This window comes from Melanotaenia boesemani, chromosome 4, assembly GCF_017639745.1.
Source record: "Melanotaenia boesemani isolate fMelBoe1 chromosome 4, fMelBoe1.pri, whole genome shotgun sequence".
NCBI lineage: Eukaryota > Metazoa > Chordata > Actinopteri > Atheriniformes > Melanotaeniidae > Melanotaenia > Melanotaenia boesemani.
The window spans coordinates 9426379-9496813 of NC_055685.1; the positions used below are offsets into that span (position 1 = coordinate 9426379).

Sequence of the window (70435 nt, forward strand, 5' to 3'; positions counted from 1 at the left end):
CAAAACACTTTACACCACATGTCACATTCACCCATTCACGCACACACTGTTACATACTAAGAGCTTTGCTCTATCACACACATTTATACATCCCAATAGACACATTGGGAGGCAATGTGGGGTTCAGTGTCTTTCCCAAAGAGTCAGGGGAAGCCTGGAATCAATCCACCAACTTTCAGGTTGGCAGATGACTGCTCTTCCTCCTAAACTACAGTCACTTTTTAATATAAGCATTTTGTGTTGCACTTCTTTGTATGAAAAATGCTCTATAAATAAAAACTGATTGATTGATTGATTGATTGACTGATATAAATCAAAATGTAAAATGGCAATAGTTTTTTTCAGTTCTATGTATAAAATAAGCTATTAAAACAGAAAGGAATCTAATTTTTATGACATTTATTCTGATAAGAGTTTCATAGAAATACAGATAGCAACAATGACAAGTGTGTAATCTTTTGAAAATGTGCAAGTTAATTCAGACCCAACATACAAAAGGTCTACACAAAAATAACCATTTTCTGCAAAGTTTAAAGACAACATATTAATAAATACAATATTTGATTCCAGTAACTAAACTGCAAAAGAATGCTTTTAAGTGTTTTCCTGGTGGCTCTGATATACTGTAAATAATATGATTTCATGGTATACTGCTTCTGACAAGCAAGAGTCTTACAAAGAGGGAGAATCTCAGCTGTGATTTCTACAGACATCATTTCCCTCGTCTCAAAGTGGCTTCATCTGTATAAAAGAAACAAAGAGTTAGAAATGAGTGTTCGAATAAAAACTTAGTCTTAGGAAGATGATAATTACAATGTGCCACGCATAACATAATATCATACTAGCATAGTCCTCTGGAGTCATGGGTTGAGAGATGAGCGTTCTGAAGGCCTTTATCCACTCCCTCTGCTCCTCCTGCTGTTCGCACATAAACACAAACTGCCTCCCTGGAGTCTCCAGAGTGATGCCACAGTGCCACCGGCCTCCTCTTGTGCTGCGACCGCTGCTCTCTGACACGGAGTAGCCATGGTTCTCTGTGCCGAGAAAGACAGCACCCAGCTCTGTGGCATCCTAACAGGCAAAATAAAGAAGAAAACTGTGGATGTTTGTTGCTCAGCCGACAGCAGTGTGGCACAGGCTGCATGTTTATTTGAATACAGAGCAAGTACCTGAGAAATAAATGGTCACTCAGTATTTACACAAGGGCACATTTACTACCAGATGTCAACACAAGTGCTTATAACTGTCCAATTGAGACTGGCTTGCACCAGTTGACTTGGCAATAATTGGGTTAAACAGCTTTTTTTTTTTTCTTCTTATTTTCTTCTTTTTTGTTTTTTGCATTTTTTGAATTACACTCAAAATAGAAGATCTGAGATCATATATATGTATCAACCCAGTATTGAAACATCATTTGTTTGCTATCACAATTATCAATAACAGTATATCCCAATACCTGTAATTTGAATTACTGATTGTATAAATTTACATGTATTTAATTCAAGTGTATTCAACATATGGCCCGAGGGCAAAAACCGGCCCGGCAGACTGTCCAATCTGGCCCACAGGGTGAATTTGGTAAATGTGAAAATCACATGCGTAAAAGACATTACCTGCAATTCCTATTTTGTCCACATGAGGTTACATTTAACATTTAAAACAACTTCTAGCTCTTCTAGTTACTCTAAACATGATGTGAAATACTGCCGTTTTCATTTCCAGATACACATAACTAAATGTTTTGTGTTTTGTAGATCCATTTTGATTTTTAAGTTGCCATGCAAATGATAAGCTGAGGCAAAATATAATTGAAACTGCACTTATTTTACTTAAGAAATTTCAGTTTGTTCAAAACATGTTTTCTAGGATATTTCATTAAGTTTAAACATCTTGTTGTAATCATACACATTTGCGCTTAAACAAAGGCGGAAATAAAGTTTTCATTATGCTGAAATCTTACTGGTCTGGCCAACTCAAACTGAGCTCTATGTGGTTCCTGAACTAAAATTAGTTTGACACCCATGATTTTCTTTTTATTACCAGAGGAGATTTAAAATACAGAAGCTTCCTGTTCATTGAGCTCAGTGTGAACCACCTCTTCTTGAACGGCTCTCGTTGCTGAAAACACAAACACGTCAATCCCTCCAGTTAGTTTAGCAGATAAACAAAATTTAAACATCTATATAAAAAAAGAACATGATAATTAGTCAGCTGCACAGACCGTTGGGCCAGTTTTCTCCATGTACCCTTCCATCAGGCAATGTGGGGTAATCTGGGGTATTAACTGTGCAAAGAAACAAGAATATTGCTGTTAAATGAACAGTAATGGCACTTTATACTCTAAGTATCTATAGCTGCAATCAAACTGATGAGTTTGTGTTTACACATGATCAGTTATATTTTTAAGATACAAAAATGTGTTAAGGGCAGCTGTGGCTCTTTCTGTATGCAAATACCAGGCCCTGATGTCTGTTTGGAGTGGCTGGATCAGACACACCCCGGTCTCTTCCTCGCTGATTGGCTCAACGCCTAGCCAATCATGTTGCAGCTTGCCGGAATCCCGGAAATAAAAGACTGCTGCTGAGATCATTGGAACTGCTGCACTTTTGGTATTTCGTTAAGTTTGCCGGTTTAAGTGCACCTTTTTGTTTATCTTAGTTTGGTTTACCTGGCGGATTTTGTGTATAGGTTTAATAATAACATTTTGACTTTTCTTTCAGCAGTTCCACTAACCCCAACACTGGATTATGTTTGAAACCTGCTTTTAATCTTTATTTACGCTCACCACAATAAAATCTGCTTGGTTTCACTTTTACACCTGTCCATAGCGTTCCTTTTGTCACTCCCTCCCACAACCCTAGAGTGGGACGTAACAAATGTAACAACTATTCACCCAATTTCTTACATTGCTGGATTTAATAATTTACTTCCAAGTGTATGACTAGAAGTGTAGTTAGTGCAGTGTGTGTGTGTGTGTGAATACAGATTTAAATCCTGCCTGTATGTGGGTGTTCAAACAAAGATGACAGATGAAAGAGTTGTCAAATCTGAGTCAAAATGGTTTAAAAATAAATCAGGCTCATGGAAAACCTGCAATAAAGAGTTTATTCAAAGTGAAAATGACTAAGAAGAGTGACAAATGACCTGCAGGAACTTTTTAGTCGACATGTGGGTAGGTCTGTGGAGCTGATGGTGCTAAACTAGGGCTGTTTTTTTATTTTTTCATATTGATCATCATATTTCATATTGATCAGTGGTTTGTCCAAAAAGAGAAAGACCTCTACACCAAGAGTAACATCCTCCCATATGGATGTGATTCTGTCTGTTTTGCTGTGGGAAATGTGAGATTCTTTGAAATGACAGTCCATTTAGAAGAAGACTTCCCTGCCATCAGTGAACAGCATTGGCCGGTACAGCAAGGCAATGTTGCACACAGTCCCTTCTAAACCTTTATCTACTAGGACATAAAGACCGGACTGTAAAAACTGATGAATGTGTTAATGTGTTTTCATTTGATTTTAATCACACCACTAGAAAACCTATGTTGAATGGTGAATATAACTATGTGTCATGTACGTTTTAAGGAAAACCTGTCTCACATCGTTGTTTCGAAGAGTTGGGTGTTTCTTCAGGAGGTAAGCCAAGCGTGTAGCCCGAATAGCATTGAAAAAGGATACGATCACCTAGAAAAGGTCAGATGTAAAACAATTTATTATGAAAAATACTACACAAGCTGCCTGAGTGCTTTACTAAAACTGTGCAGGAATATGCAGAGTAAATCTGGATGGGTGAGACTGTCGCTTATCTTAGATACAAGATCAAGTGTAAGATTTAAAGCCAAGGCTTACACATGCATGGATTCTGAATGAGAACCAGCACTATAGCATTTTGGTCTCACCTGCCCATTCTCGTGGTAAACAAACAGGTTCCTTGTACGTTCATCTTCTAGATAGGAAATCTGCAGACCATGAGCATGACCAATCTTCTCTGGCTGAAATTCTGCATTCAGGTCCTTCATGCTAATGACAGCTTTTGGAACCTTGGACTTGATATCAATGAAAAGATGGAAGAAAAAATGGTTGAAAACAAAGTATCAGATTGGATTAGCCTGAATCATGTTCACAAAACATGAATTAAAAGAACAACTCACATCCTCGTTAATGAAGTATCTGAGGGTGAAATCTTTCTGTGACAGAAGAAAGATCCTTTTAAGAAAGTGCTTGTTGTCTTTGCCTTTTTTCCAGAGCGTTGACTCAAAAACATCTGGGGTAGAAAGGAATTAACATCCTCTTTCAGTTCTATGGTGTTATATATCAGGTTACATACATTATTAATCTAGTCAGTTAGGGAAATATAACCTAAGTTGAGCCACAATAAATGATGTATTACACTGTTATTAAGTATTTAACATAATCTAAGCCAAAACGCAGCAGTGGTTTGTGAGAAACTAAGCACACCCCATGATTCAAAAGCATGTGGAACCAAATTTAGAAGCAACAACTTGGAGTAATTGTTTCTGTGATGTTATCGGTCTCTTAAATCATTGCACAGGAATTTTGGCCCATTTTTCTTTACATCAGTACGTTGAGGTTATTAAGGTCTGCAGGCATTTGTGTATGAACAACTCTCTGGAGGTCCCACCAGAGCCTTTCGAGTTGGCAGTGGCTCAAGTGCAAGAGCAGATCGTCCAGTAACTGGAAGGTTGGCAGTTTGATTCCCGCTCCCCTAGTCATCTGTCGTTGTGTCATTGGGCAAGACACTTCACCCTCCTTGCCTCCAGTGTTGGCGTTGCTGGTGTAAGAATATGGATATGAATGTTTCCGTCAGTCTGCCCCAGAGCAGCTGTGGCTACACATGTAGCTTACCATCACCTGGTATGAATGAGGAGTGAATGAATAATGGATACAATGTCAAGTGCTTTGGGTGCCTTGAAAAGTGCTGTATAAATCTAATCCACTATTATTAATATTTCAGGCAGACTAAGGTTTCAACTGGACATTGATTATTTTTAAGTCATTCTGTTGTAGGTTTTTGGGATCATTGTCCTGTTGCACAAATCAAATTCTGCCATGTTTTAGCTGTCAGACAGATGGCCTCATAATTTAACTTGGAATACTTTAGTAAGACCCTGTGGTGGACTGTATACCCAATCCAGGGTCTACAGCAACCAACAACCAAGAAAAAAGAAGTCCAGTTGCCTTTATTGGAGCGCTCAGGATGGGCAGCAACAACCACTTCTCTAAGGTCAAAGCTGCATTCTAAGAAAACAGTCTGTAAAGAAACTGAATGTCCAGGAAGAAAAATAAAACAGGACATTTAATATTTAACCATATGGACATCTCTGTTTTTTTTTATTTCCACAGCATATCCCCACATTGTCTAAATGTAAACATAACACTGTCGGTAAAGCACGTAACTCAAATTTAAAGGGATAACAATCACAAAAGGTCCAATTCCTGCTGAATATGGATTTCCCATGAGCATTTGTGTTCTTTGCACACTTGCTACTGTGGTTCTGTGAATCTGGAGAAAAGTGTATGTGAGAGTAGAAAACTAATCTCAGATGACTCCAGAACACAGGACTCCACATATGTTTAGTTTGAGAAAAGTTCTTTTTCCCAAAATGAAATGTGCAGAAGAAAAAAAAAAAAAAAAAAAAAGGTAAAACTACTGAGAAAAGTTGAAATGTGAATTCCCTCAGTTTTTATGGTACATTTGGACCTATTTTTATGGATTTTCCTGTGACATTGTGTGACATTTTTTTCTCCTTGACATTGTGTAAAGATACACCTGAATGCTCCAGATCAGCAAACCTGCAAAAACGTCCTGCTTTTATAGAGATCCTCATGCGCGCTGATGAGCAGTTAATCAAGTGCCTTTCACTGACCGCCTTTGGAAGCAGTATGGGTGTAATTAGTTTTCACTGCTTCTACATTGTTGGCTTTGTTTCTGTTAAATAAATAATGGCAGTGTAATTTCTCATGTGATTTTCTGTTTATCTAAAGTTGTATTTTATCTAATTTCAAGACCTAGTAAGAACCAAATCTTTATTATTTCCTGATTAACGAAATCAGAAACTGACAGAGGACCTATACTTTCTTTTTCACATGAATGTAAGTTATGTGTAAGAAATGAAGAGAAATTATGAGCTGTATTAACAAGATCAAAATTCTTGATATTGCCTTCTTATAATAGGATAGTTACCTGAGGTATAAGCTTCAAGACAGCTCTTGTTTTCTCCTGTAAATTCCCTTCTTTCATACTTTGCGCGGATCCATTGATCCTTAAGAACACTAGGGGAAAAGAAATATTTTAATTTGCATATACTTATAGAAGTAAAGGTGGTTCATGTTGTGTGTTTGCTTTCCTGGTAATGACTACATTCCTGTATTCAGCCATCACACTTCAGAATCGTTTCTCTTTCTATATGTGCACCATGATCTCTCCTCTCCCATTCACTAAAAAAAGACTTTGTTGACTCTTCACTTTCCACTTCTATTCAGTTACTAAGGTGAATGAGTGGCAAAAGTGGTATCGGTCACTCACAGACAATCTTTTTGTTGTGGTCTGTAGAAAAAGGCTGGGACACACTTCTCAAAAATGGCTTTGACTGCAGAATTTCCCCTCTCCTTCATGAACTGAAACCACATGACACGGGTTTAAAAATGTTAGACTATGGTGATATTTTCATTTATTTTCCTTCATATTTACAAATCCACATAATATAAGCTTGTATAGATGTCATGATAAGACACATTCTACCCAAACCTAAGCATCTAGGATGTTAAAGACAGATTGGTTTTTAAAGTAGGAAGAGATACTTTCAAAGAATTGCTGAAAAGAGAGTGACAAGAGGACTAAGACAGAAATTAAAACAAGAATGAAAAACTCAACAACATTCCACATAAATAAGCTACAAATCAGTACCTCTACAAGTGAATCTTCCCAGTAATCCAGCCGAATAGATTTCACTTTACTGACACCGGGCAAATTACGATGCATCCCTGAACAGTTCAGGCACACAAACGCACCAAGAGTGTAAGAGGCCCAGTCAGGCTCTGTGAGCAACAATGATCACAATGGTTATTTTGTAAAAAGGAACTAAACACAATGGAACAAAGTCCATTTCTTGTCTTTAAATCACCATTTTTCTGGCTCTTCCTTTTATAGTGGCAAACACTGTATAAAATGTCCTTATAGTGATAAAATGCTGGGTGTAATAAGAGGAACAATGAGGTCATACGACAGATATACGGCAGCTATCTGCTTCCTCTTATACAAGTTAATCATAAAACGTGACTTGATTATAAAATGTCAATTTCTGATCACAATAATATCATGTGGCTTTAAGCTACTGTTTATTACTTTTACAGTTTAGCAAAAACACCTATTTAATTTACAACAACAATAAAGTTTAGAAAAAAAATCAAACATTCCTAATCTGTTGATCAAAATGTACAATTTTTTGTCATAAATCTGGTTGACCGTACTCACCAGGAGCTCCACAGTCTGCGCACAAGTTGTTTCCTGGCTGTCGCACCAATTCCAGCAAGATTTTATTATTTCTTCCCAGAGTGGCCATAGATGAAGACAGTTAATTAACTTCCCAGACTGATAGTCAAATCTAGCTGAAACAGCTACAAGTGTTTAACTCCATACTGACTCCACACATTGGTACAGAGCTATTCTGCTCTGTAGCAGGTAAAAACAATATTCCTTCTCACTGGTTCAGTATTTCCTCTTACCAGGGCGCATCATGAAGTTAATTGTTCTGCACACAAATGCAGAGGTCCAGAAATAACAGAGAAAGGAAGTGAAACAGACGTCACTCTGCAACAGTGTGATTGAGTTACTGCATTTGCTGATGGACTCGTAGTTCATAGAAACCTAAGTTTGGCTCAGTGGTTCCCAATCTGGGGAGGCTGGGCCGCCTAGGGGGAGGGCCTAGAGTCATGACAGGAGGGCACATCAAGGTTGTTGATGAAAAGGGGGAACTGCAGAAAAAGTTTGGGAACCACTGGGTTACGTACACTGAATATAGTGATTATAACATTTTGCAAGCATTTAAAACAAAAGGCTAAAAAAAAAATTAAGAAAAAAAAATAAAGAAATCTCTCTCTCTATATGTGTATATATAGTGTATTGATTACTGATGTGTTAAGCCATTTTTTTGCAACCTGTGATAATAATATTTCAGTGAGTAATAACTAGTTCTCTGTAAGTACTCTGGCTTCCTCTTACAGTCCAAAGACATACATATTATGCTGACTGATAAAGTGTGAGCATGAGTGGTTGGTCGGCTGTCTACGTTGGCCCTGCAGTAGACTGGCAACCTGTTCTCTCGCCTGCTAAGCTAATTGCTAGAATAGTCTGGAGAGAGTTTAAAACTATTGTTTTCAATTGAGTTTAATGACTACTAAGTTGATAGATACACATAAAGATTCTAGTTTGCCTGAACACCCATGTGCCTGTGCAAATTAAAAGAAAAACAAGGTGGAAATACGGTTATGTAACACAAAAACCACAGTGGTCTAATTTTTTGTACTTTTCACATTTGTGGGGGTTCATCAACTTTGATCAACTTTATAGTAATTGACGCCATGCACCTATAACTTTGTTTCACCATTATCAAATAGACGAGGATAAAGTACTGCGGAACCACTTGTGACGTTACTCGTGGTGTTACATCGGTCCGGTAAAATCGACGGACATCAAACAGCGTAAGGGTAAAGTGGTTGAACTTACACGTAGTTAACGATTAAATTATTTTTTTAAGTGACGATGATGTGGGTCGTCAGGCAATTTCTGTCGTCGGTGGTCCAGAGAGGTAAGTATTTGTAGAGAAACTGCTTCTCTTAGTACTTGTTTTTCTATAGATCTAATTCAGCTGACTAGCAATTTAGCTAGTTGCAGATGTGTTACTGTAACTAACTTGAGCAGTTTTGTTAATATTTCTGCAAAAGTTTCCTTGTTAAACATCTTTTTGTAAATAAATAAATAAAACCCTACAGATTTTAGTCTGACACATTTTAGGTAAGGTAAAAGAAACCAACTTAAATAATTAATTCGTTGAGCAGCACACCTTTATATTTTGAACATATCCATCATTCCTCTACAGGTCAGTGTGCGGGACAGCCGGGGTTACTTCGCCGCCCTCGGTATGGCTCTCTCCCTGACCTGGAGCTACGGTACCTGCAGTGCACTTGCTGCTGGAGGAGCCGGATTCCTGTGGCGGGTTTCGAGACCATGAATGCCGCTCTCTCCACCTCTGAGCCCTGCAAAGATGACAGCAGCAAACCCCTGGACGCCTGCTACACCTCCGAACAACGACACGCCATCCTTCAGCTCCTCAACAACGGCAGCCCTTCTGAGCTTGCCAGCGTAAAACTGCTGAGAGGTCGCAAGTCCCTCAACATTGTAGAGTACAGGACTAAAAACGGACCCTTTAAAACACTGGAAAGTGTGGTGAACGTGCCGCTGCTAAAGCACAAAAGTGCTGTCATAGTCTTCAACTCAATTGTCAACCCGGTTAAAAAGGAGAGGAAAGTGAGGATACAGCTGGCTAAGTTTATCAGGCCAGAAGTGGACAGGTCCTGGTTGGAGGTGAGTTTCTGGTCCTGTGACGTTGTTTATTGTGTTAATGTGAGGAAAAAAATAAATTTGTAAACATGAACCTTTATGGCTAAGCTCTCATCGCCTTTGATTCAAGTTCATGGTTGGATGCGAGGAAAACCCTCACCCCTGCAATGAACATAAACACCTTATGACTTAAGTTTGTTTTGCAGAACCTGCTCCATTTTTGATGTCCTCAAACCAAAATTACTTGTGCCATAAAGTTAGATTTCTGAATTTAAACACACAGTAGGTTCAGAGTTCACTTTATTGCTTTCCAACTAAATAGTGAAAAGTATAAAGTTGGTTGAGAATGCTGTGCCATCATCTAATCTCATGATTCTGTATTTTATTTGTTCAGGATGCTAATTCAATAGTATCTATAGTATGTGGGACTAATAAAATCGCCTGGGCTCACGTGGACCGTGGGATGAGCGTATTGGACTGGCACCAGCTGGATTGCCCTAATTTCTTTAAAGGAACGTACATGGCATCTGCTTATTTAAATGATGTGAGTAGAATGTTTTTGTTTTCCAGTGTTTCCATTTTACTCAAAATTCACATGCAGCTCAACTTGTAATGTCTCTCTCCTTCCATCAGGTTTCTTCAGTTGTGTCCCTCCTCCCGACAGGAGACTTCTATATAATAGAAAAAACCTCCATCTCAGTTCAGAATACGAGCCTGTTCCCCGTTATGGCCCATATGAGGACTGTGGAGGCCATGCTGTTTGCTCTACTGGAGCCCAGAATCCCCTCACCAGAGCCCAATATTCCTCCCAGGTGGGAAAAATACTTAATTTAAATTAAAAATGTTAACCAGGCCTGTTTACCCCAACAAAATCAGAATTGCTTTGGTTGTGACCTGTCTGCATTCACCTGTAGAACAGCTGTTACAATGCATTAAAAAAAGCTTCATGTAATCCCATTTCTTTCCAAGAATGCAGCTTCTATCTTCGTCTTTGTCCTGAGCACTAAGTAAATGCACATAATCCCTTATCCTTCTCTTTTCAGGGTACTTAACATGATGAGGACTGCTGTGGGGCGCCACTTTGGACTGATGGTGGGCGAATCTCGGACCAGCGGGGCGCAGATGGTGCGACAGCTGATGACGGAATCTGTGACACAAAAACTTCCCAGAATAAACTTTCCCCAAGAGCTGCTGGTCAAATACAGGCATTACTTTCAAATGGGCAGCAGAAGAAGAGGAGAGGCGCTGTGCGACGCCTTGCTTCAGGCCGTGGCTTTTTATGAGCTTCTCAGCGAGTCTTCCTGTTGATTCCTCCTGGGATAATGACTGCAATGACTGCACTACATCCTGCAGCCTTCTGAGCTGCATCGTCGGCCCTCTGGAACTGTCATGATCAGATCTGATGAGATTAATACGTTTAAAAAGGCTAAATATTCTGTTACCTTGAACCTCACACTCCCATGTTTTTGGGATACTCAATCTTCCTGGTGCTGGTGTGTATGTGTTAAAAATGTTTGTGGATAACCTTCCAAGCACTATATGGATGTCACCATGGACTCTCACCATGACCTGAACAATTACAGTATTTGAACAACAGTTACAAGGAGTAGGTCTTAAGAAATGCTATAAAAATAGATTTTATTTACAGTTTATAATTGCACTTACTTGGAAATAAAACATGATATTTCATCTCAACTGCACTGAATTAATAATTAAGTAATTCCGTTTTTCAGGTTAAAAAAAATAAGAGTGGAACTGGACGATGTGAGATTCAAGAGTCTTTCCAAACTTTTCTCTGAGTAAAATCTTCTGTCAGAAGTTTCATGGCTGAGTTTGAGAGGCCCAGGCTGCTCAGGAAGTTCACACACCTTCTGAGGGAGAATAATCATTAGTATGTTACTATGAATGATCATTTAATTTAGGCAGATACATGGAATAAATGATTTATTCATAATTAAAAAGATGTAAATAACTCTACTGGAACCGATCACATCCCTTTTACTTCCACACAAACTTGTCAAGATGTCAAAACTGGATTTCCTTAAATTGTAAAATGACAATTCAGACAGATTCACAGATGAAGTGAACATGAAATCAGACCCACCTCACAAGCTCTCCTTTTTGTTGCTGTGCACGGAGAGTGCAGCAGATGAAGCGAAGCACCGGCATGAAGTCGACGCAGACAGCCTGTCTGTTCCCCAGCAGGCTGAAGTATTTACTGCTGAGAACCGTCCTGCTCAGTTTGGACGGCCTGGAGGGACATGTAACACGGTGAAAATCTTTTTTTCTGCTCTACACGGTGGGTCACTGGCATTCTTTATTTCCAGACTCTTGGAAAGTTATTGTGATTTAACATATTGGTGTAAAGATAAAATGTTTGTAGTTTATTGAAATATGCTAAAGTTTTGGAATCATCATAATTAAAAGGATGCTCAACTTTTTCTCTCTTTAAATAATTTGTTTTTTCTGGATTTTCAGTGTAAAATATGGATTTGATACAAAATTGGGTTTGTAAAACAGGCCTCTAAAATTTAACTTAATTGTTGGAATTATTTACTTTTTAAAGCAATTTTTTAAATAAGATTATTTTTAGATCAGGTAGAGAACAATGAAATAACGAATTACTGAATTTTTTTTTATTTTTTTATTGCAGATCGTCTGGTTTTTATGACAGCTTTAATATTTGAACGGATGAATGAATTAATTAATTAATTAATGATGAAAGTTCTTCACCAGTCCTGTTTTAACTTTCTTGTATTTCTGGATGGAGCTTTGTTACGGACTTCTTTTTTCTCCCACTATAAACTTTCAATCGAACTGAAATCTGCACTGTTTGAGTTGATATGCTGCTTCTAAAAGAAAAGTTTGATGCTCTTTGTTCTGTGCCAAGATGCATCATCTGGAAAAATGACGAACGAATCTGCTATGTGTTGATGAAATGAGAAGAGCAACAAAATTTAAATGTACACTCGTGCATTTACTGCAGAGGTAATGACGGCCATCTCTCCTGGTCCATCAACCACACATCAGTGATGGAAGAAATCTGCCTGCATTCTTCTTTTCCCAAGCAGTCATTTTTTTATAAAATTATCTGACCGGCACCAGACACAATTTGCAGCATCATCTCCTTCCCCAATGCAGATTCATGGCTGATCATCACTTCATGCAACCATGCACAGTCCATGACTGCTTCCCTATACTTGTGTCTTCTGCATGTAAATCCCGTTATTTCCTAGTTTCTTACAATTTGGCCTCAAACACTCTCTTCACTTGTTGTGAAACTTCTATTTTCAGAGCGTGTAGCTTCTGTCGTAACACTGAGAAAACTTTCTTGGTTGACCTGTACGTTTCCTTTTTACAACCTTCCCAGTTTGTTTGTACTTTTTACTAATCTTGGTCATGTGGGAACAACCAGCATCTTTTGCCACACTCCAAGTTGAACTGATTTCACAACATTTTCTATTATTTTTAAGCTTAACCTATTTTTAAGCTGCCCATTATTTTTAACTTTAAATGGGCAGAGTAGTTCCCCTGTGGTTTGACTACATTTGTTCAGGCCTTTGAACAATCTTTTAGCAGGTTTTCAAGCTTAGGGAGTCTTGGTCTGTCTGCTTGTCTTGCTTACAATATGATTATAAAGTTTCACCTTTAAACTGTCAGCCTTAATGATCTGAATCAGCAACCAGAAGTTTGGATGGAGAGCAGACTCACCTTGATGCACACAGAGGTGGAGAAGTAAAGCTGAGTCTCTGTCTTTTAGGAGAAACTTTCATCATCGTTCTATCCATCAGTCCCTGTCGTCGTTTATCCTCCAGTTCTTTAGTGTATGGTTGGGTAAGGGTCCATGCCTCAGACACTCTCTGAAAACAAATGTGACACCCCAAACCTTCAACAGCAGCCTTGATATCCATAAGCTCCTCCTGACTATTGCTGCTGTTGCTGCCATCATCCTCACTCATCTCATCCAACAAACCATCCTTTAAAGCTGCTCCTGTCCAGACAAATGAATCAGGCGTGCATGAACCCGAAACAGGCGGCTCTGTGCCAGGCAGCGTGGCATCAAGATACGACATGAGGTCAAAGAGGTCTGTCAGGGCATCTATACAGTCTTTTCCCACTCTGGCTGCCTTTTGTTTAGTTGTGTCACTTGAACTCTGAGCTCTCAGTGGAGTCCAGTTTAATGATAATAGTGTGCTTTGAATTTTATTGCTTAAACTGGAAGCTGACTGGGCATCGTGCACCATGGCTTTAAATTTCTTTCGGCTAAGCCGAGAGCGACTCCTGGCAGATTTGCTGCAGGCAGCAGAAACCTTTGGACTGATAGTTTGGTTCTTCGGCTGGATGTGAAGTTCACTGTTGGGGCGTCGAGGCTCACAATGCAGCTCAGGATCAGCTTTTTTGTCCAGGTAACGTGCTGAACTTCCCTCGGCTCTGAGGGAAAGGAGAAGCTCCAGGTTGGAATAGAGAAGGGACACGCCTCTTCTCCAGCTCTCAGACAGGATATTCAGGAGCTTGTCCATGTCTATTTTAGACCAGGACTCACACTGAAAGAGTCAAAAACAAACAACTGGGTGGTTAAAAATAATTTTCTGAGAAAATAATATGAAGATTAAAAATATATATACTTGCTTTTAAAATCTTCATAAGATGATTTGGGGTTACAGAGTGGAGGCCCAACATGTCAGCAGAGCAGCACGTTTGGCCTTCAGGAAGCTGTGAGTCTAAACCGTTTCCTTCAGGGGCTTCTGAGTCTGGAGGTGAAAAAAAATGATGCCCGAATATTACAACGTCTATGGTAATAAGAGTCTTAAAACAGTCCTCATCTCCTTATGCATCACATAGTAATTAAAAGTTTTTAGGAAAACCTACACTGTGGACACACAGTTTCTTTGGGTAATGCTTCACCACTGAGGACCCAGAGCTGCAGCTGCAGCAGGCATCGTCTGATATCACCACACGTGAGAGTAAAGAGGCTGCGTACATCATCAGAATCCAACCAAGCTTTCTCAGCCAGACACACCAGCTGCAGGTAGCTGCATACGTTCACCTTTGAACAGAAGGTATAAGCTGATGAAGCTTAACGGGGGTTCATGGAAGCTCCAGAAAGATGAGGTAACTTACTGCTGATGGGGTTTTGAAAATGATTTCCTCCAAGCTGCAGCCAAATCTTTCTTTGAAAGAAGGATCTAAAAGAAAAGAGATTTGTTTTGAATCACAGCTTGCCTTCAAAACTTCAGGTGTATTCAGTGCTGTATTTACCGCTGGTGGTCAGAATGACCGGCCTTCTCGTGGTTGTCATGAAAGTCTTGATAGCTGCAAGGAAACCAACATCCTCCTCAAATATGATATCGACCTGTGGAAGAAAACCGATGTAAAAAGGATCATCTGAGACCAGATGTGGTTGATGTAAACGATGGTGATGGTTTACTTCTTCAAACAGAATGAGCGAGGTGGCCGTCCTTTTGCTCTGTTGTACTGTTTGATCACCGTCCAGTGACGGGCTGCTCAGCTCCTTGCCGTCTGGTTTTACAGCTGGTGACATGCCACCAAAGTGGAACTGATCTGCCTTGTCCTTCATCTTGAAGTAGTGCGCCAAAGTTAGCATGTCTGGTTTTGCTTTACCTTTACAACTCAAGCTGCGTTTTGGCCTCTTTTTTAAGGTAGAGGTGACATTTTTAGGACGCACCACTTTTCCTGTTAAAAAAATTAACAAAAATATGTGAGTTATAAACCTGACAACATAAAGGTTTTTGACTTCTGAACAAACCAAGTCAGAGATCACATATGTGTAATGGAGACTGAGTTATCTTCATCTGCTGTGTCTCACCAGGCAAAGCCTCAGATTTTGGAGTGCAGCTGTAGTTGCTGAAGTATGCAGGTTTCAGTGGGTCTTTCCCAGAAATCTCCACCAGGTGAGACTGGGTAGCCTCCTTCAGCTGGGACAGAACATGGCGGCCGCTGCGCTGTGAGGAGCTGTTCACCTCAAACACCTTCCATTGAAAAGGAACAGAAAGATTCAACTAGGAGGTAAACTTTCTAGATTTATCAGATCCACAGACACATCAACATTATGTGACTTCAGTTGCAATAAAATACACTAATACACATAATGTTTTATATCAATTAGCCACAAAGCCGAATAAAGGCAAAACATACACCACACAATGCATTACTTGACTATTAACACAGGTCTGACAGCTTGTTGAAAGGGGGAAGAAGTTTGTTTAAGGGGCAAAACCGATGACAAGAGGCCAACACCCGACAATTAGTGGGAAGTAACTGACAGCAGGACTTCACCAAAAACAGCAACAGAGAAAGCTGGACCCATATAAACTATTAAAAAAGCAAACTAAAATCAGTGATTAAAAAAAGAGCCATTAGTTTCTGTCGTTATGAGGAATTAGTTTTTTTAAACCAATGATTGTGAGCATTATTTTTTAGTTAGAAGCTCTAATGACGAATCCTTTTAAAAAAAATCCCTGGATCCAGGCGGTGATTTGGATTATCCTCAAAATCGATTCACTTGTTCCTTATTCCATTTCTGGGATTTTCTGAAATTTCAATTAAAATCCATCTATAACTTTTTGAGTTATGTTAACAGACAAATACACGACCTCCACTTTGGCAGAGGCAATGAAGCCTCCATTCTTCACAGAGGAAGAATAGAAAAGGTCCATGTAGAGCAGGGGTGTCAAACTCCGGTCCTCAAGGGCCAATATCCTGCAGGTTTTAGTTGTTTCCTTGCGCCAACACATCTGAATAAAATCAAATGGATCCAAATGGATCTTGTCCATATCTTCACAATAACCCATTAATTTCAGTCCGGTGTGTTAGATCAGGGAAACAATGAAAACCTGCAGGATACCGGCCCTCGAGGATTCAGAAAACATCCGTGTGTCCGACTTCAATTCAACAATATCATTTGAAGTCTTTCATAGAAAATTATTTTTTTAAGCTGCTTTAGCTAAAATATTCCCAGGATAAAATATTCTTTTTTTTTTTGCAAAGTTATGCAAAGATTTTTATTTTTTAGTGGATTCATTTGTTTTCTATTTGTTTTATGAGAACAGACATATTTCCATGTTTGTGCTCATAAAAGAAAAAGAGTAATACTGTAACCAGATATAGCTGATGTTTTAATATTTACATGTTTCTTCAGTAAAAAGATTTAAAAACCAAATAGCAGGTGCTGTAGGAGCCACGTGTGCGCTGGGTTTGTCACTATGGGTGTGGACTCACTCCACGACTACAAATGGCTGCACAAAGACACGTGTACAAAATTGTTGGTACCCTTCGGTTAATGAAAGAAAAACTCACAATGGTCACAGAAATAACTTGAATCTGACAAAAGTAATAATAAATAAAATTTCTATGAAATTTAACCAATGAAAGTCAGACATTGCTTTTCAACCATGCTTCAACAGAATTATTTAAAAAAATAAACCCATGAAACAGGCCAGAACAAAAATGATTTACCATTAACCGAAGGGTACCAACAATTTCGTCCACGTCTGTACCTGTGCACATCACCTGGCTTTCAAGATTGTAAGAGTGGGGTGAGCTCGGGACAAAATTTTCTTTTGATTGCAAACAGCCACGGAAGCAGCTCAAAGGAAACGAGACAGAGAAGGTGCATCCCTGTGTGTGTTATTAGTTGTCTCCCGTGTTTAGCCTACTGTAGCTTATAAAATAGGTGACAATGGACAGTTAAACACAACAAGTGCCAAAAAAAGGGGTTTGTGTTTGTATGTATAAGCCTTGTAAATTCTGACCAGCGCTGAACAAAAATGTTTTTATGTGGGAATAACTTTACCTTACTAAAATGTTTTTAAACCAGCTCTCGGCTGAAATGAGACATTTAAGAACATTGCATTTTCTGCCTGTCGACTATTACTACCAGACATAATTATAGTGCAGCAGAGACCTCCATCCACCTCTGTAGCTGGATGGAGAAAACTCAAACATACATAGTATGGTATGGTTAGAAAACCAGATGACAAAGATCAATTATGCATCACTATTGTACACAATTTAAGTCTATGAAAACTATAAGATTTAGACATCCTAAATATTTGCTTGCAAATTCCCACCTTGAAGCCAAGCTCCTGAGCACAGGCGTACACCGACGCAGTCTTGCCGACACCTGAAGGTCCTGTAATCAGCATGGTGTTACTCAGTGACCCCTCACCTTGGTTCTCTGCTCCAGCCTCACCCTGGAAGTCTCCACAGTCCCATGAATCTGCACAGAAGGAAGTTGTGCATTTTCACACAAAAAGAAATTAACGTTTTTATTTCAACCACCCCTTCTCCATACCGCTGCACCCTGTTTTGAAAATTAAGCTGACGTCAACCAAAAGTAAGTTACAGCCTGGACATGTTGCCAGTCCGTCGCAGGACTGAAACAAACATGCATGCTAACAGTTTGAAGATGAGGAAAAACATGTTCATACCATTACCATTTTCTTCTCGTTTCCTTTCCTCCGTTTCTCTCCTCTCCTCACAATCAGCTCTAAGTTTCCATTTCTTCAACCAACTGAACTCCAGAAAAAAAAATTAAAATAAAAAATAGGAAAACATCATTTTCTTCAAGGTTTGAGTCTAAGGTGACAGTGGAGCAGAGATGCATTACAGACAAGTAAAATGAACCTGAGCAGTTTATTGACTGAGGCAGCATTCCCAATCACTTCACTTGAACGTTCAGGACTGTACTTGTCTGTCCAAAGCACTTCCTCGAAACAGAAATCTATGCAAAAGAAAGGGAAAACAGTTTTCTGCCATGTATAACAACACTTAAAACAGATTAAAATGCTAAAAAAAAAACTACCTCTTAGGAGCGAATCAGAGCCTTTCAGTAACTGAGTATCTGATTCTGGACAGTTGTCCTCCAGGCCTGCAACCCTCCCACTATTCTGCCTCAGTGTATGAGTGTAACTCAGCTTGCTGCCTCTGGCTGCTTTCTGTAAAGTGAAGACAGAACTTTCCTGGACATCCTGTATTATCAGGGGGCAGCAAACCTTACTGGCATCCGCAGTCTGCAGACAGTTTGGTAACTTTGCAGAGATTTCATTTCCTTGTTTCCTCTTCTCTTTTAAGTAGTTTTGTAAGGAATCTGGATGCAAGGAGCACTCTGTTTTGGAAAGAAAAGGGGGAGAAACAACTTACAAGTAGAAATGCATGCATTGCTCATGCTTAGTTAAATCACACAGGCTGACTGTCTTACCTGTGGACCCACTCTCCTCACTTGCTTTCTCTTGCAAAGTGCTGAAAATCGTTTGGACTGAAAATGCTGGATTTAATGTTTGGATTTCTGCCAGACAGTTGAGCAAAGCTGAGGCTGACAGCTGTCCTCTGCAAGCAGACGCTGCATATCCGCCTCTCAAAGTCAGGTGGGATGAGGTTGGTGAACTTTTCACATCATCATTCTGAGGAATGAACGCGGATTTCTGCTTGTCCCCTGCTCGCTGACCTAAACTCCCATCGGAGCTTCCTTTACTCTTCCTGTGCTGTATCGCAGATATGAAAATTGGTGCAATTTGAACTCCTTTTTTGCACAAGATCGTCCTCTTTTCTCTGATAGCCCTTGAACGGCTTTCCTGCGATGTTTCATCGTCAGTGCAACTCGACTCTGATAACACTATTACTCCAGTGGTTTGCGCTTGGTCTTTGCATTTGAATTGTGTAGGCTTTAGGGTTGTTCTCCGCTTGAGTTTGTTTCGCATTGTAAAAGGCTCTAAACTCACCAGACAGCAACACTTTCACTCATCTGATCTGGTGGCATTTTGTACTTAGCGCCAAGCTAATGCTCAACGTACGCAGCGCTGACGTCAAATTGTGCGACGTCAATTTTGGGAGTTTTTTCCCCACCGCTTTTCTTCTATTTGTTTTCTAACTAACAGATATAAAAAGATAACTTACAAAGAAATACATTAAAGCCTTGAAGATTTTAATGGTCGGCGTTATTGGTCTGTGCTAGCGTTTTAAACTTGTCTGAAGCAGCCGAAGATCGTGTTTAAGAAAAGATGCTCTCACACATACTAACGAATGAATCAATTATTTCCCTGTTACGCGAGCTCAGAGCAGACTGGTTTACTTTGTATGCATTTAATTAGACTGCCTTCTTAAAACGATCAAACTCAGGAGCGAAAATATTTCTTTATCAATTTATCTGTGAATAAATCGTTTAATAATACACCCACTGTACATATCCTTATCATCAGACCTCATGACCCAGAATACGATGTAATTTTTTTTATATACGGAGGGTGATTGAGTTTTTTTTTTCAGTACTGAAAAATATTTCCCACATAGTTTTAAAAATGACAAAGAACAGATGAGTAGATTCTCCCTAAACATTACAAAACGGAGTTGTTTTTGGCAGTGTCTTTTCTAGAAAAAATAGTGGGATAAATATCATCAATGATCATAAAATTTACTTTCAGCTCTTCATCTAAGACAGACTTCGTTAGGGTTGTCTTAAAATAATAATTTAACTGGTAAAGGGCCAGCAGTGAGTGTAGTTTGCTTTTCCCAGTAAAGTCCTAATCATCATCCAGCGACAGGAAACCATCTGTGAACAATTAATAAAGTAGCCATTTATAGTTTGTGTGGAGTTAGAGTACATTTGCTGTATTATTTCAATATTATTTCACAAGGATTGAATGTTTAATTAATTGCAGTATAACTGTTGGTGTAATCTTATTTATGACTGATACTCTCCTTACACACCTCATACCTTTTTTTTTTACCTAGTTATATATATTCTATTAAGATATTTTTGGCTTCTTGTTTATGTTACTGCCTGAAGTATATTAAAAAATGCTTAAAAACTTAACTTTATGTGGAAATAACTAAAAACTGCTTCATCTTTCAGTTTCATCTCTCATTGTGCACTCTTGTGCTGACAAGTCATCCTTCTCCTCTTCACCTTTTTTTTTTCTATCAAGCTCTCTTTCCTCATTTAATAATAACCAGGAAGTAAACTTAATTACAGTTAATGGGAAACTGAGTCAGGCAGCCCCACTGTAGCCTCTCTCATAACTGAGTACCTGACAGATGAATTCCACCTGTGCAGGCTGGCTGGTTGAAGACCATGCACAGAGGAAAAATATTCACTAAGTTTACAGCAGCCCCCGATATGCCTGCAGTTAGCTTAGTGTGCAGTGTCACCTCAGTTAAACCCCTGTGAAATGTGTTACACAGCTTTTGCACATCAAGGACGTGCACGCTGCTGCACAAGGCCAGGGATCATCAATCTGGTCCCCAAGGACGACAGTCCTACAGGTTTTAGATGTTTTCCTGCTGCAACACACCTAAATCAGACTCAGATTTGAGCAGTTCTGGAAGTCAAGCTCTGCTCAAGTCTGCTAATTACCCATTGATTTGAAAGTGTGTTTCAGCAGGACAATTTAAAAAAACCTGCAAGACACCGGCCCTTGAGGACCAGGACTGAGGATCCCTGCCAATGGCTGTACAGACTCAGATTTTTTTTTTTATACTTTATTTGTATTTTAAATTCTTTGAGATTGTGGATGAGTTAAAACATACTGTTGACAGACTTAATCTGATTTCTAGACTAAGAAATCAACATATGATAGACTTTTCTTTGACTTTTCCTTCATCAAAAACCAACAGTTAACAGAAGTTATTAAATGCACACATGACCTGCAACTAATTGTTTCTTGAAAAGAGGAACAGCCATCCTTCCCTGAAGTAACAAACTGTCATTGGTATGCAAAAACCATGAACAGTGTAATACCAGCCCATGTAAAAAATATTCTAAAGCACTGCAGTCATGAATAAGGGCAAATTTATTTTATTCCTTTAAATATAAAATACCCCTAAGTCAGAGTCTGAAGTTCACAAGTTTTGACAATGACGGTGGATGTCTCCATTTTCTTTCAATGACCAGTAAAGACAGAGGGTGTGCGTGCGTGCATACATATATACACACACATATATATATATATATATATATATACACATATACGTATATGTACATATATGTACACATATACATGTATATATATATATACACATATAAATATATATACATATATATACACATATATATATACATATATATACACACACATATATATATATACATATATATACACACACATATATATATATACATATATATACACACACATATATATATACATATATATATATATATATGCACACACACACACACATATATATATATATATGTACATATATATGTGTGTGTGTATATATATATATGTACATATATATATATGTGTGTATGTATGTGTGTGTATTGATAATTTGTTGTCCACGAAAGGAAAGCCTGTTAATCACCAATTTATAACAAAACACACAAACTACTGCTTAAAAATAATGGTTATGAAATGAAGAAAAAATACTGGTGAAAATATTCCCCTTTGGAATAAAACTGAATTTTTCTGGCCTAAATGTGAAAGCTGGCGCCCCCTGCTGGCCTGGAGGCAGAATAACACAGTGATGGGAAAACATTTGAGGACATTGTAGGGAAGCAGTCAATATGAGGGTGTGTTAGTGTACACAATTTAACAAACTTTCTGCCTGCTTTTATTTTGGGGACAGAAACATAAAACTGACATCTGACTTGGACGAACCGTCCAATTAACAAACAGCCTATTGCTTTAAAAAAAGAGATTATTAAATTGAAAACAGGGATCAGCTAAACATGATATGACTGCATTTATACATTTCATTTTACTGTCAGCTATTGATACTCATGGAGCAGAAGATAGAAAAAAATAGCTTTCAACATTTTCCAACTGCAAGTGTTTGAATCTAAAACTGTGTTTTCTATTATTGATGCTAATTACTACATAACATGGAGTAATGTGCTGCTGGTTTTTTAGAAAAATAATAAATTATTAAGAAAAGTCGATTTCCCTGGCTTCCCTTCCTTCAACCACAGTCGATACAAGCCAAAAGGCTTTGGAGTGATGAAGTCAGAATTTTAGTCTGCACTAACTCACTTTAGCATCTTGTCCAGGATCCAAACTCACACAATATCACACCAGTCTTGTGGCAAAAATTACCAGCTCAAACCGTTCTGGGTTCGTAAAGCGAGCTTTACAGGCCTCAGATGCTCGAGACATCCTAGGTTCCCCCCACTGGTATGGCCCTTTAAATTAAATGCAATTCCCAGCAGTGAGCTCCAACTCACCAGTTTCTCCACTGACAACAGCAGAAAAGCTGCTGTTAATATTTGGCGTGGCACAATTTATTTTAAAATGTCAATTTCAAGGTAAACTTTCTAAATACAAACACCAAGTGCTAAAATAACCAGCTAAAAGAATACGTTTAAACATGGCTACTTCGTATGTGTACAAATAATCAACAGTAACAACGTTACCAGTACAGTTTTAACTGTAGTTTTCATACAGTTGTGTATTACAACATACCAAAAGGTAGCCGTGTCTTATCAGAAGATGCTTGGTTTGTTCATTTTCTCGCTCAAAGACAGATGCTTCAGATGCTCCTACATGAAAAGTCGGATCAACTGGCATCGTCCACTCCTCAAACTCCTGGCTTGAGTACATGTGGGTGAGTCGCTTTTATATAGTTTGTATTTGGTTCAGTTCTTAAAAAAAAACTTTTTTTTTTAATCTTGTATACTGGTTTGTGTTATGTTGGATCATCTGTCGACCAGTTTTCCCACCTGTCTAAGCACCAAAGAGTTGGTCATGATAATTGAATTAAAAAAAAAGAAGAAGAAGAAAACAGAAACCCCTGGCAATCAGTGTTCCCTCCATCCAGCTTCACATCAGTCTGTTAATGCACTTTTTGTCCTCTTGCCCTGTTTCCCCCCGCTGGATGTGACCACACAGCCGTTGCAGGCTCCTGCTGGTACCAGAGTCTGATCCAGCTGCTCCTCCTCCAGCTCCGGCAACTCTTCCTGGATCTGTTTCAGGCGCGCCATCGCCCGGTCGATGGTGGCCGTGCCCACCAGGTTGAAGTCGTGCATGCTGACCAGATGCAGGAGGAAATTGCGGCAGAGGTTGCGGCGGATGATGTGAGCGCCGCAGTTCTCCACGAAAAGCATGATGGCCTGGTTCATCTGGTTGTCTGCGATGAAGCTGCAGGGAGAGCACAGGGGAGAAAAGATTTAAACAACAAAAACGAACACATTTTCAAAAGCACACACACCACAATAACAAGCAGCCGATCAAAGACACACATTATACAAACATACAGCTTGGCTATAACTGTCAGTATTGATGAAATGGATACTGTTTCCACTGCTGACTGGTTCCACATACCCATGCTTCATCACATGAAGGTTCCAGAGCTTCATCACCTCTTTCTCTCCCTCATTGACGTCTGTGAACTCATCCAGTTGCTGCAAGCAAAGAAAAAAAAAAAATCAGATGCAATATAAATGAAAGGTTTCTCATCTTTGTGCTAGTATAATAATAATATAATAATAAATTATCAGTGTAACAATAACTTTTTATATTTGCTGTAAATTTAACCTGAAAGATGAATATCCCAAGCTTTTTATGAGTAGTGCATACATTTGTACAAAGTCATTACAAACAATAAGGGGTTAAGTTACGTCGCTCTACAAGGTTATCCAGTTACTTCATCTGGATCTGCGTCTTTGTGCTCCTTACGTACGTAAATAGGGACATTCTTTTCAAACGTCATACGTCGCCGTCCTCATACTTCCATGCGTGTTTTGGGTTAGGCCATAATTAAGTCAGTTCCTCCACTAGTGGGCAGTGCTGAGTTCAGAGTTCACTCCCGCGATCCGACATCAGTTTCAGACACCATTTAGCAGCAGTAATGAGTCTCTATGAAGTTTTTTCCAACTGCCCAACACACCCTAAACACTCATATAGTCTTTCTTCAAAAGCTCAAGCAATATCTACAGTTGTTTTGCTTGTCTTCATTCTTCTTCTGCTGTTTCTTTCCCTGGTCGCATGTCAGCTGTTCTGCTCAGCACCGCCCCCCGATTTCCGGTGGAATTTCTCCGTCTTCTGTGTCAAGCGACGGATAGCTAAACCGGAGTGAAAACTAACCAAATTACTGACCCAGGAGACGAAACTATCCGTACGTCTGCGTATCAGTCTTCTGCGCTGACCATAAATGGGCTTTTACTCCGACATCAGATGCTGCTGCATTCACTGCACCTCAGAAGTGGGAAGTTAAAACTCTTAATAACTTTTGCCGTGAACCTAAAATCTCATTAATAGTAATTTAGCTCACTAAACATAAGAAATAACTGAGCTTATAATGATTTAATGTTTTATATCTCAGCAAGGAGAGCTGACTTCTGATATTTATCCATTATTCTAGCTGGAAGTTGGAAATTCTAATTTGTACTTTGTCATTGAATGTGGCATCAGTACAGCACGGTTTAATGCTAATTTAAAACAAATACCAGTGAAATATTGGCCAAATAAGCAACAGTTCCTAATGTTAGCTGCTGAAAACTTAAAACACAGAGGAATGGAACGAGAAAAAAGGTTCAGACTTCATGGAGCTGGTATGAGATGATAAAATTAGGGCTTGATTCTCAGTGGGGTTATGAGCCGGCCAGCAGCTATAATGTTCTCTGATTAGCATTAACAACTTGAGCCAGTTCAAAACACGACTCCAATAAGACTGAAGCTAAAAAACAGAAATCTGTAGCCAACTGATGGTCCAACTAATGATGAGTGAAAAGCAAGTGTTTGAGAAAAAAATTGAAAAGTAATCTTCTCTCAAATAATTGAGTACCAAAGATCACAAAAAGAGGCAGAATAGAGGGGTGGAGTGGAGCTGTGGGTCACTCTGCTCCCCCCGAAAAACCCACTTAAATAAACATTTATAAACAACAGACCTCAAGAAATTGTGTGATCTTATGGAAAAATGGTCTATTTGAAGGGATAAAATAGTGTTACCCATCTGAATCTGATAAGGAACATAAGAGTGCAACACATTGCAATATAGATTAAGTCTTTACATCATTTTAAGCTTCACTGGATTACATAACTAATTAAATTACACTGATATCAATGTCAACGATCGACAAACTGAATGGAGGCACATGTTGGGACTTTACTGGCTTTTAAAACAACTTCTCACCGTGGCGGTCTTCTCTCTGAGCCAATCAGGATCCCTCTCATCCTCGCTGTCCTCATCCATCTCCTGGGGCCGCAGAGGCATGCAACTGTCGCTGTGGAAGTAGAGGCGGTTGTGTCCGCTGACGTACGTCCTCTGCTGCTCCAACTCTCCATCCTCAGACTCCAGGAACTCTGATAGATTTGGTTTAGTCCTTTTGGGCCTTGTGAAAGCAAGTCAAAAGAACAGATCCTACGTATGAACGATGCAAGCTGAGATATTTACAACAGCTGTGAAATCTCAATAAATACAACAAATCGACTAAACCTTCAAAAAGAGGGTATTTACTATTTATGATCATCTTTATGTCAAAATCCTTAAACTCCTGTTTTACAATTTTTAACCTGTTCGTTTTAATAAATTCAGCCAATTCACTTACTAAAAATACCAGAGTTTATAAAAATCTGGCTGAAATATTCACTAAAGCATAGTTTTACTCTACCATTAGACAAGCATGAACTTTGATCATGAATGTAGTGACTTTAAAGATGTGTCAGTTACCTGGAAACTAGTATGTGAGTGACAGCAGTTCTCTTTACGGGGCCATTGCGGCTGAAAGCGAAGCCCGGCTGGCTGTGGATGTCCTGAGGGTTGCCAACGTATGAGCCATCATAGCACTCGTTGATGGACACATCTATTCTTGCTCCTTTGGGGTGAGGCTGCAGATTATATGAAAAGATCGGGGAATTAAAGATCTGCATTCAACAAAGGGCCTGGTTTTTGTTCTGGTTGAAGGAAATCTACAACTAATTATGACTAATAACTAATGAATAAAAGTGTAAATATGTTTTTCGGCAGTTAACTCATACTGGGGGAATAATTTCTAGTATCTTGGGAAAAAAACAACCTGTAGCAACTACATGCCAAGTGTTTAAAATCCCTTTTTATTCCCTACTTGCATCTCGCTCTGCACCAAACAGCAGCATCTGTGACTCAGACTGAATGTAATGTTGGTTAATCTGACAGGTGAAGTTTTGCTCATGATTTTAACAGACTGGTGCTTCATCCGATCACCTGCTAAGTACTTTCTGCAAATGCCTGTTCTAGTAGTGTCTCAGTGGGACTTTCCAGATGGTTCCACTGAGCAAACCATCTGATAACATGCTTTTTGACACTGCCCCTAACAACAGGTAATCAGTGAAGCTGTGTGTTGCTCCAAAGCGCAGCATCAGAAAAGCTGGCAGATTGTGCTCTGTGGGAGGTCTGTTTCACTGTCTCAAAAAATGGTGAGCAGAGGCTTGAAAATGTTTTAATATCAGCAATTTCCAACTCATTTACCTTCCATTTCTACCCACAGAAAGCTGCACATAAAGACCAAATTCATGGTAGCTGTGTGGGATGCGCACATGGTCCTATTCATACAACATTTCGGGTGTGGTGCAAGTTTCCAGGGCCAGGCAACTCCTTTGTACTCTTTTAATGAAACATTGCAGAAGTGTGTAAAACTAAAAGTCCTGCAAAGTCTCTCCTCTTAACAAGTGGCTGTGTTGTTCTTCTGTTCGTTGTCTGTTTCTTCCTGAATCAGAAACTGATCCAAGGGCAGGTTCATTTAGGGCTGGGCAATATGGCCTAAAAAAATCTCAGATATTTTATAACCAAATCCGATTTTAATCGATTTTTTTCTTTTCTTTTACAAAACATAAACTTATTAAAAACATTTATTTATGTATATAAATAGATGCCAGCAAAAATAAAGCATATGTCAAAAATTTTCACCATATAAATGACTTCATATCTTGCATAGAAATATGCAACACAATGCATCCGTGATCTCTTTCCATCTGGGTCCTTATCATCCAGGATCCACTGCACAAATAATTCCCCTGATGAAGGTTGTCTCTTAACTAGAGTTTGTGGGCTAAAGTTGACTTCTGCATCTCATAGAAAGCAGCATTTCTCACTGCAGTTATACGCACAGCTAAATCCTAGGCATGAGTGAAGGGTCAGACAAACACTGTTCTGGTGTGGAGGGAGGGCTAAGTCTGCTGCTAACTAACTTTTTTTTCAGATTTTCATAAAAATAAATCAGAAATGGAAAATTCGATTTATCGATTAATCGCCCAGCCCTAGGTTCATTTCTCACACAGCCTGCAGGCACCTGGCTGACCCCTGTGGGCTGGTGGAGATGATAAAATCACTTGTGACCAGGCAAGTAGGGATGTAAAAATTACCTAATTTCACAATTAACAGAGTATTACAGGGTTAGATACCTCAATATTGTCACTTTCTATAAATGATTGTGTTTCAACCATAACAGCAGATTGCCGCAACTTGAGGTCAAAGCTAGCTGGATGTTTTATTCTGTCTCTTCTCATTTTCATACAAAATGTTCAAAAACATTTTTATAATGTAGTTTAAGGGGGAAAAAAACCCTTCAAGGTCCAGAGAGATGATCTGTGCAGTTCATCTGTTTTCTCAGAGAGAAATCCAGAGTTAATATGAAAGATTTATTTATTTTATCCAGAGCAGAGGAGATTTAGTTGAAATGAGACTTCTTGGTTACTTTACCTTTTGTTTGTATATTATTTTATTATGCCGCCATAAAAACGTAGAAATAAATAAACCTTAACGACCTGTAAAGAGTCTTCATGTGATTTTACACATTTATAGTGCTGTGAAATTACTTAACGCATAATAATCGGGATACTAGTAAAATCACGATTTCTTTGATAATAATACCACCAAGAAGATCTATAATAGTGACATCCCCACCTGCATTAAATCCAGTTGTGTCTTAAGTCTCATAAGTGGCCCAAACACACACAGTTTCTTACCACATAGTTGAAGATGAAGCGGGAGTGGGAGAGTTTGAGGTGTTTTAGCAAGCTGTAGAGTTTGCTGCAGTTCAGAGTACACCAGGGACAGTGAAGGTCATCTCGTGCCTCCGTCTGCTGCCGCGTGTTATTGTTGTACAAGAACTAACCAAGAACACAGCACACAGTTACTACAAGGTAAACCAGAGAAGGTGGACCTAGAGCAGATGTAGATGGGCGACTCTTTCAGTGCCCATAGAAACTACAGATATGAATTATAAATATGAATTACAAATAAATTTTCTCAAGTGTCTAAAATGTGACAGCAAATCATCCAAACAAACAAAAATAGTACAAACATTTTGCTTTTCAGCAGCCCCGTCAGAGGTTTTGGTAAATCAGCGTATTCCTTACTGTTGTGTGGTGTACCTGATAAAATATACGTAGCTTCTGTCGCAGCTCACATGGGACCTGCTCTTTCCTCGTCTGAATGTCTGTGCTGACTGACTCTTTCACTGCTGACAGGAACAGATGGAGAAGTCAAGTCTTTGTGTATCACCTACTAACAAACTGTGTATTTGACACAAAACAGAAACTGCAGTTTGAGCTCATTACATCAAGATATTAAGTGTCAGAGTACATACAGAAGATGAACATGTAACACTGCTGTGTCATGTAACCCAAAGGTCCCCAACCCAGGTCCTCAAGGCCCACTATCCAGCAGGTCTTAGATGTCTCCCTGCTGCAACACACCTGATTAAACAGCTCTCTGACAAGCTCTGCACAAGTCTGCTACTGAGCCATCTATTTGAATCAGGTGTGTTGCAGCAGGGAGACATCTAAAACCTGCAGGATAGTGGGCCTTGAGGACCAGGGTTGGGGATCTGTGATGTAACCTATTAATAAAAACATTCACATTTATAAACTACAAGTTTGCATTTGTTTAATTAGTTCTCCCCTTTACTAACACCATCTGATGTTGTATTATACATCGTTAGAAAGCCTGATTAGTCACCTTTACAACTTGTAAGGATTGCGCTTCTGTAGAATGAGAACCATGTCATACACCTTTTAATATCACAACCAAAGTGAGAACAAAAAGGAGAATATTACAGGGGCTTTTGGCACATTTTTGGGCGCTACCCACACGTTTAGCTGTGTTGCTCATTCCACAGAAGTACAACTACAAGTTGAATCTTGATGTAAAGCTGAATAATCAGGCTTTCTAAAGATATATAATACAAAACCAATGGGTGTTATTAAAAGAGAGAAATAATCAAACAAACACAAATTCCTTTACTTTTTTGTGCCATGTTTATGTACAGCTTGGCTCCTCAGCTGTGAATATGACCAACAAAAAATATGGTTTCTTTCCATTTTCTCTTTGGTATAGATCAAAATAATGACTAACTATGGACTATTTTGCTTCTGTATGAAAGCATTAAGCTGAATGCACGGTAAAGAAAAATTAGATTATAGAGGCATCTTTGCAACTCCTTCAACAAACAAACTAACAGCAGCATGTATGGTAACCTGAACAGTTATAGAATAAAATGCCTGGTAAGGACACAACGTATTTGAGTAACACCAGATTCAAGTAAATCTCACAGCAACGACAGTGAGTAAAACATACAAAACCATGAGACATTTAGCTTTTTAATCAGCATTTCACAACCTGTTTAAATATTTTTAAATTCATTCTGTCATTAGATGTTGTCCCTTATCTGAGGGTACGTATAAAATAAATAAATAAAATAATAGGAATGTTCTACATTATCATATATTTCTAAAACAGGCTCATCGTAAAATGATCAGATAAAATACTAAATTGCAATGTTTCAATTTCCCTCTTGGATAAATAAATTATTTTATTATTTTATTTCTTAAATGAAAGTCTATCCCCTGCCACCCTGTTTTGTTTTCGTACTTACTCATGAGGGCAGCGCGGTGGTGGCTGGTTCTGGTCTCCATGGGGCTGGTGCTGTCTGAGTTTCGAGTAGCAAGCGGTTTGGCCACGGGTGCGGCAGACTTCCCGCTGGCATCGCCTGTCCAACGAAGCGTGAACTGCAATGTGGGTCCCTGAGAAAATGTCTCAAATGGTGGGAGTCTCTGTGGGACAGAGAGATAATAATCGTGCTATGATGACCAACTTTTTTTTTTATTTACAGAACATTTTTCCTTTAAGTCACTTTTAAATTACATTGACTGTTTAAATTAGTTTGCATTATATAAAACCAACATACCTGTACGTAGCCTAGAATAACCCATTTTGTGATTATTCTTGATTTTATTTTTGAGTCTGTCATTTCCCATTATAATAAAAATTAAATAAATAAATAAATAAAACACACACACAAAGGCAGAAACTACCTGTTCTTCCTTATATAAAGTCTTTTTCTTTTTTTGACAGATCTGATGCTGAAAAGTCCAGTGCCTGATCGGGCCACTGGAGCCGACCAATATTTGCAAAGACCTCACTGTTACAAAGGAGTCGCCAGCCTCCTCTGAAACACCTAAATATGTGTAAACATTTAAATAATACTTATATACACAAGATATAATATTGTTAAAATCTGTCACTGTGTTAGATAACCTGTTTCAGATGTAAAGCCGTTCCAGAGTGTGTATTTTTCTCACTCATAGTCGAGGCTAAATCACGCTTTAGCCCTGTTGTTTGTGAGTGATATAGTTTGTTGGAGACTTGTTTAGAATTTCTCCCTACTGCTGTGGTCAAATCTTTTTTCCTAAAAGCAGCCAGTGTTCCACGTAGCAGCGTGTTGGACAAACTGTGGCAATGTCCTGTACAAAAGGGTTGCAAGAAAAGCACAAGTTGGGAAGATTTCACCAGTGCAACCTTACAACGTACTAATTTTTCGCATCAATATTTTAATTCTTTCACTCGTTGTTCAACTTGTCTAACAGACTCATTGGTCAGTCCTCACATTTTTTTATGTGGTCTGCATTCTTAAATCAGTAACATACAGTGTAAGGTCCCCCCCTGTGTTTGAAGATCTTGATCTCAATGGGATTTCATTCTGGTTAAATAAAGGTTTAATAATAAAAAAAGCCAAAAGGGCCAGGAGCAGCGCGAGGACCAGATAGTCTTGCATAGAAAGACTTAAGGTATTTTGTAAGATGAACAGCTTTAAAGATGTCTAAAAGTAATATGTTTGCATTAAGCAAGCAGAGGCTGGTGTACTGTGTGTGAAGAAGACTGGCAGAGTCTCAATCAGTCCGAGCCACATACAGCTCTACAGTGGACGAATTCATGTCTTTGACTGTAAGAAACAAACATATGAGTGCCTCGTCAAATAAAGTCCCACAAAATATTGGCAGTTTCATGGGAACTTTTAACCACGTTTAAAAGTGTTTGAGAAAACACCAAACAAAGAAACTAAAATAAGAAACTGGTTATTTTACACACACATCCCCATATGTCAAGTTAGAGCTGGAAGGTAACACATTTCTTCTAGATAAATTTATACAGGTTGTCTACCTTCCCATCGAGGATGGTTTCCCACGTGGCTCGCTTCTTGCTCACAGGACTGTCCTCCATCCCCTGCATTGAAACCTCGTACTCCCCGTCAAGCAGCTGCAATCTCCTTTAGAAAGCAAGTAGAAGCTTTTGCTTCAAGAATATATATATAGTCAAAATAAACAGGAAAGGGGAACTGATCTCAAGAGCTTACCTATTCTTATCAAAGACTGTCATCTGTGCAACATACGTCTCTGTGGTCTCTCCCTCATCCCTATGAGATGAACTCCTCTTCTTTCTACTGGGAGTATCTGTCACCTCTGTGAGCAAACATAAAAATTATGAGTGAAAGTTGTATTTTCCCGCAGTTTCATCTGGCATTAAAGAGTGCTGTACTGGAGCAAAAAACGATTTAACAGACATACCAATATTCTCGTTGGCTTCTCCATTGACAAGACCATTAGTATCCCTTCTCCCTGTGCGTGACACCCTGAAGAGTAGTGAATAGGACTTCACCATGTGGCTGTTGCTGGGCTCAAACTCATTGCTGGGGACGAGTAAGGATGGGTAGGAGCCAGGCTTGGTTTGGTTACTGTCAGGATTCAAAGGCACCTGCTTTTTACCTGTAGGCACTTGCTTTATCGGGCAACTGACATCCTGGTGAAAACAAAGAAATAAAACAAGGACACAAATTTAACATCTATGATCACAAATTAAGTAGAACAAAAATGACCTGCAGCCTGAAAGAATCAGTGGCTTAGCGAGTTTTACTTTACCTTGCGTTTTTTATGGCAGACTTTGACAAGTAGCACCTCTAGGGACACAGAATTTTGTTCATTTTCTGAATTCTGAGATGGCTTTTCTGAATGACAAGAAGAGTTTGAGTCAACCATTATGTTTGTTTTATATAAAAATGGATATATAGACATGCTTTTATACATATTAAGGAAGGTACAGAATTGTTTCCTCTCTCTCCACATGAATGCTGGGTGACTATTTCGGTGATTCATATCCGTGCATTTGCCTCAAGCTGGTTTTTGGTGGAGCACTGACTCAAACACAAAGATTTCTAAGGATTTTGGTTGTTGACCATAGGTGGGTGGTGTCATGGAAACAAAGCACTTAAAATAAACAGCTTACAGAAGTACTGTCAGAAAACTGAAGTCTGCTTACCATCCTTATGGAAGAACCCAGTGAATGTCAACTGCAGATGTGAAGACAAGCTAACAAGCAAAAGAAAAATAAAGAGGTAAATGACCGACTTAACATTGGATTAATGCTGGTTTGTGTGTACGCCTTTAAATTGCAATAAAGCCTTTTAAATTGGGTCAAAATGGTTTTCTAATCTTTAAAATGATCTAACAATAGAAAGAGCAACACTTAACGGCTTTCTTACCTTAGAGAATCCTGCTCTCCCTTCATCTTCTCCACCGTCTGCAACATGTCATCAACTTTAAATGTTTTCCTGGGAGGAAAAATGGAAGTCAAGAGCAGAAAAAAAAAAAAAAAAAAAAAAACGCAGTTTAAAACGCAGCTTGTAGATCTTTATGTGCAACAAAACTGTGGTTCTATATAACTAAAAAAAAGCTACAAAAACCAAAGATTTCATACCTTCTGGCATTTGTTCGACCGTTTCTGTGAGACATGAAGGTAAGTGTTCTGTGCAAAAATATGGGCTAAAATTTGGGGAAAAAATGTACAGTTACTTTTAGCAAGTCGTTTTATGACAGTTAACTGGAAGATGCACAAGAAGATCAGTTCACTCACTGCAATGAGATTCCTTGTGCGGAGGAATCTGTATATCTGAGTTGGTTCTAAGAAAAAAAGGGGAAAAAAACAAAGATATGATTTAGACATCAAAACACAACTATGGCTACATAACTCAAACTAAAATCCACAACATGAGCTTAAGTAAAAGAGGGGTGATTGGATTATACAGAGGGCAAATGTCCTGCTGGACGATTTTTCTCCTCATTCTCCTGTCAATTAGTTTATGTGTATCTGAGGTCTGTATCCATAATTATATACCATGTCTGCTTGTTAGGCATAGCATCCAAAAAACACGAACAACAAAAAATACCTCAGAAATCTTAGAACATATTAGTCTGATGTTGCTGTATAAATATATTATGTATAGGCTGAAATATACAAATTTCATAGGCTGTAAATAAAAAACGTGTCAGCAAACACAATATACATTAAAAAAATAAATGACAATTAAGTAGAGCCGATTTAAGCTTAGAAAAACAGGCTATCAAGTTGAATCTCTTAATAATAAGCGGTAAAATCTCACTTTCAAAGGCCTGTAAGAAGAGCTCATGGTCGGCCTGAATCTGCTCCATCTTCGGCTTCTTTACAGGGTTCATCGTTGCTGATGAGGCGGTGTACACAGCGCCGTTTGCTTTGCAGCTAGCCCCGCTCATAATATGACCTGAGTTCTAGGAGTTAGATCAAAGCACATATTGGAATATAAAACACTACAAGTGATGGCAACACAACAAGTTAGCTTAGCCATTAGGTTGATACTCGGATTAGCATTTGAGCTAACAGCCTCGGCTAACAGCGGAGCTAACATGTTGGCTATCTCAGCATTTGAGCGTGAGAATCAAACTTTACTGTTTAAATCCCCCCAAATAATCGTTTGGAAAAAACTGAATACAACGAAATAAAACCCACCCTGGCTGATGGCATTAATTTGTAGCCTCGCTGCCTCTAGCACAAGCCTGGCAGACTTAACAGCAGAAACCCATGAAGAGGAGGTGACGAGACGGTGGCTAGTTAGCTAGCGATGCTAGCATGGTTCACTTGAAAACAACAGTCCTCACACCCGAAGCTCTCCCGCATTCACTTGTTTAAAAAACAATTTGATATCGGATGTACAATGACAATTTATGTCAAATTATTAATAACATATATTTAATTTATTGTCGCTAAGACTCCCCTCAATTTGTACTGAACAAGAGAACGCCAGTCAGTTGTTAGCCAATAGCAGATAGACTGTGATAATCTTGCAATGTGATTGGCTGCTAAACTCCGGAGATGACGTAGAACCCGCTCTCTCTTTCTATGATTTTGCGGGAAATCTAGTTGATCAGCCTTCGTCTGAAGTTGAGCACACCGCCAGAAGTTTCCCATTCAGCATCTTTTTTAATAATAAATTCCCCATACAATATCTAGACTTTGTCGATACGTATATATATATATATAAATAATAATAAATAAATAAAACAAGAAAACAAGAAAAACTATATATATAAGAACAAGAGGAACTGTAAAAATCTAAATCTCGACTCAAGGCAACAAATTACAACATTTGAAAGGATTCGAAGATATTCAGAATTTTTTTTTTAATTAGGTTAGAACCATAGACTGCATATAAAAGAACATTTGAAGAACTTTCTATTTAATGGTTGTATAAATATTATTGTAAGAAAGTACTACATGTACGCTGCAAATACACTTAAAATGATTGAACTTTTTAAATCTATCAATAATGCATGTGCGTGAAGATGTTTTGCTTTCTATCATCGTTTTAAAACACGGCTTTATAAGTCTATTTTTAATACTTTTAAACTGCAAACAGAATTTTTTTTCACTCTACTTGCTCGTGTTTCTTGACGGACCTATTTGCAGGACGTAACCGGAACATCCGTCAGTCACAACTTCCACACATGTGAATGAGAAAAATTGGTCCCATTGCTTCCACCGTGTTGACATTTCATTGTTAATTAATCGACATTAAAAAAAATTTATATCAGTTATTAGCAGCTAAACTTGAGACAATCGTAACGACTTCGTTGACAAAATGGCGGAGATCGTTCAGCAGCGGATTGAGGACAGGATCCCTGAGCTGGAGCAACTGGAGAGAGTGGGACTGTTCACTAAGAAAGAAGTCAAGTAAGAAAACATCCAAAAGCTTTCCACAGTCAGTACTGCTGTAGAACAAGAAATAATATTACAATTGAAGTCTGTGCGATCAGATTAAACTCAGATTGGGCTGTAAAAATGTGTCGTCGTTGACGTTATTTGGCAGAGAAAAGCATCTCTTGGAAAATTACCCTTAAAATAAATCGTACACACTATAAGGTGTTGCCATAAAACTGTGAATTTAGGTATTTCATTATCTAGAGATAAGAACGTCGATCCCTCTAAAGTTCACACATGATTTTGTTTACTCCTAGTACTTTTTCTCAACTCATTCTCGAAAACCTTTGTTTTATTATATTATATATAAAAATTGTATTTTTGTTTCTCAGATTATATCTCTGCTCATAATTTTCACCCTCACCCCAGGGAAGTGTTTAATAAAGTATCTTGAACAAAATTGGTTTAAAAATGATTGTTTTTCACTGTTTCAGATCCATAATCAAGAGAGCTACAGCTCTGGAGTACAAGCTTCACAGGCTCATCGTGAACAAGGATGACTTCATTGCATACATTCAGGTTGGGGATTGTTGTCATGCAGTGTGATCAGCCTGGATTCAGACAATACATGATATTCAATATATGAAATATGATATTCAAACCCCTTACCTCAGAATATTGTTTTTTTTTTTTTTTTTCATTTCAGTATGAAATCAATCTCTTAGAGCTGATCAAAAAGAGAAGAGCAGTAAGTAGTCTGTTAAAGGATTATAAAACAGCACTGAATCACCTTATTGTTTTCTCAGAATTTGAATGGATGTTTTGGTTTACTCTCCCAGCTAATAAACATATAAAGGGGAACTATACATAAACACTGGGTTCTCATTTCACAAGTCTACATATAATGAAGTTGATCGTACTTGTCATTTTCAGCACATACACTACCAGTTCAAACGAGAGGAGATTGAGTATCCCATCATCCACAGAATAAATAGCATCTTCAGAAGAACTACAAAGAAGTGGAAGGTACTGTATTAGCAGCTTTAATAAAGTTACAATTTGTGTTGCGCACCAGGGTTAATACTTTATTCTCAGCATCATGTTACATTCAGTAAGGTGCATTCACAAACTAACTTAAGTTGAATTTTAGCTTTATATGTTCACACTAGGAGTCCATTTCATTCACTTTGTAGCTTAGAAATCCTTATTTTTGCTATACTGGCACAACTTCCTCTGCTTAGAACATGAGCTGTTTTAGTTCAAGGGCACTGTTGTATATCAAATAACGAAAAAACAAAACTAAAAAACTGTCCTTAGCTCCTTTCTCTGTTTTTTGTTGGAAACCTCTTGAGGTTAAGAAAAGATGGAGCTGGAGAAAGCTACTAAAATGGAAAGTGGCTTTAATGGGCTGCTCACACTTGGGCTTCTCTGCTCATATTTATGTACATGAATCCCAGTTAAACAGACTGTATGGAAACAATGAAACGTCACATAAAATGTTGCAGCTGCACAGAATTGTGAGAATCTATTTTCCTTTCATAAAGGATGATCCAGTGTTTGTTAGACTAAAGGAAACAGTAAAGGAAGCAGTGAAGCACATTTCCTTATAATCTAGAGCAGTGTTTCTCAAGTCCTGTCCTCCAGTACCACTGCATGTTTTAGATGTTTCCACACTTTAACACACCTGGTTGCAATGGATGGCTCATTAACAGGCTTGCACAGGATTTGATGAATAAATTCATTGATCTGAATCTAGTGTTGGAGTAGGAAAACATCTAAAATGTGCAGGGCATTAGTCATTGAAGACCAGAATTGAGAAACACTAATCTAGGGAATTTAATCTGCTTTTATTATGACTCCCACTTGTATGCTTACAGGTCATTTCACTCATTTAGCAACCCCTTTAAGTAAAAAGACGGACCCTCACCTCACCTCACCTCACCAACCCCGGAGCTCAAAGGCCAGTTTCCTGCAGGTTTTAGATGTTTCTCTGCTGCATCACACTTGACTCAAATTAATTAGTCATTAATAGCCTTGTGCAGAACTTGACAACAAGCTGTTGGAAAACCATTTAAGTTTGAATCAGGTGTGCTGCAGCAGGGAAACATCTGAAACCTGCAGGACACTGGTCCAAGAGGTCTGGAGTTGGTAACCCTGCTTTATGGGCTTGATGTTTCTAGAACAGGTGAAAAATACATAAATCTGAGAGAAAAACTATACATAAACATTTTTTGACTCAGTATTTGAAACTTTGGTCAACTTTTAAATAAACATGTTATAATTATAAATGACAGATAAATGACAGCCAATGGGTATCAGTGTCACACTTTATTTTTCCCTGTAGTGAAAGCATTGACTTGGTTGGTTGGTTGGTTGGTTGGTTGGCATACTTAATGCTTCTGAAATTAAAACTGGGAAGATGTGCAGTGGGTAATTTTTGGTTTTACTCTGTCTCAACCTAAAAAAAAGATTTAGTATTTTGGCTTCCCAGGGGAGAAAAGACAGACTGTTTGTTTTAAACAAGCATGAATTAACAAAAAGTGAACAAATATCTTTTTTATTTCCAGGATGATGTGCAGCTATGGCTTTCACATGTTGCGTTCTGTAAGAAATGGGTACGTAAAGGTCTCATTTTTAGTCCTTTGCTTAGATGAATCTCAACTGTGTCTGTTTTTTCTAATGATGATGTCTGATTGGTTTCACTCAACAGGGCACCAAAGGCCAGATCAGCAAGGTGTTCTCAGCTATGCTTGCAATCCACCCTGACAAACCAGGTACAGAAGATGTCATATTAAAACAGAATCCCATTAATTGACATGGGTATTCAAATAAATTCATTTTAACTCCCCTTATTCAGCCTTATGGATCATGGCTGCAAAGAGTGAGCTTGAGGATCGAAGTTCCTCCGAAAGTGCCAGACACCTGTTCCTGCGGGCGCTGCGATTCCACCCAGACAACAAAAAAGTCTACCAGGAGGTGAAATATGTAAAACGGATGAAAATCACGCTTTCATTCGGCAAGGATGAGGAAATTTACTAAATTATTTTCCACCCTCTCTGTATTAGTACTTCCGTATGGAGCTCCTGCATTGTGAGAAACTGAGGAAGCAGAAGATGGAGCTGGAGAAGGCGGAGATGGACCTGGTGAGTGTGAAAAAACTGCAAAGTTAGCATGCACATAAGTACAAAAACATACAGTGGGCAAAAAAGTATTTAGTCAGCCACCAGTTGTACAAGTTCTCCCACTTAAAAAGATTAGAGAGGGCTGTAATTTTCATCCAAGGTATACCTCATCTATGAGAGACAAAATGAAAAAAAAAAATCCAGAAAAATCATATTGTCTGATTTTTGATTAACTGATTGGTAAATTCCTTGGTAAAATAAGTATTTTTTTCAAAAACAAAAGATCATCTCAATACTTTGTTATATGCCCTTTGATGGCAATGACAGAGGTCAAACACTTTCTGTAAGTCTGCACAAGGTTTTCACTCACTGTTGCTGGTATTTTGGCCCATTCCTCCATGCAGATCTCTAGAGCAGTGATGTTTTGGGGCTGTTGCTGGGAAACACAGACTTTACAACTCCCTCCAAAGATTCTCTATGGGGTTGAGATCTTAAGACTGGCTAGGCCACTCCAGGATCTTGAAATGCTTCTTACGAAGCCACTCCTGCATTGCCCGGGCGGTGTGTTTGAGACCATTGTCATGCTGAATGGCCCAGCCACGTTTCATCTCCAATACCCTTGCTGATGGAAGGAGGTTTTCACTTAAATCTCACGATATATGGCCCCATTCATTCTTTCCTTTACACGGTCCCTTTGCAGAAGAACAGCCCCAAAGCATGATGTTTCCACCCCCATGCTTCACAGTAGGTAGGTATGGTGTTCTTTGGATGCAACTCAGCATTCTTTTTCCTCCAAGCACGACAGGTTGAGTTTTTACCGAAAAGTTCTATTTTGGTTTCATCTGAACATATGACATTCTCCCAATCCTCTTCTGAATCATCCAAATGCTCTCTAGCAAACTTCAGACGGGCCTGGACATGTACTGGCTACGTCTGACACTTCCCTGGCGGCGTAGTGTGTTACTGATGGTAGCCGTTGTTACTTTGGTCCCAGCTCTCTGCAGGTCATTCACTAGGTCCCCCCGTGTGGTTCTGAGATTTTTGCTCATCATTCTCGTGATCATTTTGACCCCACGGCATGAGATCTTGCGTGGAGCCCCAGATGGAGGGAGATTATCACTGGTCTTGTATGTCTTCCATTTTCTAATAATTGCTCCCACAGTTGATTTCTTCACACCAAGCTGCTTACTTATTGCAGGTTCTTCCCAGCCTGGTGCAGGTCTACGATGTTGTTTCTGGTGTCCTTTGACAGCTTTTTGGTCTTGGCCATAGTGGAGTTTGAAATCTGACTGAGGTTGTGGACAGGTGTCTTTTATACTGATAACGAGTTCAAACAGGTGCATTAATACAGGTAACAAGTGGAGGACAGAGGAGCCTCTTAAAGAAGAAGTGGCAGGTCTGTGAGAGCCAGAAGTCTTGCTTGTTTGTAGGTGACCAAATACTTATTTTACAGAGGAATGTACCTATTAATCAAATAAAAATCAGACAATGTGATTTTCTGTTTTTTTTTTTTCATTTTCTCTCTCATAGTTGAGGTCAAGCAATTACAGGCCTCTCTCATCTTATGACTAAATACTTTTTTGCCCCACTGTAACTTTGTATTTAGCACTGCCTCTTTTCACATCTTCTAGGGTGAATATGAGTTTTCTCCAGAAATCCTGAGCGGCAAACTGGCCGAGGTTGTGTACAGAGATGCTACGGGAAATATCAAAGGTCAGCTTTTTGAACTGTTTGCACAAAAAGAAGTTGTAATCACTTAAAAAAATCTTAAGACTTCTTAAGCTTCTACGCTATGATCCATTTTTATTTAAATGCTTTGTTTGATTAAAAAAAAAAAAACTCCTCTTCTGTCAAACAATCTTTTTTTCTTTCTCTTTTTTGTCTCACAGAAGCAGAGTTTGTCATCTCTCTTCTGAACATAGCAGCTATCTTTGACTTCACCAAAGAACTCCAGGACTCCATCCTGCAAGAGTAAGACATGGTATTATCTCCAGAAAAGTTTCTCTCTGTCTCTTTCTCTGTGTCTCACACGTGCACTCTTTTTGTTTCCAGCTTACAGAGAAAGTACACTGATGACAGCGTGACTTGGGATTTCATAGCTAAGAGGGAGCTGGAGGCCCCTGGGGTGGGGGAGGAGCTCCACTCTGCCAAAGGTCGAGCCTCGGATATCAACCGCAGAGAGGAGCGCTGCTGCCTGGTCTATGAGGACGGCGTCAAGACCCTCAACACTGGTGAGAGATTAGAAAATGCATGCACGTTGTTTTAAAATCAGAAGTGGCTGTTTGGCTTTTGAGAATTTGCCTGCATGCGTGTTTGTTTGTTCTTTATGCTCCTGAATTAACACCATTCTTATCAGTTAGATTTTTCAGTCATAAACATGTTTCTGTGTTTGTGTTTTTTGGCTTTTAGAGCCCATGTGGACCTGCTATGCAGCCTTTTGCTTGGAAAGACTAAAGAGGAAAACAAACGTTGAAGAACTGAAGGAAAAAGTGTGTAAATGGAAGAGAACTTTTACACCCTCATGAACCCTGTCATCAATTTTTAAATTGAGATGTAAATGATCACACGTTTCTGTGTTTGTGTCACAGAGGCAGGAGAGGCTGCTGGGAGTTCTGCAGCGCGCCCACGACTCCTCACTGCTGAAGGAGAACTATTACAAAAACTGGGTAATGAAACTGAAAGTACATTACAAACGTCTTGAGCCACCCTGAACTTTCCTTTAATTTCATGAAGTACTCCTCAGGAACAGTTCTCCTGACTTCTTGAAGGACATTTCAAAGCTCTTCATGGATGTTTGTGCCATTTGTTTTGTTCTTGTCAAGATGATCTCTCACTACTTCAGTAATGTTGCGGTCTAGGCTCTGGAGAGGCTTCATGTAGCATAACTCAGCCTGTCCTTCCCTACGAATGGCTTCCTGACAGCCCCCCTTTTATGAAGACCATCTCTGATGGATCCATTGAAGGTCCAGATAAATCTCTTAGGTGCTTTGTTGGGTCTTAATGGATTCTTCTTCTCTTATTTCCTAAATTCATAATTTTCAGATACTTTTTTCTGTTGCAGATAGTTTTTTTTTTTCGGCCTGATGCTTCTTCTTTTGTCCTCCACTTGTCCACTTTCCTCAATTTGTTTTTTTCCCCCTCAAATTTTTGAAGGACACTGAACATCATGCAGTTGTTTTCAGCTAAAAGCTCTTTGGAAATCACCATGTCCAAAGATGATATTTTATGCCCATCAAACTGTTATTTTTGGTACTGGTGTCACAGGACTTTTCCACAGTACTGCATGTTATTTAGCCCCACACGTCTCCCACAATATCACTAGATGTAACTGGATGTAATTGTAATCAAAGCATGGTTTCCCTTTATTTGAATGAAAACTCGTCAACTGCAGCTGCGTGCTGGTATGGCGGCCCTTTGATTATTATGATGACAGCTTGTGTTATAAAGCTCACGCTGATGTGGTAGTAACCTGTCTTTGCTTGGTCAGGGTGACAGAGATAAGGCGGCACAATGAGCTCTTTATTTAAGTAGCGATATGTCCTGATGTCTGTGTGTAAGAGAAAGAAGGCTGATCTAACCCGGTTGTGAGTCTTCTTTCAGATAGCTGGAGCAATTCACAATGTCAGTGTAGAGGAGAGTTGTAATTAAAAAGGTGGAAACCACCATGATGTTCTTCATGTGACCAGCTGCAGATTCTGCTCTCATCTGGGGATGCTGAGGCGGCAGCCAGTGTTGCCATGACAGCCACGCAGCGCTACAGCCAGTCAATGTCGATGTGGAGCTTGTGTCTGCAAACGTTAATGCAGCTGGGGAGTGGAGACATAGGCAGACTTTTCCAGGACGCTCTTACACATGTTAATCCCAAGGTACGTACACACACACACACAGACAGACTTTGACCCTTAGTAATTAGTCTTCAGTCCTCTGTCACATTAAGTTTATTAACTCTCTCTGCTTACACTGAGCACACATGTGCTGTGACAGCACCAGTGTAATTGCTTTCCCTGGAGGAAGGACACACACATCATCCACTGGCACTGCTGCATAAGTGGGCCATCTCCTTGGCCTAGTTAGTTTCTGTTCCATCATTTTAACTGCTTTATCTTGGTGAACGACAGGAAATAAGACAAAAAAAAAAAGTTGCCTTCACATATAACTGCAGAATACAGAATAACCCCAAGAGTAATTAGTTGTGTATTTCGGTGAATACACATGCTTTGGTTTAGCTCCGAACAGAGTAGCTAGTTGTTCTTGGGGGGGTTTCACAACACTGTGGCCCTGAAGTAGCTGTAAAAGGAGGATTATGTTCATACTGCTCAATCAAGTCTTTCCTCTCACTTTCTTTATGTGCAGAGAAACTGGTTTGTCTCTGGCATTTGGTAAAATATTTTCACATGACTTCACAAAAAATATGCTCTATATTATACTTGTGCAATTATACACTGTTAAAAGAAACTTATAGGAAAGCTTTAGGCTAATGACAAAGGAAGGGGATTAGTCACCCAGATGCTGCAGAAATGGAGCTGAATGATTAGTCATGTTTAAAATCTTGGCCTTTACTCAGAAAATCAGGTCTTAAAATGAGGAAAAAATAACCTCAAATGTACACCAGCACAAGGCGTATTAAACCTTTATCATTTATTTAACAAAAACTGAGCCAAAATGCTGAAAAATGAAGTGCACTTGGCAGGATTCACACGGATGCAATGCTTTTAATTTTCAGCGCTGAACGCTGTGGGAGGCCAAGCAAAGCCAAGAAACAACTTGCCAGGAATTCAACCCACAACCCAAGATGTCGCTCTATTTAAATCTAAGGAGCAAGACTGCTGACACCTGAAATGTGTGTGAATCTAGTCTGACTGCTTTCTTAGGAATTAGAATTAGCATCCTGGTGTTGCTAATCCAGTGCACTTGATTAACAGATCATCATCGGTGTGAGCTCCTCTATAAAAGTGGAGGTTTTGTCTGTTGTGTGTTGACAGTGTCAAGGAGGAAAGACATCATTAACCATCTCAGAGAAATAAGTCCTTAGATTAAGTGTCAAGCATTCTTGAAACTGCAGATTATTTTGCATATTAAAACTTATACATGTATTTTTATTTTAGAAATGCAAAAAAGAAGGTATACTTTCTTCTTCTGCTCTAACACAAACACGAAACAAAGAAAAGAACATAAGACGTAATGATCTCATTAAAAAAATACATAAAATCTGAATAAAATAAATAAGTAGATTTTTGGAAAAATTAGGCAGAAATAGTAACAGGGAAATTAAAGCAAAAAATATAACTTTAGGTGAATTTGAATTCATTGTTTCTTAAAGGTATATTTTTGGGGCATTCTGTGGCACTTTGTTTCGGTGTTCTTAAAATATGAAGTGTTGGTCTCTATTTTCACTTTTAAACAATCTTTTTATGTATAAAAGAATTTTCAGTTCCTTTAATGCAAACAAACATTGTTTTTAATGTTTATGGTAAGAGTAAAAAATTTCCTGTATTTGCAGTATTGTTAAAATATGATTCATCCTCAGGGAAGCTGTCAGAGAATGAAATTACGACATGAACAGTATGTGTGTGTGTGTGTGGTTATTCAGCTAATATACTCTGTTTTAACAGGAGAGTTTACCGCTGTGGCAGCTGCAGCTTGAGTGGAGCATAGCCAACCAGAGTCCTGATGATACAGAAGCCATCTTCAAGGTAGCTCATCTCAGCCAGTTTGTCTAAAACCGGCCTCACATTGAAGAAAAGTCTGGCTTCAGCTATTAGATATGCTTTTAGAGGATTTTAAAACAGTCAAAAACACCTATACAACAAGGATGCTGGAGGACGAACCTTTTATTGAACTGCAGATTGTAAACATTCTTTAGAGATGGCTGCAAAGATCTACGCATTTTTCAGATGTAAGCTGCTAGTTTGGAAGTTGGTTTTTTACTTTGTGGATCAGATTTACAGGTAGAAGCGAAAGGAAGCTGCTCAAACTATTTATACTAACGCTCAACTTCCAGTGAGTCAAACTGCATTGAAACTACAGCATGTTGTTCTTTCATGACTTCAGATAGATTTGGCTTATTTTTGTTTAAGTGGAAAAATAGTTTTTGTGAACCTTTTTCGTTTTGGCTTGCAGTTAAAATTTGAGACATTATTCCGATTAAAAGTTCTACACAGACCATTTATGACATGACTGACTGGTCAATAATAGAAACTAATCATTAAAAATCGTCTGAATACATTTAAACTAAAACTAAAAGCTGCATATTCATAATTAAATGATAAACATGCTTTGAGTGCAGAATGCCTCTGGGATTAAAACACTTTGCAGACAGTTTTTACTCGTTTGTTTCCAGAAAGGTCTGATGTCTGCTGTTACAGCTGTTGCCATGGAGATGAAAGAGCTCTACCTTGATTGGTCCTACTCGACTGGAGGCTATAAGAAAGCGAGGAAGACATTCACAAGGTAGCGCAGGAAAAAAAAGAGAAACAAAAACTTTTCCTCAACACTTTAGTTCTTGAAACTCCAAATTCTGAAATTAATTTTTGTTTTTTTTCTTTCAAGCTTGCAAGAAATTCGTCCTTTGCCCAAAACCTTTTTTACCAAAATGATTCAAATCGAGAAGGAACAAGTATGTATGCCAACCACTGTGTGCCACATGAAAAAGCTTTTGAAACTTTTTCACAACCTTTCAGTACTTCGATCGCTTCAGTTTTTTTTCTTTTTGATGGAGACGTCTGTTTTCTGACATAGAAGATGGAATTGTGGGGAAAGATGGTTAATAAATTATGCTAAAAATTGCCTTTCCTTCCAGGAGACCCCAAAGATGAACAATCTGAGAGATTACTATGAGAGGGTGCTGCAAGAGTTTGGCACTTCAGATGACGGTGGGTGAAGTTTTGAATACAAAAAAAAACTTTATTTACAGTTTCATGTTATACAGGTTAGAAGGACAAAAGAAAATCCTAACTTTACAAAACTAAATATAATATTATGATTGAAAAAGACTTAGCTGTTCTTTTAAAACTTGTGATGTTTCAAGGCAGAAAAATGTATCAGAAATGTGAAGATGGAGAGTAGAGCTGCTAAACTGGAAATGTTTCTCTGTGCTGTTCTGAAGATCTGTGGCTGCAGTACATCCAGGAGGAGCTGGGACCCCTGGGCCAGCCGGAAAACTGTGGAAAGATCCACTGGAGAGCCATGAAGTTTCTGGAAGGGGAGAGTGTGGAGAGGTTTACCTCCAAATACACTCTGCTACAGACCGGACACTTGTGAGCGATCCTAGAAGCTCAGAGTGGCATTCTTAAAGAATATGTGAAACGACCATGACCGCTCAACGCCTCACTGTAAAAAAAACAAGTCGTGTGTGAAATAAATCACAACCGTTCTTTAAACCTGTTGAGCTGATAATACTTTCATTTGGCAAAATAATAGGAGTTCAATCAAACCCCACTCTCCTGATTGAGGGTTGTACAGTTGTGCTGTTACACCATCTACCCCTCCTGCCTCTGAAAATGGTCTTTGTTGGGTTTTTTTTACCCCAAGTGACTATGGGAATTTGCATAAGCAGAAGTTGTGATCATTTCACATATTTCTAAACCTAAAATGAGGCCTCTTTGTCCACATTAACAAGGTTGTAAATGTTTGATGATGGTAAAGCACCCGGTTAGGAATTATTCTGTCACCTTGAAATGTAAAGCCTGTTTCCTTGTTTGAATGCACAGCAGGTATGAGCTTACTGCTGAAGAGTTGCAGCCACATTAGGAGAAACATCAACCAAGCCATTTTCTTTCAGCCTGTGTTTTCCTTTGACATTTTTCATGCCAAATATCTGGGCTGTGTTTGATAACCAGACTGGTGTTTGAAACATGTACTTCTGTAAGGCAGTCCAGTTTATTTGCATTCCACATATTTTCATTTTTGAAAATACAAACTGTGATGCTTTCATGATATTAAAACAGTCTTGAGGGTGTTTTCTGGTTGTGGTACCACAAACAGACACATACATGGACATAATGCACATGTAAAAGTCTTGAGCCGCCCATCATTTCTTTATATTTTGCCCTCAAGGAGTGAGACTGTGTTGCTCTTTAAATGTTTTCTTTGGACATTGATCACCTGGTTTTAATTATTTTACTCATTAAGTTCTGTGAGGCCATTTTACACTGACCCATGAATTATTCAAACATAGAAAAGGCACTGAACTCTTAGATGAACAACGGCAGTCACATATAACAGACAAGAACCAATTTCTTTAAATTGAATCTTGAGGCACTTTGTTACTATGATTAGATGTAGTTCAGAAGGACGACCCAATCGGCTGTCAATTAGAAAGTTGCCGGTTCAATCCCCAGCTTCCTGCACCATGCTGCTTCTGATGCAGTTTTTAAGGAGTGATAGGGGAAAAATCCAATAAGCTTAGCCCACTTTATTAGTATGTGTGAATAAAGGGGAATGTTGATGTAGTATAAAACACCTCATGAGTGGTCAAAGATGAGGAAAGTGTAGCATAAATACATTTCCACATGATTTGTTCCCATTTTTTTAGTTATTGTATTTCTTTAGTTGTCTATAGGCCCTACATCTCAAAGAGATGTTAGAAAATGTGGCACACCTCAGCATGCTGTGCAGCATGTCCTTTAAAGATGTGAAGAACCAGGACAAAAGATAAATCTTAAAATGATACCCATAAGAAATATGAAAAAAACAAGCAAGAACCTGGCACAAGACCTGAGAGATGCAACCAGACCTTCGTTTGATCCATCTACTGTCCACTGACGCTTCATCTGAAAAGGTCTCCATAGAAGAACAGCTGTCCTCCCCAGACCTCAACATGGGTTCATCATGACAGAAAATGAAGCATAAATCAGCTGACATCCAAAGAAGAGCTTTGGAAAGTGCCCGAAAAAAGCCTGGAGAACAATTCCTGAAGAAATGATAAAGAATTGGATCAGACAGTGTTGGAAAGTAAAGCCATTCATACTAAATAATAACCTTCAAGTCCACAGAACGTGCACAAACCATTTGTGCCACACGTACTGCATTTCTGTTTATGTTTGCACGTATTTCAGCAAATTTCTGCACCCATCTCCCGTTTTCCTGGCAATATAGAAAGAACTGAGGTGTAACTCAAGACTTTTGTACAGTACTGTAGTTCTCAGTGACCCACCTCTTCTTTGAGTGGATCATTTGGCTGGTTAGTAACCTTAAGTTATTAAGAGCATCCTCTAAAAACACACATCTAAAACACACATTTAACCAATTTTTACTATCAGTACCATCAGCCAGTATTATCTCCTTTAAATTGCATCCTTTTATAGTAATAAGGAAAAAAAAGTCTAAATTAGTTTAAATGGTCACTAATCTCCAAGCATATTTACAGTTTTTAAGGACACTTTTTCCCCTCAAACAACAGTGGCACAGGCATTGACTTAAGTTATGATGTGGTGTAACAAAAAGAAAACATGAAAAGATCAAGATTTTACAATATTCTAGACAACACACACATCCACTGCTAGAATGGCATCACATGGAGATTACTGGACATGTTTTCACTCCTCTGACATTCAGGACCTGATGACAAAATATATATACAGTCATAATAAACGTGTTATTAAATTAGTAAATTTCATTTAAGGTGCTGCTCGTCTTGGCCAGCACGCTTGCAGTCACATTTCCCTGTTTAAGAAACAGATAAATTATAATATTTTCTTAAGAGATCCAACTATTAAACTAACTGGAAGGACCTAACTTCCTTCTTAAGTTATATTCTTTTCATGATACCATGTTCAGCCTGATATATGTCAGACTTAAAAAAAGGTGAAAAGATGGTGAATTAAGGCAGAGGTCGAAATGGTGAGTACTGATCTCAGTAGTGATCCCTTTAGAAAACGAGCCAAGCTGAAGTTTTCTCTCTAAATTAAGTTACTGTTACATCAACTTGGCAGATCCTCTGGTTAGTGGAAATGTGGAGAGAGAAAAGCCTGGAACCGACTTTTTAAAGAATGCAAAATGGCATTTCCTGCTGATGCACAGAGTTTTTTGTGTTAGACTACAAACCTGAGAAAACATTCAAAATTGTCTCAGATATATTTAACTCAACAGCTTCAGCCTGCAAATCCTGCAATGAGCATCCGAGTCCTAACATCCAGTGATGGTTAGAAACTCCTCGATCCGTTTTGGGAGGTTTGCAACACTTAAAAATAAATTTGAAGGAACTATTAGACATTTTGGTATTTTAGCCGTTAAAATTAAACATTAAATCCAATTAGATCATCTAAATAAATTAATACTGAATCAATTAAATCCAGATTTAGGTTGCACCCTGCATGACATTTTCCCCAAATGTGTTAAGGAAGAAAAAGCTGTTGCTGCATTTAAAGAAAAATTTTATGTTTTGATGAGATTTTTTTTAACATGGTCCTTCTGCTCCTTGTTACCTTGTTGGAAAAAATAGTGTGCTCATGTGCACATTTACCTTCCATGAAAGCACATCAGCTCTGAAGAGCTTTTCAAGTGTGCCTCCACCCCCCTGCATGTCAACCCCAGCCCACTGCTTCAAATGTCCTCAGAGCTTCTTGTAGAGGATGTAGGTGAAGAGCGCCAGCACGCCGGCAGACAACAGCCCGATCACACACTGGTGGATAGTGATGACGTTCTCCAGCGCGTGGATGCGCTCCTCCATGGCGTTGGTGTGGATGTAGTCATAGATGGAGGCCCCGATGCTCCACACCGCCCATACAGCATCCACCACCGCCTTCATCGTGGGAGAGACCATTGAGAGCGCCGCCCGCAGCCGGCCGGCCGCCGCATCCGCCGCTTACTGGCCCTGCTGCACTACAGATGGTGAAGAGGGTGACACACGGCACACAGAGAGAGAGGGATGAGCATGTAGGCAGAGGAGAGGAACTTCTCATTTAGAGCCATTTTTATACTTTCTGTGATTAAAACTCTTCTGATTCAAGTAGTTTGATTTGTGTTTTATCGAGTTCACTCTTCATTCACTTCTCAGGTTATTGAACAGAAAGTGAAAAATGAAGTTTAAAGTTTAATTGAGCAATTAAACTCTTCATCTCTAAACATCAGAAAACTCGGAAACATGTTAGCTACACTGTTGTACAACATAAAAAGATGTTAGTAAAGCTCAGCTGTGGTCAGCTGACACTAAAATATAAAGATATTAAAAGGGGTGATTCTCCTGAGACGTAGCAGTAGATGATTGTCCTGTATGTGTCTGAGACCTTCAAGTTAAGAACCAGCTATACTGTTTTTTTAAGGACACATAAAGAGTGTACGGGGGAACCAAAGCAGATCACCTGGACTTTCTTTTCATCGTGCCAGACATTACATTAGGCTAACGTCATCGCGTCACAGTGAGAACGTTCCTGTTTGATTCTAAACTGGGCCCTTTCTGCATGGATTTGCATGTTTTCCCCATAAACATGTGGGGTCTCTCCAGTCCAAAAACACACAAACATACATGTTAGGCGAACTGGATTTTCTAAAGTGACCCTGAGTGAGTGTGAGAGTAACTGTCTGCTTGTTAGGCGAGTACAGAACATAGAGGAATGAAGCAGCAGGTATTACATAAGCTTGCTCTCAGCAAGAAGGTTCATGGTTTGAATCTCCACTCGGTTTCTACAGCAGGAAGACGTCATTGATTCAGTCTTTGTAGATACTAAGAGTGTAATAACAAATTGATATTGATCCAAACAAACCAACAGCAAAAGATCCAAACTGAAAATATCAATTAAATATTAATACAGTAATAATCTGTAAAATGCACTTAAAAAAAAGAACACTTGGAATTGTTTACGTTTGCTTTGTTCTACAACCAAAACAATTTTAATAAAGAAAATGGGAATATCTGAAGGTGTGTGTAGCTATGATAAAGTCGGACTGTACTACCTTAGTTATTTTAACTAAGTTCTAAAAAAATATCTGGTTTGAGACTTTAACTAAGAGTCAAGTTTACACTGTATCCTGCTTTAATGTCCACAAATAACAGTCTGTTTTTGTAAAAAAAAAAAAAAAATTAAAAGTCTGATAAAGCGCAGGAATAAAACAATATTTGTGATATAAATGTAAGTGAGTGTGTTAAATCAACATGTAATATCTCATCAGTAGCTGGATCTTAATTTAGGTTGAAGTGAAACTGCATCTTGGCAGAATTTGTGACATCTGCAAACACAGAATCGGTTTAATATTGTTTTGTAATCAGACTTGTGATTTACAAGCTTGCAGATATCATGCATCTTTGATGATTGCTTTTAGCCACATATATTATTAACTTTAATCCAAAAAGATTTTTGTGATATACAGTCATTTGAACCCTTACAACATTTTTATTGTCTCTTCGTTAATGAACTGCAGAATTTGCTACTTTACTTTTTAACAAATTCATTTGCTTCAAGAAGAAGAAGGTTGAATAGGCAGAAAAATATTTAAGTATTGGTGGAGGAAATCCCATGTAAAGCCATCAGGAGTTGAGGTTGAGGAAGGCTTGTAAGAAGGCTTGTAATCATGAAGTGCTTTGAGAGACTTGTTCTTCAGCACATCAAGGACCATCTCCCCCCAGACTTCGACTCCCACCAGTTTGCATACCGAGCAAACAGACGCCATAGCTGTAGCTCTTCACTCTGCGCTGAACCACCTGGAGCAGCAGCAGAGCTACGTCCGGATGCTCTTTGTGGATTACAGTTCAACACAATAATCCCGGACAGATTATGCACAAAACTGGACACTATTGGCCTCCCCCCTCTCACATGTGCCTGGATAAAGGACTTTCTAACAGACCGACCCCAGACTGTAAGACTAGGTCCCCACCTCTCCTCCACCCGCACGCTGAGCATCGGCTCCCCACAGGGCTGTGTGCTGAGCCCCCTCCTGTACTGCCTCTACACCCACGACTGCAGGCCGGCCCACAATGACAGCCTCATTGTCAAGTTTGCTGACGACACCACAGTGGTCGGACTCATCTCCGGGGGTGATGAGGCTGCCTACAGGGAGGAGATCCTGAAGCTGGCTGCTTGGTGTTCTGAGAACAACCTCGCTCTCAACACCAAGAAAACCATGGAGATTATCATCGACTTCAGGAAGCTCAGCACAGACCCAGCCCCCCTCTACATAGACGGAGAGTGTGTGGAGAGGGTCCACACCATCAGGTTTCTTGGTGTCATCATCTCCTGGTCAGAGAATATTATGTCAATCACCAAGAAGGCTCAGCAGCGGCTACACTTCCTGAGAGTCCTCAGGAAGCACAAACTAAACTCCAACCTGCTGCTGACCTTCTACCGCTCATCCATCGAGAGCCTGCTGACATACTGCACCACAGTATGGTACGGCAGCTGCACTGTAGCAGACAGGGAGAGACTACAGAGAGTTGTAAAGACAGCACAGAAGATCATTGGCTGCCCTCTCCCCTCCCTGATGGACATTTACACCTCCCGCTGCCTCAGCAGAGCCAGAAACATCATAAATGACAGCTCCCAACCTGGCTCTGATCTGTTTGCCCTGCTGCCCTCTGGGAGGCGCTACAGGTGCATCAGGACTAAAACAAACAGACTCAAAAACAGTTTCTTTCCAAAAGCAATAACTGCCCTGAACTCCTGTAGGACTTCAAATGTGAAATACTTGGGACACTAACGACATATGTGCAATACTTTCTGTCATGTGACATGTACAATATATCATAATACGTGCAAGAATACTTTGAATGTGCAATATATTTTCTGACTTGAATATGTTTCAGTGTAATTTATATATTTTCAACTCGAACACTATATACATGTATAGTATACTGGTATATACACCATACTTATATCTGCAAATAACTCAAGGAGTGTGCACATCTGTTTATTTTTAGAAATATTTTATACCGTAGATCTTTTATTTATTTATTTATCTTCTATACTGCTCTCTTTGCACTGACATTGGTGATGGCTTATCTCATTGTATATGTGTATAATGGCAATAAAAGGCATTCTATTCTATTCTATTCTATTCTAGCACCGGAGGCTGTAAACTCAGAGCAGGATATATGGCCTAAACAGCAGCACAGTTATGACACGCATTGTGCATCTTTTAGGAATCTAATTTGCCTGTTTGTTCATGCAGCTGATTATATATGTGATTGAAGAGCATTAAATAATATTTCTCCTTTCAAATATAAGCTGAGTTGTAATCCCATTTGTGGGGAAGTCCTTTTATGGACAGTACAGGTAACAACCATTTTAGCTGGAGGCTCAGGTTACTTTACCATTACATACATGACCAGTTTGGTAAAAATAAAAAAGTTAGAGAACAGAAGCCAGAGTGTGGTGTTATCTCATTAGGACACTCTTAAAATCATGCCTGAAATGAAAATACAAGCATAAAACAATAAAAGATTAGAGAAGAAAAAGAAGATGAAGTCATTATATAACAACAGTATATTCTGTAATCAGACAAAAAACACCATAAAGATATGATTAAAACTAAATATATTATTTAAAAATACCAATATTACACACGTCTTACAAATATATATTTGTTTGTTTATCTTTATTTGATTTATTTTGTTTTTGTTTTAAACCTGTGATTTGATTTTGTTATTATCTCTGTATTTTATGTAGTTGTATTTGTATTCTGTGAATCACTGTTGTTTCTTATCTGTAAAAGAGCTTTATACATTTAACACAGCTCTTAGACTATCGTTCCTGTAATTTCTTATGGTCTTCAGAAATCATTTTGCCCTCCACTTATCTAGTTTATTCATTTTTAAAGGATACACTGAATATCATGCTGAGATAGTTTAAACTAATTCCAGTGTACTCCTAATGAAATTAAAAAACAAAACAAAACAAAACAAAAAAACAACATATGTCTTTGGCTGCTAGGATTTTTTTTTAGATAGATAGATAGATAGATAGATAGATAGATAGATAGATAGATAGATAGATAGATAGATAGATAGATAGATTTTTTTAAATTGAAGTACGCCCCACAGGCTTCAATACCACCCCTTTAAATAAAACCATGACGTATTTATTTATCAGGTTTATTGACAGTTAGAACAGTGTGATTTTCCTGTGCTTTTCTGTCCTGTTTACAAGCAGGATCTTCACATTCTTCTCTCCGATGAAGACTTGATTCCCTCAATACATGCTGACGTCATTTCAGGATTTAATAAACTTGGTCCACAACTGAACTCGATTCTCAATTTTTCTATATGGGTCTCGTAGGAACAGAAACTTTCAAAATCACCGGTCTGAACCTAAACGGGTACAGAATAAAGACTTTGAGGAAAAAAAGTCTGAACATTTTGGCTATTATGTGGTGCACTGAGATCAAACCGTTCGGGCTGCAACACCGATGACGTAGATGTTAAAGATTGGAGTCAAAACTCACCGACAGGTGTCAGATGTTAACGTGCTGACGAAGATGATGAAGAACATCCGTCCTGTCGATGCTAGAGTAATAAATTACCTTGTTTCTGAGAAGCCGGTTTGTTCTTGTGAAGCACCAAGTCGGACATTGCTGTTTATTATTATGTTTGTGTTATTGAAACATGCCACTTCCGGTTTTGCCCTTCGTAATAAAACTAATTGTTGCCCTTGTTACTGACAATAAATCTTCTTACTGAACAGCATCACCGGAAGCAGCAATCAGTGTGTGAAAAAGATGCACCAGAATGTCCCACATGATATGATTTAAAAAAAATAAATAAAATAAAATAAAATAAAAATTCTAAATTTTAAAAATGAATTGTTTTAATTTTTGTAGCAACCACTCTACGCTTTTACTTAGAAGAAATCGCTCTAACTTCCGGCAGTGCAATTGTATCTCTCGACAGTGAAGCAGCTGACTCAAACCACATGAGTTTCACCACTGGTGTTCTGACAATTTGGTATAAGCTGCCAGAACAGCATACCGGAGGCGAAAATTTACAGGCCTAGCTGTTTCTGTAAGTTAAGGTTACCTCAAAATCATTTGTATATGTTCTTTGCTAGGGATGGGGAACTATGGTCCTCGACGGCCACTGTCCTGCAGGTTTCAGAAGATTCCCTGCTCCAACACACCAAATTCAAATTAAATTGATCCAACAACGAGTTGTCAAGTTCTGCACAGTGACCCACTATTATGAGTACGGTAGGTTGCATCAGGAAACATCAGCGGGCCTGGAGGACTGGAGTTTCTATGCCGTTTTGACATGTTGGTTTATGTTGAAAGGATTTTTAAAAAGTATGAAAAGTATTCCTGTACACAGCATACATTCACACGTAATGTTAAGAAACTATGTTTGTCATGCTACTAGCCTATATAAAAATATTTTTTAAAAAAAGGAAAAGGAAAAATAATCCATTTTAGAAAATAAAAGAAAACAAGTTTTATTAAACTATATAACAACAGCTACATTAGTCATTAGATTATAGTCAGCGAAATGCCGAATTTATCAACATTTCTGCCCTACACATGCGCACTGACTAAATGTATTCTGATGTGTATAGCGATAGTTTTAGTAGCCTATACCAAAGTGTCTGAACACATTACGTTTTGTGCATAATGTGAACTGGAAAACACAAAATAGCCCATGTGAATGGATAAAAGAAGAAAATTCGCAAAAATGGCTCTGCAGAATGACAACAAAAAACTAGCCTAAGATAATAATAATAATAATAACAATAATAATAATAATAATATATGCCTATCTAGCCTTTAAGAACAGAATAAAACAGACTAGATTAAGTCAGACAGAGCCTATAGCATAGGACATAACAATTTTAAATAAACTCGTGTATTAAACTTGAATTCAGCTGTCACACTGTAATAACGATCTGATGCGCATGAACACGTGACTACATTCGTTTGAACAATAAATGTCTTTTTAGGGGAGAGGGTGGGGGGTATGATAACGAAATAGTGTGTTATGGCGCATGGCCGCCACCAGATGTCGCCGCACACTAACATGTTGGCGGCGCTGGAGATAACGGGAGAGGTGTGATGAACCTGGGATGTGGAGAGACTCACGCGCCGAATCGAGAAAAAGAGGGGAACACCTTGAGAAACACGCAGACGAGCCGCCCACAGACACCGGAGAGGCGGTGGAGCGCGGCACGGGCCTGTGTGTGGATGGGCGAGCCAACACTCCGCAGGAATGTGTGCTGTTAAGAGGCAAACGCACATTACTCTGTGTAGTTCTCTTCATCGGTTTCAAGTCCTCTTTCTGAATAATTGCAAATGCGGGGCCACTTTGCTGCGCCCCCGACGGATACCTATAATTGGAGACGAACATGACGCGCTGAAAATAACCAGGTTAGCACTTAGTACCGGTCCATTTTGGGGAGGGCCCAACACGAGGGCGCAGCACCATATATCACCTCCTTCCAGCTGTTTGGGAATATCCTGCTCATAATTTCGAGGCTGTAGCATGGCAGCAGCAGGAGCAGCCTGTCTTTTCTCTTGTCTCATTCGGTTCCTCTTCCCACAATGGATATATGGTGACTGACTGGGTGCGCGCGTGGGGATCTGATGGCGAGAAACGTTGCTTTTTTCCTCCCTCTTCTTTTCTGTTAAAGGGAATAAGGGCGGGAGGTGGGAGACTGGCACAAGGCGCGACACTGTTGCACGTTTTTTTTCTCTCCTTGGACAGACGGGGAAAAGATGGGCCGGGTGGTGTGTGGGGGGTGGGGGACTGTCCGACTTCTTCCAAAAAGACAATTCGTTCCCCCCTCCCCCCCAAAATATTCTTGCTCAATTTGGGATGCGTGCAACACCAAGTGATCATACTTGGGCGGGTTTGGTGCTGGAGCTTGTCTTGTCGGTGGATTGACGCTGAAGTTAAACTTCGCTTGCAAGACGCAGCAGCACAACCAACTAGACTGTCGGCACTTTTTTTTTGCGTGTAGTCCCCATTGGCTGCAGGATGCTGACACCTGCCCGGTGTGCAGGTAACAACAACCCGGTAACTGTCCACTTGTCCAAACACGGACAGGGAAGCACATCAATGGGTAAGTATGGATCATATTGAAACTCGAATGTCCTCATTATCTGCTCTGAAAAGGGGAAATGGTGTCAGTCAAATTACTTTTCTAGAATCCCAAGTAAACCTTTGGAGTTTTATCCTCACGCAGTCAAAGGCTTTGAGACTGATGATGGTGTGCGTTAGAGATTGGGTCTTTGCGGGCAAGGTGAGTTCTCAGTTTATTCAACTGGCCTACAAAGTCCCAGTTTCTGGCTCATGTGACCGCAAGTTGAAGTCAGTACTCTTCAGCATTTTTTTTAAAAGAAAATAAACTGGGAGCAGATGCAGAATATAATGCAAATGGGGTTTCATTGTCCTTTTTACTCTACAGTGATAGTCTCATAACAGCACATAGTGCCAGTGAAACGCCATTTAATACAGCAAATAAATTAGCTGATGTGTTCCATGGTAAGGTTTTGTGGGATTAGAGTTAACAACAATTAAATCAATAAAAAGCTATTGAGATTAAATACAAAGCACATATAATAATTAAAATTCTGTCACCAATAAATTCCGCATATATATATATATATAAATGAAGACAAAAAAAACACTTAAAGTTGATTTAGGATATAAATTTCAGCGGCTGCTTTTTGCACAGAAAGAAAAACACAAAGTATCTGATGTAGAATGAATTTTTCCCATAAAAGACTCAGATGGTTCAACATTACTGCCTAATAATTGACTGTATTTGAATAATCTGTAAAAAACATTTTAAATGCAGTCTTAAGTGAAAAAAATCTCAGGAAATCAGAGCGAATGTGGTTTCCAATTTTTAAATGACATTAAAACACTAAGGTGTCTCGTCAGTCCTAACCAACCTCAGTCTGCTGCACAGCTCTTGATTAATTGTTGAGATAATAATAAAAAATAAGAATTTTAACTTTTTTTTTTTTTTTTTTTTTTTTTTTTTTTTTTTTTTTTTAGCTTAAAGAAAAGTAGGTCAGATTTGAAAAAATAAACTTCCTGTTATTTTTCTTGGATTCATGGAAGGCACATTTGTAGCATTTTGCAACTGAATGTAGACGAGCATTTAATTGCAATCATTACTGTGAAGACTTCCAGCACAAGCTTGACAATGGGCAGCTAAATTAATTTAAAAAAAAGGAGGGGGGGGGGTTGAGTTGTCAAAAATCACAAAGTGCCGTTCTCTATTATGTTGAACAAGTGTGTCAAGTGGGGAAGAGGTTGGTTTGGAGGCCTGCTTCTATATCTGTCCTGACCCTAGCATGCCGTACATACCTCACTAATGAATTCAGCATCCTCACACTAGATGCTTTATGTAATTAATAGAGCGCAAGGCCATGGTGGCATCTCCATGCTGCAAGTGACACATAGGTAAGACATTCGCTGAAGCATGGGATTCTTATTTTAAAAGCACAAGACCACAGGGATTTTTACAGCATGCCTAAAACAGCAATGCAGATGAAGCAGGCTCCCCTGACTTCACAATAGGCGGGATGTTCTTCCAATAATTTGTTAGTTTTATTTATTAAGGTGTTGATACTAGTATTCAGAAGTTATTTTAGGCATTGTGTAACACACCAGTGGCAGGTCATTTGTTTTTACAATCCTGCTATTACTGTTGTTAAACCTCATGAAGTTCTAATTAAATTCCTCAAGACTGCAGGTGACGTCTTAATGCCAGTTAGCGATGCCACACATGGACCAATTTTTTAAACTCTTAAAACAAATAAAGAGAGTGCATTAAATGCATCCAGTCCACTCCCGATCGGTGGAGCTGCAGACAACTATCACTGCTAATATATAGCCCACTAAAGTGCAATGACACATTACAGAAAGCAGGTAGAACAACTCCAGCGAAGAGCTCTCCATATAAGCTGCAAACCAGCACGAGTGCGAGGCGAGGGCCCAGGAAGGGAGGTTTGGTAGACCGAGGCTGGTTTGAATAAGCAGGGAGATCTGGGATAGTCACCAAGTGCGCTGATTAAAATTGTGATATTAAACAGTGCTGGCTGCTACTGCCTGCCAAGCCTCTCTCTCAGTGGCATTTTCACATTGTTTAAAAAGCCCAGTCGGACTCATCTCGCCACTTGCTGCACAGTGTTTCTTACATTCTCACCACGGCTGTCTCATATTCTCCTCACACCGTTTGTTAGCAGGGTTGTACTTTAAATAGACTTTTCTTACAATTCCCAGGTTGTTGTGCTGTGTGTCACTGGGTTCAGTTTGTCCTTAAACTGAACATAACAGTGTGTGTGTGTTACCGTGAGCATCATATAGAAGGTTTACTTTAAGATTGTGTTTACCTTTTCTGTGAAAGCTGAACTCCTAATGAACACATGGAGAGCTCATTCTCGGAAATTCTGCACTGAACTCATTCAACCCCCTTTTAAAAACGTCACTGCAAATCCCAATAAAACTCTGCTATTATAAATATACAATTCATAAATACTGGAAAGCAAGCTTGCTTTTTATGAAATAAATGAACCAGCATCTCCAAAAAGGTCAAACTTCACACACTGTGGTCACTCCAGGTTGTTTTGCATTTTCACTCTGCTGCAGCTGAGCAGATACCAGAGTTATGCACAGAAACGCATTTTAAGGAGCCAGTAAAGTTTGAAGTTTGATCTGAAAAGTTTGGAATGAGACTGAAATATTAAGTTAGGGAGGGAGGGAGAGAAAGAGAACAAAAGCAAAAGAAAAGGCAGCAAGAAAAGTGAGGGACTTTTAGGGGCAGCTGTGTTTTATTAACCCAGTCATAATGCCCCTAAAAATCCTTATTGCTCTTGCAATGGTCAACAAGTCTCTCCTGTTGCAACATGTGGAGGATCTCAAAGCATCGTGGAGGGATATGCACCAAAAAAAAAAAACTTGTCGCAGTGCGGGGCCAAAACCACATTTCAGTACACATGAATGGGTCACAGAGGTTAGCTTCAGAGATTTTAACCTTAGTTAACCAAAACATAGAAGTCACACAGCTTATTGAGTTGCAGAGCACATGAGGGGAACGATACAGTCTCAGGAGAGTTGCTGAAATCAAACAGTAACCTTTGTCAAAATATTCTCAACACGGATGCAGATAAGCACAGAGCTGGAAATGTTAGCGACTCAGAATGAAAAGCATCTCTTTCCTAACTATACAAATGTTTTTTCTTTGGCAGAAGTATTTTGTCATTATGTTTCTGCCTCTCAGTTTAACATGCAGACTGGAAAGTCAATGTGCTGTGTCCTTCAGTGTTTTGACATTGCCGTGGAGTACCGGGGGACAGACTAGAAGACCGACAGAATGGCAGACTGGCAGGTATTGTGACAAATTGTTTAGGTTGCAGAGCTGTGAAGCCAGTCCCAAACAATTTTAGATGATAAAAAAGAAACCCTGGCAGGCAGATGGGAGTATGAAGGTAAACAAGGAAACATTTTGACAAGGCCACAACTATGTAGAAAGAAATTGAAATTGGCAAATCAGACAGCCAGAAAAATACAGGCAACAAGACATTTAGGCAAGCAGACAGCAGGCTTTGGAGGACTGGGATCCAGGCCTGGGTGTGGCGTGGTGGGCCATTGTGGCTCTGGAGTTCTCGATGTTGGTGAATGAGTCATTGGAGGGAGGCTGTACCGTTGAGTTTCCCTGTAGGACAACCACTGCTGGTGGAAGGAAGAATCCTCTTCACTGACAAGGGGAGAGGGTGTGAGGGAAAGTGTGGATGATGACTCAGGGCCATGAACCACATGGTGATGGAGAAGGGAGGGAGGAATTACTCATCAGAGCATGTGGAATCTCATACGGCTGTCACAGGACTGACAGCGTGCTTCCCCCTGGCCGCTTCTCAGCCTCCGTCAGGTCCTGAGGCAGCAGCTGAAAACCAGCCGCCTCGCTTTTAACAGCCGAGATTACAGAGGAAGGTGAGGTTTTGGGGGGATAGAACCCCCATGGGTGGGTTCTTTAACTCTTTTATCAAAGGGTTCCCCACAGCTCAGGCATTGAGGTACAGATATGGTTAAATGATTCCTCATCAAACCTGAATGAACTCCCGTTACTGAGTCACATTCTTTTTCCAGGCTCTCTTGTGACTGATGAGTATATGTTGGAGACACTGCATCATTATCTGACTAAAACTTTTGAATATCAGCCTTCCTGTTAAGCTCTGGCTCCAAAATCAAGAAAAAAAAACCCCATTAAATAAAAAAAAAAAAAGAAAACAGAAGTTCTGACAAGTTCTGACTTTATAAACATGTATCTGTAGTCCAGAGTGAGCGGGGGGGGCTTTAAGGCTTCTTTTGTAGCTCAGCTCACAAAACAGCTTGGTCATGGCTGTGTAAATCCATCTTTACTGTGATAAATGTGCCCCTGCAGCAAGTCTGTAGATGACAAAGTTGTACAGAGTGATGACAAGACAGAGAATAAATCCAGGCAAATGGCTACCTGGTTGACATGCACCCCGACTTCTCTTTATTTGCTTTAGATTCAGCAGCTGAATCAGTAGAAGTTCTTGGATTTGAGTGGCGGTGAATTAGGTGTCGACAGAAAGCTCCACGATGGAGAGGGAAGGACATAGCAGGAATACTTTTAGATTTCAACAAATGCTTCTGTTTATATATTTATATGCAAAAGATAGTGTAATAAATTAGATATATAAATATGTGCAAATCCAGCAGAAAAAAAGATGTTAATGAGTATACCACAGTGGCATGACTCAACAGGTGAAATGGGCACACCCAGGACTACGGCTTAGGCCTTCCTGTTTAGCAGCGGCGGCACAGACCTAGATCTAACAGTTGTCAAAAGGGTGTGGGCTCACATCTCTCCAAGATCAGGAGAACCACTCAATCCAGAGCAAACACTGCAGACAAAAAGCTAGACAATGAGAAAAACTGGAGCAGACCTTCCCTTCAGTGGATCCCTCCAGCACCCCTCTTAAAACCTTCCTGACCTGCTTTTAGCCAATCAGGTGGTGACACCAGGCACTGGTGTGGCTAGAGTAAATGTAGAGAAGTGCAATCACCCGTCATATACCTGTTACAGTCAATTGTTTTGTCTATAAAACATGAGAAAATTATTCAAAATTTCACAACTTTTAAGGCTTCTTTACTTGTTTACACTCAAAGCAGCCACAACATTAAAACCACCGACAAATTTAGTAAAGAACATTGATTGTCTTGTTATAACTGCTTAGGAATGGCTTAAGAAGATAAAAAAAACAAGAACAAGCTGGCTTATACACCTACCAGATCTATAGGGATGCACATGACCCACAGATGTCTCATCTCAAAACCCCCAGAGAGCCCAGAAGATCCACCAGGAACACTTAGTTAGACCCTGCAGGGAACTTTTGCGGGCTTGTGTTCATGAACTAAGCTGTTTAACAATGTTTAAGTAGTAGTAAATTTAACTGAATATCACAAAACTAATATAAGTTCATTCTCTTCATTAGTGAATCTGCTTTTTCAATGCCAATCTACCGGTAATAATAAAAAATATATATATATATATATATATTGCAGAACCCCACCAATTTTACACACTAATTAACTATTTAAACTCAGTCTTTGCTAGCTGTTACAGGAGCCCTTTACACACTGGTAAAAAATTAAGTGCCAGTAATTCCCACTAATGCCAGTTTTTTGAGTGCAATCAAAAAGAGTTTATTTGGCATTCAGCCCATGTCATATCAAATGACTCTGCATTACATGACAATTTTTAACAGCTTGAGCTTTGATTGGCATTGATGGGAACACAAAACCCAGGTGCAGATGGTAATTTTCATCCAGGATGCTGCTGTCAAAGCTGCAAAAGTAGATGCCTCTCACTTTTCACTGACAGTAACACATATTTACTGTCTCTATGAAAAGAGATGAGATTGATCATTTTCACCTGTTAGCCGGGGGGGTTGATGTTTTCAGTCTAGGTTAAAAAAAAAAACTAGTTATCTCTTCAAAGTCTTGATTTTCAGAAAAAAAGTTAGAAAAATCCCGTTTAAACATGCCGCTTTTGATGTAAATATGGCATAATATTAGCATACAAGCAGTCTGTGTTTTTTGAGTAAAAGACAAATAAATATAATGGTTATATGTCTGAGGTGGAAATGTTTAAGTAAACTAGGAAGGTTTTAAATACACACATCTGACACTGATAAATAAGGTTAAGAGAATTAGAGATATTCAGCTTTAAGTTGTATCAGAAATACTAGCCCTGACGCAAACTAATCCTCATAATTGTTTGTATAAATTAATCTAAATAATATCTACTGAGATGAAAGCTTAGATGATATATTTAACAAACAGAAACTGGAGCTTTTGGATGTTTTGCTCGTGCTTGTGGAGCTTAGTGACTTCCTTGGCACTTTTGATTCCTTTTGATTGCATGGTGCTGCATATCTTTCTTTGCAACCAATTTACACTTTTGCAATCAGTGGTGGAAAGACTTAACACACAAATAATTTGATGTGAGGGAGCTACTTATGAATTCTAGCAACAACAAATAAATGCTTGGAGACACAAATTCCACTTGCTCCTTTTGAAAAGATCTTGAAATGGTGTGTTTCTGTAGTAAACAAATGAAAAGGCTGTGCTGCACAGCACAATTACTCCAGGCTTTAGCTGCATGGAAAGGTCAAAGTAAACGCTACATATAAGTCCCTGCCCTCAACTGTAAGAGAAGGCATCCTTCTGCATCTCACGCATACAATCACACAATGATTCTTGACCTGTTTGCTTTTTTAAAAAAGAATTTTGGGGCCACTTGTGGATTTTATTCAACAGTAGCTAGACATGAGAGCATGCAGCAGAAGGGACCAGGCTGGAATCTAAACCTTAGCCGGATACGTTGAGGAACTGTGGTTTCCATAAATGGTGGAGTGGCTCAACCAGTTGAACTAAATACCCCTCATTGTTTGCTTTTTGTACGGTGTCAAACAGCTTGCAAGTATTCGCCTTTTCTTCGCCAGTCTATGTTAAGTCCAGTCACCAACTGTGCATCATTTTCAGTTGTTTATCTTTGTGATTATGTATAAGCAAAGGGGCGCTCCATAGATGCTGTTGTTTGTATTGTGAGATACTATTTGGTATAGCACAAGCAGGAATGCAATCCCGGTAGCTTTGAGGTGTGTAACTCCCTGTACTGATCTTGAGTTCAGCATAAATATAGTCAAATCCTTGTTCTTCTCTTCCTGTCTTACCCATCTTCAGTGAGTGCATGTCACATTCCATTTATTATTTTGGGCTGTTTGGGGTCAGCAGTGCATGTTGGCAGACCTCATCGACACTTTCTCTTTGCATTGCACCAGTTAGAGGCTGAACTCAGCTCAGCGTTTGTGTGCCCCAGTGTTGGGTAACAATGAGCTCCACAGGGCGATTGGCAGACGTCTGTATGATGCCGCAGATACAGTCATGCCATTGTGTGGAGTCAGCAAGTATAATGAGTGTGTACATGTGTGTTTGAGTATAAAGGGTGAGGAAAAGTGGGTGTTTGCTTTGGCAGAGAGATCACTTGCCGAAGAAGTGGACCCACAGCCAAAACTCACCAAACAAACCTGCAGCAGTGAGTGTTTTATATGTCCGACCTCTCACAACTTGTCTTACTCCACACGTTCACCTTTTAACTGCTCTTTTGTAAGCTATCAAGGCTGCTGGTAGGCTGTGGATTTTAGGCTGTGCACATGGACACTTTTCAGGTTTACTTTTGAGACTTTGAACATGGAAGAGTGGCTGACGTCACCTATTCTTTGATTGACCGTTGTAGGGTAAGTTGACAAAAAAAAAAAAAGACCCTGAAGGAAAACTGCCGCTCTTTTGTTTGACTTAAAAACAGGATGATTGGAAAACTATCCTATTTCATGTTGCACCACAACCAATATCACTAACATTACTTGTAATTCCAGTACCTATGTTGACACTGCTATTAAAACTACTGCGAAAACTAGTAAAACTTATAAGTTTCAGGTCAACTTGACAATCCTGTAGGACAACATTTGTTTAGGTGCTGTGTTTTATGTTTGGACATACTGTTGTGTGCAGTTGCAAGGGAACAATGCTTTCTCATGGTGATAGTTTTTTACTTGCAGAAACTATCCCGTATGCTCGCATTACACGCACGCACCTGGTTTTCATGTGCTAGTTTGGTTAATATAAAAACAAACACTACATGCAAAAGCTGCCCTTTCGTCAAACTTTTCTGCCACGTTTGTTGTTACTAAGAGATTTAACTAGACATTTTCAGCTAATCAGAGGCATGACAAAGCCTCATGGTTATCAGATCTTTTTTTATACCCACCGTGGTTCAGTTGAAATTCTGTTGTCACTCTCCGAGCCAACACTCGCCCCAGTCTTCAGTCTCAAGGGCGTCTTTGCCAGGCTTGGCTCTAAAGATATAACAGAAAGCAAAAACCCATCTTACCCAAAACCTTCTTCCATTACAGAAAAGTGGTTTTCTGTTTCCAACAAAACTGTCAATGGAAGTTATTCAAGCCACTTGGAAAACATCACTTGCTGCTTTTTCGGTCTTTATGTTGGCAATATCATCAGTCACAGGGACGGCATTATCCTTCCATAGTTGGTTCTCAGAAGAAAGAGAGACTTTGTGTGTGTGTGTATGTGTTTTCATACATTCCCTTGTGTTGTATCTGTGTATTGTTGATCTGCAGCACGACGTGCACCTAACAGGCATGTCAAATAATCAAACAGTATCTGCATAATTTTTGTCCTCGTAACACTTAAAATGTTGCAGACATGAATATACAGCATTGCTTATATGCATGCATGTAATATGTGTGTGTTAAATAAAGAAAGAGCCACAGAGTGACAGACAGGCCTGAAGTGACCCAGTGCCTTTTTCTAACTTCCTTCTAATTCCTGCCTGCCTCACTCCAAAACCAACAATTTTAGAAGTATCTGTTACATTTGCATCCCAAATGTTCAGATTTGTTTTCATGACACTATTTGGGGCTGTCAGTGTTACATTTTTCATCATTTATGTCTTCTGTGTGCTGACTAAGCATACAAGATAGGCTATTTTTGGCAGTGTAAATGTGTGACGGTAACCAATATGTTCAACATACGGTGCAACCGCATTGCAGAAACATTGTGAACATAGTTTATATGACTGGTCAGGAAGTGTTTTTTTTTTTGGGGGGGGGGAGTACAATTTTCATTCTTAATACAGTCTTGTCGTTGCTCTCTTGTTGACAGTGAAATTATAATATCAACGACATGCACATTTCTACATGGAGAAAATTAGAGCTGCTACTTTTTCCAAAAAGTGAGTTGTAACAACTTTCTAGAAAAGTATTGAAATGCAGTCATCCATCATGCTTTGTACTCTCAGTGTCCGTGGCGACGTTTAATTCAACCAGTGTGCTGCTGACACACGGGACAGCTGTGTGGCTTCCTCTCAGCTTCTTAGCACACAGGACATAACTGTCAAGCTCCCATGAGTCTGAAAATCCAGGAAGCTGTGATTGTCAACATGTGTCACCAGTGATGTCCATCTGCTTGTGGTCAGAGAAACTTTCTTATCCTTTAGTGCGATTTTAATGTTTTCTGGTGTGGTGTGGTACAGCTTTACTAACTCTCAGTCGTTTTATAAGTTGAAATTTTGGCTCTAGGTCCTTTGTAAGTTCCCAAAACCCTCTACGGAAACAATACCAATGGGTCGTGTACATTTTCATATAAATCTTATCTTGTTGGTAATGGTTTCGGTAACAGACTTGTCATAGTAGAGTACAACCTGACATTGACTCAGATATATTTGGTATCTCCGATGTCACACTTGGGGTCAAGCTAGCAGGTGAGTCTGCAGATTTATTTTTTTTCGTTCTATGACAACTGTCAACTTCTTAACTTTGTTAGTTGCTGTAACATTTACAATATCTCAGACTATTTGGTATCATGAACGCCCTCTTTGAATGGCTTTGTGCGTAAACCTCTAACATTTTTAAAACCCGATTTTAGAATATTTTACTGAGAGGTCACCAGGGCAGCTGTAAGGTCAAGCTGACAGTACAGCACCCTCTCATGGATCACAGGGCAAAAAAGTTTGATGTGTGCGTTTATAGTCTAGGTTTTAAAGCACTTATAGCCTTCAATTTTTAAATTTGAACAGCATAATCAAATTAAATGTTTCCACACATTCAAATGGATATTTGAACTTGGGACAACAACAAAGTGACAACCCTGGTAAATATGAAACTACAACAGCAAGTCTGATACAGTTACTTAAAGAAAACCCTCATTGTTGATGGTCAGAATTGACTAAAAGCACCAAAAATATCACTATTCAGTGCAGGAAAATTTCCACAGTGACTGAAAACTTAGCAAAGCCTTCACTATTTATGAGAATTTTGTTATGTGCAATTGCTGAATTAGTCAGTTCAGAAAAAAAAATTCCTTTAATAATCATTTAAACTAAAGACTGTAGCTAAAAATGTGTAAAACAATTAGATACCTCTACTTAGTAACAATATGTCACTAGTTAAGTTAACCAGTAAGGTGTGGGCTTACTGAACTCCTGCACCAGAATAAGGCCTCAAATCCAGAGCAAACACTGCAGATAAAAGGAAGGGCAAGAGAAACTGGAGCAGACATTTCTTGCTCAGATCCCTCCAGCACCACTCTTTAAAAATGAGAATGGACCTTCCTGACCTGTTTTTAGCCAATCAGCCTGTGACACCCAGCTCTGGTATGGTTAGAGTAAATAGACGGCAGTGTAATCAGCTCTCAAATATTTGTGATAGTAATTACCTCTTGTTAGTTAACTCAGAAAAAAAGAAAAAAAAATCATATTTGCAGGTTTAACAGTTTTAAGTTTCTGTCAGGCTTATATATCAGTAGTTTGACCAGTTTTAATATAACATATCAGAATATTGTTAAAATAGTCACTATAATGCATCACAGCTTAAGTTGAACTCTTTAAATGTTTTGTCTGAGTGATGGTTCAACATTCAGTCATACTAAGTTAGCTATCTTGTAATAAAATACAAAGAAAACCATAAAGTCCTGGATTATTAGAAGCAAATACAAGAAGAAACATAAGTCAGTCAATTGTGAAAATAGTCCCTGAATATTTTCCTGTCAATCCACTAACCGATCACTGCATCATTGCAGCTCCACACTAAATTAAAACAGGTTGCATCACAGCTGCTGGCTGAGGCTGCATGTTTATCATGCAGACCCGGGAATGGTGTCAATCTCTTCTTGGCAGGGGGAGAAAGTAAATGTGTTTCTTAAAATGCTGAGCTATTTCTTTTAGAGTTCTCTGCACTCAGAAACAAAGTAGCTCATTCAAACATGTTGAAAGACCACATGGTTAATGCCTGTTGTCAGTGACCACGGTCATAGGTGTGGTCAGAAGGTTGCCCTAAGAAAGAGCATGAGACAACAGATCAATTGAGCCTTTTTGATTAGTCACTACTCAATGCTTTTTATGCTGCTGTAAGACAAACAACAGCAAAACAAACACACTGAAGTATAGTGAAAAGCTTTGCATGCATGTGTTGATCCAATTGAAAGCATCAGCTGCAGTCAAATATATTTAATGGCACTACAGCAGAGTCAGTGTGTGCACATTTGGAAATACTAATGCATTATTAAATACCCACCTTTTGTCTGGTTTCATGTTCTTTTAAGTTTACAACATTTAGTTAATTTAAACTCTCCTGTGCACATTATGGCCATACTGCCTCTGGCTGTGCAGCTTAGGGAGGACGAAGCAACATGAGCTGAGAAGATATAGAGACTAAAATAAAGACAACGGTTCTTAGTCTGCCAGCTGAACCTTAGCAACTGTTACAGTTGTTTCATAAATCAACTTGTTAAAAGGCACATGCACATAACTGAATAAACAATCTCCTTTTCTCAAGGCTGTATGGGAGGATGGGGTTTGGGGAGTCAGAGAGTGATGGGGTTAGGAGGATCAACTTGGCTAAACTTTGTCAGTTAACCAAATTCCCTCTCATGTGTCGCTACCTTGCTGTCCACCCCTTCTCCACTGATCCATATCAACCTGTTTTGAAACAGAGTGCAAAGCTAACATAATCTATATTTGAAAAGCTATTTAAGATCCTGGAAAACGTTGTCTGTTATTTAACTTGTTAAAGCCTTGAATGAGCAACTGTTTAGAAAACAAGCAGTTTCAAGGAAGGTTCAACACCAGTTTAACCAGTTCTGTGAGCTTGACAGAGTGCTGTTTCTATGATAAAATGATCCAGTTTTCTTAGGGTCCTGCAACAAATTTTCAATCAATTTGTAGTCTGGACTATGACTGGGTCATTGCAGCACCTTGACACAGTTTTGGAAAATCTTTAGCTCTCACACATATGGCCTCACATTTGACTAGAATAATCTGCTATAAAAAAAAAATTGTGGTCAACATACTGACTGCAAGGTGTAAATCATCACTCCTTCACCGCCATGCTTGACAGTTGGTATGAGGTGTTTCTCCTGATGATGTTTAAGCAAAGGATTGTGGGGCCAAACATCTTTACTTTGCTCTCATCTGTCCAAAAGAGATTGTTTTACAAGTCTTGAGGTTTGTTCAGATGCAACTTTGCAAACGTAAGCCGTGCTGCCATGTTATTTTAAGAAAGAAGAATCTTTCTCCTGCAACCTTTCCAAACAACCTATACTTATTCAGTCTTTTCCTTTTAGCAGATTTTTGGACACTTGTGACCTTTGTATGCAGCTCAAAAGGAAAGAGGTCAGAGGAAAAGAGGGGGATGACATGCAGCAAAAGTGACCCAGACCAGGACTCAAACCTGGGCCAGCTGTATTGAGGAGATCAGCTTCTCTACATGTTTTTTTTTTTTTATTATTATTATTGTACCGTCAGAAACTTCAACATGTAGTCCATGACGGAGCGCTTTGGGGTTTTGCCATATTCCTGAGTATTGCATAGTCTGACCTTGAAGTGAACTTGCTGGGATGGCCACTCCAGAGAACATTACTGTCTTTAACATTTTCATCTTCAGAAAAATCTTTCTCACTGCAGAATGATGGACTCCAAATTCTTTGGAAATGGTGTCATAACCCTTTCCACACTGCTTGACAGTTGGTATGAGGTGTGTATGAGGTGATAGGTAGCAGCAATTGTTTCTCTAATAATCTATACTTTGCTGAGTTATTTCAAGTACATTAATGTTACATAGCTGCAAACATCAGACCGTACACATGCTGCTTTTACCTTGCAGACTTTTGCAGACAACTGGGACTGAATAAAATATGTGTGAGTTTACTGATTTATTTAAATTTGATGAAAGCATACAGTTTATATGGTGTTTGGACTGAACTGGTATAGCTGGAGCTATGACTTCAGGTCATAGATGTTAGCATACGTAACAGACTGTTGCTTAGGGATCTAACGGTTCAGCAGAACGTAACTATACTTAAACCAGTGACGACAAGTTTGTGACTCCTACAGTTTGCTGTCTGGGACTACATTTCAGGGATGCTGACATAGTTAGTTCTGACATGCCATGCTCTATCCCCAAACATGTTCTTCACCAAAGCAGTGACTCAGAGGATTTTTGGAAATGTGGGCTACTTTTCTGGTTGGAGGCCATCAAATTAATATACTTTT

At 39.1% G+C, this 70435-nt stretch overlaps 5 protein-coding genes across 10 annotated transcripts; 2 read left to right on the top strand and 3 right to left on the bottom strand.

The window, feature by feature from the left end:
* Positions 1–400: 400 nt before the first annotated feature.
* Positions 401–7864, bottom strand: LOC121638866 (arf-GAP with dual PH domain-containing protein 2-like). Of its 3 annotated transcripts, none has more exons than XM_041983903.1 (11): positions 7495–7864; positions 6928–7004; positions 6547–6638; positions 6205–6293; positions 4151–4263; positions 3899–4045; positions 3600–3683; positions 2222–2284; positions 2041–2118; positions 843–1071; positions 401–741 (listed from the first exon to the last, which is right to left on the bottom strand). In XM_041983903.1, the coding sequence occupies exons 1-11, from the start codon at positions 7580–7582 to the stop codon at positions 713–715; spliced, it is 1089 nt and encodes a 362-aa protein (XP_041839837.1). In that variant the 5' UTR covers positions 7583–7864; the 3' UTR covers positions 401–712. The 3 variants fall into 3 exon arrangements, with proteins under 3 accessions (XP_041839837.1, XP_041839836.1, XP_041839839.1); XM_041983902.1 differs by having other exon boundaries at positions 6928–7058; XM_041983905.1 differs by lacking the exons at positions 2041–2118; positions 2222–2284 and having other exon boundaries at positions 6928–7058.
* An 827-nt stretch (positions 7865–8691) lies between these two features.
* Positions 8692–11314, top strand: tefm (transcription elongation factor, mitochondrial). The gene is made up of 5 exons (XM_041983906.1): positions 8692–8827; positions 9119–9603; positions 9974–10123; positions 10213–10391; positions 10623–11314. The coding sequence occupies exons 1-5, from the start codon at positions 8782–8784 to the stop codon at positions 10885–10887; spliced, it is 1125 nt and encodes a 374-aa protein (XP_041839840.1). The 5' UTR covers positions 8692–8781; the 3' UTR covers positions 10888–11314.
* atad5b (ATPase family AAA domain containing 5b) lies at positions 11306–19413 on the bottom strand. 2 transcript variants are annotated; one of them, XM_041983901.1, is made up of 14 exons: positions 18800–19413; positions 18404–18706; positions 18226–18322; positions 18036–18112; positions 17670–17818; positions 15407–15569; positions 15008–15273; positions 14839–14932; positions 14701–14765; positions 14449–14626; positions 14209–14330; positions 13291–14123; positions 11684–11830; positions 11306–11447 (listed from the first exon to the last, which is right to left on the bottom strand). In XM_041983901.1, exons 1-14 carry the CDS (start codon positions 19296–19298, stop codon positions 11351–11353), a joined length of 3090 nt encoding a protein of 1029 aa, XP_041839835.1. In that variant the 5' UTR covers positions 19299–19413; the 3' UTR covers positions 11306–11350. The 2 variants fall into 2 exon arrangements, with proteins under 2 accessions (XP_041839835.1, XP_041839834.1); XM_041983900.1 differs by having other exon boundaries at positions 18030–18112.
* Positions 19414–21832: 2419 nt separating this feature from the next.
* Positions 21833–34921, bottom strand: suz12b (SUZ12 polycomb repressive complex 2 subunit b). 3 transcript variants are annotated; one of them, XM_041983748.1, is made up of 17 exons: positions 34609–34921; positions 34226–34370; positions 33700–33746; positions 33544–33608; positions 33329–33397; positions 33106–33155; positions 32709–32794; positions 32358–32589; positions 32147–32252; positions 31954–32056; positions 30389–30566; positions 28887–28975; positions 28479–28622; positions 26206–26363; positions 25669–25867; positions 23859–23938; positions 21833–23675 (listed from the first exon to the last, which is right to left on the bottom strand). In XM_041983748.1, exons 1-17 carry the CDS (start codon positions 34621–34623, stop codon positions 23363–23365), a joined length of 2079 nt encoding a protein of 692 aa, XP_041839682.1. In that variant the 5' UTR covers positions 34624–34921; the 3' UTR covers positions 21833–23362. The 3 variants fall into 3 exon arrangements, with proteins under 3 accessions (XP_041839682.1, XP_041839681.1, XP_041839680.1); XM_041983747.1 differs by having other exon boundaries at positions 28887–28972; positions 31954–32059; XM_041983746.1 differs by having other exon boundaries at positions 31954–32059.
* A 657-nt stretch (positions 34922–35578) lies between these two features.
* On the top strand, positions 35579–46875 carry utp6 (UTP6 small subunit processome component). The gene is made up of 19 exons (XM_041982688.1): positions 35579–35829; positions 36291–36375; positions 36503–36544; positions 36730–36822; positions 38364–38411; positions 38507–38570; positions 38654–38772; positions 38862–38939; positions 40550–40631; positions 40808–40889; positions 40971–41149; positions 41328–41407; positions 41507–41584; positions 42605–42784; positions 44531–44611; positions 45259–45368; positions 45468–45534; positions 45718–45790; positions 46024–46875. The coding sequence occupies exons 1-19, from the start codon at positions 35738–35740 to the stop codon at positions 46176–46178; spliced, it is 1788 nt and encodes a 595-aa protein (XP_041838622.1). The 5' UTR covers positions 35579–35737; the 3' UTR covers positions 46179–46875.
* Positions 46876–70435: the final 23560 nt, after the last annotated feature.

Excerpts from the sequence above, each read along its gene's own strand:
- LOC121638866 (XM_041983902.1), bottom strand. The coding sequence starts at position 7,582 with ATGGCCACTCTGGGAAGAAATAATAAAATCTTGCTGGAATTGGTGCGA. Across the intron at positions 3,684-3,898 it reads TTTACCACGAGAATGGGCAG|GTGATCGTATCCTTTTTCAA; the intron begins GTGAGACCAAAA and ends GACCTTTTCTAG. Across the intron at positions 2,119-2,221 it reads TGGAGAAAACTGGCCCAACG|CAACGAGAGCCGTTCAAGAA; the intron begins GTCTGTGCAGCT and ends TTGTGTTTTCAG.
- tefm (XM_041983906.1), top strand. The coding sequence starts at position 8,782 with ATGATGTGGGTCGTCAGGCAATTTCTGTCGTCGGTGGTCCAGAGAG. Across the intron at positions 8,828-9,118 it reads GTCGTCGGTGGTCCAGAGAG|GTCAGTGTGCGGGACAGCCG; the intron begins GTAAGTATTTGT and ends ATTCCTCTACAG. Across the intron at positions 9,604-9,973 it reads TGGACAGGTCCTGGTTGGAG|GATGCTAATTCAATAGTATC; the intron begins GTGAGTTTCTGG and ends TTATTTGTTCAG.
- atad5b (XM_041983900.1), bottom strand. The coding sequence starts at position 19,298 with ATGCGAAACAAACTCAAGCGGAGAACAACCCTAAAGCCTACACAATTC. Across the intron at positions 18,113-18,225 it reads TCAGTCAATAAACTGCTCAG|TTGGTTGAAGAAATGGAAAC; the intron begins GTTCATTTTACT and ends TCTGGAGTTCAG. Across the intron at positions 14,933-15,007 it reads CGCTCATTCTGTTTGAAGAA|GTCGATATCATATTTGAGGA; the intron begins GTAAACCATCAC and ends TTTCTTCCACAG.
- suz12b (XM_041983746.1), bottom strand. Across the intron at positions 26,364-28,478 it reads GCTTCATCTTCAACTATGTG|CCTCACCCCAAAGGAGCAAG; the intron begins GTAAGAAACTGT and ends TATAATCTGCAG. Across the intron at positions 23,939-25,668 it reads TCAGAGAGAAGACCGCCACG|CAACTGGATGAGTTCACAGA; the intron begins GTGAGAAGTTGT and ends CTTTGCTTGCAG.
- utp6 (XM_041982688.1), top strand. The coding sequence starts at position 35,738 with ATGGCGGAGATCGTTCAGCAGCGGATTGAGGACAGGATCCCTGAGCTG. Across the intron at positions 36,376-36,502 it reads ACTTCATTGCATACATTCAG|TATGAAATCAATCTCTTAGA; the intron begins GTTGGGGATTGT and ends TTTTCATTTCAG. Across the intron at positions 41,150-41,327 it reads CGTCAAGACCCTCAACACTG|AGCCCATGTGGACCTGCTAT; the intron begins GTGAGAGATTAG and ends TTTGGCTTTTAG.